The sequence below is a fragment of the Trachypithecus francoisi genome, unplaced genomic scaffold, assembly GCF_009764315.1.
Source record: "Trachypithecus francoisi isolate TF-2019V2 unplaced genomic scaffold, Tfra_2.0 Lachesis_group2, whole genome shotgun sequence".
Lineage (NCBI taxonomy): Eukaryota > Metazoa > Chordata > Mammalia > Primates > Cercopithecidae > Trachypithecus > Trachypithecus francoisi.
This window is the reverse complement of record NW_022681465.1, coordinates 51,413,051-51,485,139: the sequence shown is the minus strand read 5'-3', so window position 1 is coordinate 51,485,139 and position 72,089 is coordinate 51,413,051. Positions and strand designations below refer to the sequence as shown.

The 72,089-nt window shown below is 35.2% G+C and overlaps 1 pseudogene; it reads right to left on the bottom strand.

Annotated features, from left to right (window-relative positions):
- Positions 1 to 36,854: 36,854 nt before the first annotated feature.
- LOC117064440 lies at positions 36,855 to 37,252 on the bottom strand (annotated as a pseudogene).
- Positions 37,253 to 72,089: the final 34,837 nt, after the last annotated feature.

Here is a 72,089-nt window from a genome sequence, read left to right as displayed (position 1 = left end):
ACCCAGTAATGATATGGCTGGATCATGTATTTAATAGTAGTTCTATTTTTAATTTTTTGAGGAACATTGATACTCCTTTCCATAATGACTGTACTAATTTACATTCCCACTAATGTTGTGTAAGAGTTCCCCTTTCTCCACATTCGCACCAGGATTGACAACACAGTTTTTTGAAGGGAAGAAAATAAAATCAAAGGATTCTATTTATTTAGTGGCAAAAGTCAACAGCATTAATTTGTATATGTGAAAGGTATGGGTATAAGTGCAGAAAACAGAAAATAATTAAGTGGTTGCCATGAAGTTCAGGATAGTAATTATATTTACAGGACAGAGAGGACATCATGATTTGGAAAGATTTGAGGAGATGAGTGTTGAAAATGTTCTATTTTTTGACCTCGGTTAAAATAGAAGTCTCACTCTGTGATGGCTTATCAATTTTTACATTTACATTTTATAAACTTTTCTACATGTGTAGTACATTTCACATTAAAAACAATTTAGGTACTTGAGTAAAACTGAGAATTTCCAGTATGAGTAAATGTCAGAAATGAAGAAACTAAAAAATAGCTAGGTAAATTCTGGCAAAACATAATTTCAAAAAATAAAAATAATGATGTAATTATAATTTTAGGCATAGCTGTAATAATAACTAAAATATTGGAAAAATGATCTTGAGGAATCTATCTTGAATTGCAGCGCAGAGTAAGATAGGCACCGAAACCATGCAAAGGAGATGGGGAACTATGGAGAATACTATGAAAAGAAGAGGAGAAAGAAAATAGGAAAAAAGCATTATCAGAGAAGTTTCCAGAACTAATAGATGAAAGACAGTAATTCCCCATTCAGAAATCCCAGTGAATCCAAAGTCGTTAAATAGAAAATAATTCATATGCAGGGAATATGACCACTACAGAAAAATCCTAAAAGTGTCAAAAATTTAAGAGATCTTTCTACAAAGATAGATAGTTAGATAGATAGATAGATAGATAAATAGATAGATAGATAGATAGATAGGGATATGGATCTAGATAGATACACAATTAGACTGACAATTGTAATTTCTTAAAGGCTAAAATTGTTTCACTGTACAAGTTGCTAAGATATATGATAAAATTATGCAGAAATGAATGCTAATAATATGTAAAATTCAGTATAGCTATATTTTCTCAAAAGTCAGAGAGGCAATGGATTGAGGTGTGTCAATAGAGACTACAAAGATAATGGTTATGACTTATTACATACATATATACACGTGTGGGTGTGTGTGTGTATGGGGGCACATGGTGTGTGTTTTTTGTTTGTTTGTTTTTTAATTTCAATAGCTTTTGGGGTCAAGTGGTTTCTGTTACATGGATAAATTGTATAATGGTGAAGTCTGAGATTTTAGTGCACCTATCACCTGAATAGTGAATGTTGTACTCAATAAGCAGTTTTCCGCCCTCATGCCCTTCTCACCCTCCCCACTTCTGAGTCTCCAAAGTCTGTTACATCACTCTGTATGCCTTTGCATATTCATAGCTTAGCTCCCATTTACAGATAAGAACACACAATATTTGTTTTTCCATTTCTGAGTTATTTCACTTAGAATAATGACCTCCAACTACATCCAAGGTGCTGCAAAATACATTATTTCATTCTTTTTTATGTATGAGTAGTATTCCATGGCACACTATACCACATTTTCTTTATCCACTCATCAGTTGATGGGTGCTTAGGTGCATTCCATATCTTTGCAATGGTGAATTGTGCTGTGATAAACATTCACATGCAGGTGTCTTTTTTATATAATGACATATTTTTTCTTTGGGTATATACTCAGTAATGGGATTGCTGGATAGAATGATAGATATATTTTTAGTTCTTTAAGAAATCTCCATACTGTTTTCCGTAGAGGTTGTGCTAATATATATTCCCAACAGCAGTATATAAGAGTTCTCTTTTCAACACATACATGCCAACATCCTTTGTTTTTTAACCTTCAATCGTGGACATATCTGGCTGGAGTAAGGTGGTATCTCACTGTGGTTTTAGTTTGATTTACGCTGAAGATTAGTGATATTGAACATTTTTCATATGTTTGTTGGTCATTTGTTTATCTTCTTTTGAGAAATGTCTATTCGTGTCATTTGCCCATTTTTTTAATGAGATTTTGTTTTTCTCTTGCCGATTTGTTTGAGTTCTTGCAGATTCTGGATAGTAGTCCTTTGTGGATGCACAGTTTGCAAATATTTTCTTACTCTTTTTAATTTTTGTGGACACCTAATACATGCATATATTTACGGGGTACATGAGATGTTTTGATACAGGCATGCAATACATAATAATCACATCATGAAAGATGGGGTATCTATCCCTCCAAGGATTTACCTTTTCTGTTATAAGCAATTCGATTATACTCCGTTAGTTATTTTAAAATGTACAATTAAAATATTATCAACTATGTTCACCCTGTTGTGCTATCAAATACTAGACCCCATTCATTCATTCTATTTTTTTTACCCATTAACCAACTCCACCTCCTTCCCGTCCCAGCCCCGACTACCTTTCCTAGCATCTGGTAACCATCCTTCTACTCTCAGTCTCCATGGGTTTGGTTATTTTGATTTAAATCCCACAACTATGTAAGAATGTGTGATGTTTGTCTTTCTGAGCCTGGCTTATTTCACTTAAACATAACGACCTCCTGTTCCATCCATGTTGTTGCAAATGACTGCATCTTATTCTTTTTTTATGGGTGATCAGTACCCCATTGTGTATAAGTACCACACTTTCTTTATCCATTTCTCTGTTGATGAACACTTAGGTTGCTTCCAAATCTTGGCTATTGTGAACAGAGCTGCAACAAACAAGGGAATGCATGTAACTCTTGGGCATATTGATTTTCTCTCTTTTAGAAATGTACCCAGCAGTGGGAAACTCAGATTGTATGATAGTTCTGTTTTTAAATTTTTGAGTAACTTCTAAATTGTTCTCCATAGTGGTTGTACTAAATTACATTCCCACCAACAGTGTGGTAGTGTTCCCTTTCTCCACATCCTTGCCAGCATGTGTTACTTGGCAAGTATTTTTCTCCCATTTTGTGGGGTGTTTGTTTACTCTGATGATGACTTCTTTTGCTTTTTAGTTCAATTAAGTCCCAATTATTTATTTCCTTTTTTGTTGCATTTGTTTTTGGGGTCTTAGTTGTAAATTCTTTGCCTAGATCAATGGTTCAGAAGTTTTCCTAGGTGTTCTTCTAGATGTTTTTATGGTTTTAGATCTTGGATTTAAGTCTTTATTATATCCTGAGTTGATTTTTGTATACAATGAGAGATAGTGACCTAGCTTCATTCTTCTACATATGGCTATCCAGCTTACCCAGCACCATTTATTTAATCGGGTGTCCTTTCCCCAATTTGTGTTTTTGTATGCTTTGCTGAAGATCAGTTGGTTGTAAGTATTTGACTTTATTTCTAGGTTCCATGTCCTGTTCCATTGGTCTATGTATCTACTTTTATACCAGTACCATGCTGTTTTGGTAACTATATGATTATAATATGATTTGAAGTCTGGTAATATGATGCCTCCAGATTTTTTTTTTTTTTTTCTTAGAATTACTTTGGCTATTTGGGTTCTTTGTTGTTTCCATATAAATTTTAGGATTATTTCTTCTACTTCTGTGAAAAATGCTTTTGCATTTTGATAAGAATTGCATAGAATCTGTAGATAATTTTGGGCATATGGTGTTTCTCATGATATTGATTCTTCCATTCCATGGATATAGGGTATATTTTCATTTGTTTGTGTCATTTATGATTTCTTTCAGCAGTGTTTGGTAATTCCTTGTAGAGATCTTTCACCTCCTTGGTTAAGTATATTTTTGGTTTTTGTTTGTTTGTTTGCTTTTCCTTGTAACTATTGTAAAAGGGATTGAGTCCTTGATTTGATTCTCAGCTTCGATGCTGTTGGTGTATAGTAGTGCCACTTATTTGTGTATCTTGATTTTGTAACCTGAGACTTTACTGAATTCATTTATCAAAATCTAGGAGTCTTTTGGAAGAGTCTTTAGTGTTTTTTAGGTATATAATAAAATCATCAGCAAGTAGAGATCATTTGACTTATTTTCCAATTTGGATGCATTTTATTCCTTTCTCTTATCTGATTGCTCTGGCTAGGATTTCCTGATCAATTTTTTAACCTGAAAGCATACACAGACATTTATTTCATTGTTTTATTGACCCTCAAATGTATTTTAGAATTATTCTCTTGTATAAATTCAACAACAAATTAAAAAGAAGTATCATCTTGTCTAGTGCCTTCATTTTAAAGAATGTAGTGCTATGAAATATAATTTTAAAAAGCAGATTTGTGATAGTCTCAAATATGAGCTCAGGTATTCTGACTTGAAGGTCAACAGTGATAACATATAATGGTGTCTTTTAAAATGCAGCCTTCCATCTAAATTATCTAGAAAAGTAGAAGATTGTTGTAATTTAATGATTTCAGTGGAGCTTGTCTTTTCTCAAATTATCAAAGTTAAACATCAAAGAAGGAACAAAAATGACACCAGTAGTAATTAGAAGCTTTTCTTGAGGGAATATGGTAAGAAATCAATTAAGGTATTTTTAACATTAGAAGTGATCTAAGCTATTCACAGCAAAAGTCATTGCTATGACAGACACAGAAAGCAAATTATAAGTGATTGTATAATGACAAATGGGGTTAGTAATAATTTAACCAATAAATACTTCCTAGATGGGATGAGTTAAAGAGACAGGGGAGAGTAGATATACTCTTCATCTTCAGGAACTTTTCTACTTTCCAGTCATCTCTTTTCTGTAAATTGTCTATATCAACAAGATTAGTGTTTTTTTTTTTTTTTTTTCCTTTGTAGCTTATTTACATTAAATTTTTTAAAAAAATTAAGTAATTCCCCAATTATTTCCTTTTCTATCCTATAGTGTTCATGGGCTATTATACTATACCAATGGAGTCAAGAAATTTTCTTACAACAGCTTAAAGGCATATATTTTTAAGAAATTTGTAAATGGAAAAGAGGGAAATGTCATAGAGGACAATTATTTAGAAGAAGAAGAGAAAACAAGGCAGGTATGGACAAAATATTGTCTATTCTGGAACATGCAAGAGAACATGGTGGTTTTTCTTTACAATATGTTAAGGAGACTAATCAGAAATATTAGTCAACCCAAGTCAGTGGACAACAGGGTTTAAGAGTAATACTAGAAATTCAGGGGCATTTCTGGGACTTGCTCATCCAAATTCAGAGTTGAACAAATGAGGTAAACTATCATGATATATAAGATGTATTTATTTGTTAGGATAGATGTTCAGTTGCCATACTGATGAGGCCAAAATATACTGTAGCATTAGTAAGACAGCAATTTGTTTCCTTCTCATATGATCTAGGCCACACTGTTATTTAGTGACAGAAAAATATTCAACCTTTTTTTTTTTTTTTTTTTTTTTTTTTTTTTGGTGACAGAGTCTTGCCCTGTTGCCCAGACTGGAGTGCAGTGGCATGATCTTGGCTCACTGCAACCTCCACCTCCCAGGTTCAAGCAATTCTCCTGCCTCAGCCTCCTGAGTAGCTGGGATTACAGGTGTATGCCACCACGCCCAGATAATTTTTGTATTTTTAGTAGAGACGGGGTTTCACCATGTTGGCCAACCTGATCTCAAACTCCTGACCTTGTAATCCACCCACCTTGGCCTTCCAAAGTGCTGGGATTGCAGGCGTGAGCCATCACACCTGGCCAGGATGTTATTTCTTAATCTATGTGGTAAAAGCTGGTACATTGCCAAGTCCAAGACTCAGCCTATACAAAAATAATAAGCAAGAAAGGTTTTTAAGAATACCTGCAGGTTATATATGTAGGTCTGCAGATCAGACCGCAGACACTTAGACTCACAGCCAGCTCCAAGGAATACTAGGAAATACAGAGTTTTGCTATGTACCAAATACGAGGGCTTTAACATAGGGTATACACTACTGTTGGAAAAGAGGATAAATTTGTATGGAATTCAGATAGCAGCAATTGCCTCATAGGGCTAGTGGGTTAAGAGGAATGGGACCTTGAATCCTGTAGGCTTATTTTCCTGATCAGAATCCTACTTACATTTCTCACTGTGTTTGTTAGCATACCTAACTTTAGTACAGTTACAATCACAAAATCTCCATCAGAACATCTCCATGTTTTATCACAGCTAAACTTTGTGTTTACTTCATTGACCAGTACAAATTAACAGGGCAGGGCATGGGTGGTGGTTCTGCTCCATCTAGTTATTCTGGAGTTTAGGTTTCTATCAAGCAACTCTGTCTAACCCTAGACTCCAGGAGTCTCCAGTTAAATCTTCTGTCTCACAGATGAAATTAAGTTTGGAGGATTGCATAATCATTTTGTGTATTACCTGTAGATATGGTATACATCATGTCCAATGGCATGTCATTGGCCAGCACTCGGTCACATGGTTACGCCTGCAAGGGGTCCTGAAAATGTAGTCTGTGATACCCAGGAGAAAATCAGAAACAATTTGCTGAACTGTCACCAGATTTGCTACATGTAGTATACTCTAGTACATTTTATTAAAATTATACTAATGATGCAGGGCTGCAATATAATATTCCGCTTATGATGTTAAAATTAAATTAATTCCAACTTATACCAAAGTACATTTTAAACTATTAATTATACTACTGATCTTTCACAGCTACTACCATTAATTTTAAAAAATTCTTATTCTTAGAATAGATACTTATTCTTATAATAGATGCATAAGAAAGGATGCTATCTATATTTAAACATAGATATCTTAGGAGAGCAAAAACATTTTTATGAAATGTAGCACAAGTGAAAATAAATTTCTAAGTTTCTATCACCAATAATATGCAGTGAAAATAACTTATGTTCCATGATGCTCATGATTTTCTTTTCTCTATTAAATAATCAAAGGTTTTTACCGAAGCAATATAGCCAAGAAGCATTTATTCTATTTAAAATACTCAAGATAGGGTTAAAATTAAAAAGTGTATGTTTTTAATCAAAGATTTCCACCAAATGTGATTCCACAAGATATTACTTTATCTTTACTATTTAACTTAATAGAAACTTTGATGATAAATGTCTCTCTGAAACTGTTTCTTTAATAATTATTAATTTTGCATATACTTATCTGAACAATGAGGTCCCCAAATGGAAAAAACAAAAACCATTAGAATATACAAAGTAATATAGATGAAGAAAATAAACTGTATGATTGATTGCTGAAATATAAGCTAAAGCATGGTTATCCTGTTTTCTGGGCCTCCAAATGAACATCAAAACAAAACATAGTTGCAATAAGTTTGCTGCATTTCTTCCTTATAGAAAACTTGTTGAGTTTCCCCTTGAATTGATGTACAATATTTACTTTTGTTGTTGACTGCAGCAGTTTGTTCCATCTCATTAATTCAAGGAGTAAGAAACATCAAGGAACATCAGGAACATCATTAATCCGAAGACCATTTCTGCCCATGCCTAAGCGAAGCTATTAAAGATATTTCAAAATCCAACTAAAATAGTTATTAAAAAGCCTAACCACTATGTCTCAATTTATTTTCCGAGATAATTGTAACATCTTTGTCTTGGATCATGGGTTGATACATGTCTTTGGGTTTCATTTGCTGTATTATTTTCAGAGCAAGGTAAAGGGAAAATTTAAATCACAATGAAAAACACTTAAAAAATTCAAGCTCAGTTTTAGATCCTTTAATAGATCATAATATAGTCCTGGTAGAAGGCATGCTTTATTTGGCATCATTAGGCAACATGTTTCGTCTTTCTGTCTTGTCTAGTATACACTAAGCAGAAAATTCAACTATTTTTCCATATTATTTTTTAAAATAATTATATGTTAATGTGATTAAGACATTCAACAATACACTAGAAGTTATATATGTGAGCAAATAACACATAATTAAAAAATTATTTATTTTTATAATTGATCAATAAAAATGTATATATGCTGTATTGCATGTTTTGAAATCTATATAAATTGTAAAATGTCTAAATCAAGCTATTAACATGTGCATTACTTAACATACTTATTTTTTTGTTGTGGTAATATTTGAAATCTATTCTCTCAGGAGGTTTTAAGTATACTATACATTGTTACTAATTATAGTGACCATATGTAGAATAGATGTCTTAAGCTTATTCCTCCTAACTAAATTTTTTTACCCTTTGTCCAATGTCGCCCTGATACCCCAAGCAACTCACCTGAGGCCCTGGTAAACTCCATTCCAAGCTCTCCTTCCACAAGTTTCCCTTTTTAGATTCAATATATGTGAGATCCAGGGTATTTGTCTTCCTGTGTCTGGCTTATTTCACTTAATATGTTCCAGGTTCATACATGTTGTTGTCAGTGACAGGATTTTCATACCACATTTTTTTTATCCATTTATCTGTGAGCATTTGGGTTGATTTCATAACTTGGCTATCATGAATTGTGCTATGATAAACATAGGAGTGCAGATATAGCTTTGACATATTGATTTTATATCCTTTGAGTGTATACCCAGTAGTGAAATTGCTGGATCATAGGTAGTTTTATTTTTTTTCTTTCCAGATTGATGATTAGTTTAATTTTAAATGGTAGCACAGGGAGATACACACATGCACACGTGCACACACACACACAAACACACACACATTTATTTGTTCAATTTTCAGATGTGAACAGGGTTAAAAATAACTAGTTCTAACATAGTGGCCCCTTTTTCCTGTTTTTGGAGTTCATTGATATTGAGGCTAAATATATTCTTTTTTTGTAGTTAGAAATTTCAATAACCTTTTTTATATTTTTTCTACACTTTTATATATGACTCAAGGAAGAAGAATGGCTCAGGCTTTGAGACCAACCTGGGCAACATAGTGAGACCCTGTCTTGGCAAAAACTAGAAACCATTAACTGACCAAAGTGGTACATGCCTGTGGTCTCAGTCACTCAGGAGGCTGAGGTGGGAAGTTCGCTTGACCAGGAGGTCAAGGCCACAGTGAGCCATTATCTTGCCACTGCACTTCAGCCTGGGTGACAGAGCAAGACTCTGTCTCAAAAAAAAAAAAAAAAAAAAAAAGAAAGACCTTGTTCAGGGATCACCCGGGGGCTATATACATTTAAAAACTGGGCAAGACTTAGCTTTTGGTTGATACCAGGTCATTGACATCTTTTATACACTATCTATTTTTTCTTCTCCTTTAGGAATTGTTAGTGCAGTTGTAATTATCATCTTATGTTTTACCAAACCTTTAACATAGAAATCACTGAAGCTTATTTCCTACTAAACACTGTATAGACCCTGTATCTATAATAAATTTCATGAATCCATCCTGTTATGCAGGGATCGAAGCCATCAAAACACTTTGAATCTGGAGGCAGCATGCTAAACATCAACTGCAGTTGTGAGATCTTGAGTTCATTTTCAGTTTTGTCCTTCAGAAGCTATATAACCATGTGTTATCTGCTAATGTTTCTGATCCTACAAATTCTCTTTTGCAAATAGTGACAATTCCATATTAAGAAACAATAATAACACTTACTTTGTTAATTATTACATAAGACATATATGTAAACTATTACTCAGAAAAGTCCGTTTCTGGCTACAACATTAGAATGATTAATTATTGGTGGAATGAAAGCCATAAATGCAGTGTCATCTGGGAAAGAAGCCATTGAAAAGAAGATGAGAAATGTTACAAGCACAAATTTTGCTTAATCACAAATTGTTAAGGAATGTCTCTGGTTACAAAAGTATTACCATAGCATAACATTGCATTAGACTCAGTTATTTAACAAAAGATTGGGTTGGCTTGCTATCTTCTTCCTGAAGGCATGAAACTTTCTGTTATTCCCAGTTGTGCCACTATAGACTTTTATATTAAAATATAATAGTATTTTTGTAAGATTACTAGGCTGAAGAATATTCTAGAATATCTACTTCCAAACTTTTTTTTCTAAGACAAATGAAATAACTGAAATACAGGGTATTTGTGACTTTCTAATGGTCACATAGTTTTAATTGAAGAGATCAGACATCAAAACTCTTTGTTTATTCTAGAAGGCTAGTACTAATCTCAACTGATTTGCTAAGGTTTATTTCCCTTTCACTTCCCAAATGTTTAAAAAACTGAAATCCTATCACCAAAAGATTACCTTGCACAATTCCAGTGACTGGACCTTTTCCAAGTTCAGACTCTTGCAATGGAAATACTTACACTTCTATTGAGTCCTTGTATTTTCTGATTGTTGCAACATTTGCATGACTCTTGGATTTGATCTGCATCATTGGGGAAATGATGAAGAAAGTGTTAGTGTTAGTGACTGCTGGGAAACTTTGCCTGCAGGCTGTGGTATGAAAGGACAGGAGTAGGAGTAAGATAGAAGTCCTCTAAAGAAAAAAAAAAAAAACTGCAATTGAAAAGTGAGGGCAGAGATGCCAGTATTTGGCAGCAGATCCCCCTAGTTTAGTATTTATAATCCAATCTGCTGGAGTTTATGAGGTAGAAGAGTGAAAAATGTGAGACTCTGCTTATGGCTAAAACAAAAGAAGAATGCCTCATCTGATTTATAAGACTTATAGGCCAATAAAGCCAATGTAAGAAATATCATCCTTTAAAAATGAATACATGTTCATGTATGAGTTTGATCTCTAAACACAATCTTTTTCGAGAAATAAATTTGAAACTTTTAGCCACTTGTGTTTGCTTACATTCTCTATAACGTACTTACTTGATGTTGGGACGTATAAGATAATCGTAATACTAATCAACAAGTCTAATGAATGTTTGATATTGAAAGGCAACTTCACTTGGCACTGACATAATACTGAAGAGATAACTGGAAAATAGATACTATATTACTCCTGTTGCATACTCTTTAGAAATGTAAAAATTATTTTGCATTTTTCCAGTATATTGGATTCTAAAACTGAGAGTTATTGTCCCTTCCCTTATATAGAGAATGACTGATTAAAGTGTGAAATAAAAATGGGGTGACTTGGAAATTCTATAATAATTTCCATGTTTCCATTTAAAAAATTTAATTATATAAACTTACAATTACACAAATTATAGGAAAAAAACAAGGAAAATATTTAAAACTCATTTTTTCCTATTTATTTTACTATCACATATGGTCTTGAAGTTATTTACATTTATTTTGTGAATATGGTGAAAATCCTGTACTACAAGAGCTGAGTGTGATGGATCTGCCTGTAATCTCAGCACTTTGGGAGGCCAAGGTGGGCAGATCATAAGGTCAGGAGATCAAAACCATCCTGGCAAAGACAGTGAAACTCCATCTCTACTTAAAAAAAATACAAAAATTAGCCAGGTGTGGTGGTGAGCGCCTGTAGTCCCAGCTACTCAGGAGGCTGAGGCAGGAGAATTGCTTTAACCCAGGAGGTGGAGGCTGCAGTGAGCTGAGATCATGCCACTGCACTCTACCCTGAGTGACAGAGCCAGACTCCATCTCAAAATAAATAAATAAATAAATAAAATCCTGTACTACATACTACATAATTGTGTGTTACTCCACATCTCAACATTCCATTCAGAAATGTCATGTTGGTGGTATACAATTGGCCATTGCAAGAGTGTTTAAAGCATGCAAATTGTCAAATGCTGCAAATCAGTTACAGATGTATTACTTTATTAATTATCTCTTGGTTTAAGAAAGTGATGGATAAAATGATGGAGAAAACTTAGTAATGCAGCTAAAACTGTAGCTGCATTGAAGATACCGCAAAAAATGAGGAAATTTTCTACTAGCATTCAAAAAGGATTACTGATGTATCAAAGAAGGAACTTGATTTGCTTTCTAGGAAACTGATTTGCCTTCCAGGAAACTGATTTGCTTTCTAGGCTCACCAGGGCGAGTATTAAAGGACCAGTGAGTAGGCAGGGCTAGGAGCAAAACTGCAAGTTTATTTTTTGGTCAGCCAGCTTTGTGGGGGAGGGGTGAGGTCCATCGGTCTCCGGCAGGGGAGGCCAGGGGAGTCACCCAGTGGAGTCTCCGGCGGAGTTCCTGCAGTCCCGACAGGAGTGGGGGCTGAGGAAGTGCAGGGAGCGCGCCCGCCAGGAGCGGCTTTTATGTCCTGGGCCTGGGAGTGGGCGGGCAGTGGGCGGGACATGGGGGGTTCGGGGGCGGGTGGTAGGCGTGGCTAGGCGGGTTCCGGTTTTTCTCCGTGGGAGGTCGGGTTGCGCCTGCGCAGTCGACCTGTGTCTTTCCTGGGCTCCGGAAAGTTGACGGTGAAGAACCTGGAACTGCGCTATCTTGCCTCCGTTCGTCCAAACAGAACTCACATCATTGACTATTAAGAGAAGTTCTGGCATGTTTTCATGGTTTCACTTTTGTCTTATCATTAATATAAACAAAAATACCAACCAGCATTCTCGTCAAAAATGCACTTGTTTGTCAGTGACATGAGAGGCTAGTAAGTTGAGTTGGATAATGATTAAACATTTATTCTTAGCCTGAATTTGAGACACTACTGTTGGTAATATAATTATTAAACAGTGGAATTTGGGAGAAATAGCAATTCAATCTGAAGTTATAAAGGTATGGAATTTCCAATAAAGAATAATGCCAACAGGGCATGGCTTACCACTGTAATCCTAGCACTTTGAGAGTCTTAAGGAGAGGATTGCTTGCATCCAGGAGTTTTTGACCAGCCTAGGAGCAACATAGGAACACTCCCATCTCTACCCAAAAAATATTAAAAACTTAGCCAGGCATGATTGTGTGTGACTGTAGTTCCAGCTACTCAGGAGGCTGATGTGGGAGGATAGCTTGAGCCTGGGAGACTCAGGCTGCAGTGAACCATGATGGTGCCACTGCACTCAGGCCGGGGCAACAGAGCGAGACTAAGTCTCAAAAAAAAAAAAAAAAATGCATACTTTGTTATTGTTTGTAAACTGTGTTATAAGACTTTTAGATTACTGAACTTAATAATAAATACGTGTGTATTTGTTTGCCAACACACACATACATACATTTTCTTATCCCAGAGACTCAGCTTTTAAACATTTATCAAGTCTTAATATTAGATATAGCAATTCCTGCCGGATTTTGACTTTCATCTAAGTGAGGTGAGAGCTAGCTATTCCCAAGTTTTGAATAAAAGAATGGCAAGATCTGGCTAATAGTTTAAAATAATGATTTTCTGCTACTGCATTGAGACAAATAGACTCATGTTTGTCACCTAGCATTAGTTTTTTCTTTATTTTATTTTGAGGCATATTTGACTCAACATAAAGAGCACATTTCCTTGTCAATGCTTGTGGTGAGCTGTGCCCGTGTGATTCAATTCTGACCAATGGGTTGTGGGTGGAAGTAAAGGGCACACCGTTCAGATTGTGACCTTCAAAAGGAGAAGTATGTGTTTCTGTTTCTATTTTACAGATGCAGAAACTGAGCTAGGTGAGTGTAAGTAACTTGCCATGTGTCATGCAATCAGTAAACGACAAAGATGATATCAAACTTAGGTGGCCTCCCCATAGAATTTGTGCTAGATGCCACTATAAAATAGTGCCTTATAGTGTGTAGGGATTTTTTAATACCTATATGTGTGAGATAGTGGTTTGAAATTAGTTGAGGACTGAAACTTAAAGTACATATTTTAAGCAATCTATACACGTTTTATGAAAAATGAAGATGGGCGAAGTAGACAGATTAATGACTTGTTCTATGGATCAGGTACTGATGCAAAATAGGTAGAATTTTTTGCCTTACCTTATCCTTCAGCATGTGCATGTGTTTGTGTCTATGTGTTTGTATACATAGATACACACATATTCACATATATGTATATGCATATGTACATTGTACATGTGTACATCTATGTATTGGTGATAAACCTGAAAATTTTAAAAATACATGTGCCTAAATGAATATTTTTCTGCCTATGTTTCATTTATGTAACTCTTATTCAGCATTCTTGAAACTACTTGTCTAAGTCTTAAGAATGTTATAATTCAAAATTATAAGAAAATAACTTGGTTGACTTTGTTTCCAGAAAATTATAAAGACAATTTGGAACTATTAAGTGATTTAAAAACTACCAGAATTCACAGCTATTTTCCCATAAAACATAAAGAATTAGAAGCAAAAGTGGATCTTGCCTTTTTGAATGATAAATAAGAGCCTCTGAATTCCAAGTCCTTTACCTTTGCTTTCTGTAGGCTCAGCATACTCACTGCCAACACTGTGAAAATATGAAATAGTTCAAGAAACTTTATATAAAACCTGTCAATAATTTAATTTGTAGATAAGATGAAACCAGGAGAGAAGCAGAAATTGACAACATTTCTGAAAGAACACTATATTGTTATGAAATGCCAAACTCTAAAACTTAAAAAGCATGTTAGGAGAAAGTTTTAAAGTTACTATAACTATCATACTTTAATTTATTTTAATGTGTATCTCTCTGTTGGCAGAAATGACTTGAGTTGGTAGACAGAGTTTGACAAGCCTATTTTAGCATCAGAACAGCAAGGAAGAATAGGTTATGTCAAAGAGAGAGTTATTGAAGCACCCCCTTTTGTAAAACTTCAAATTGGGTAGAGAAATTTTAAGGAAGAAGAGTTCAATATTTCTCCAAAGCACTGAAGCTGTTTTTATAGAATCATTGAAAAAGTAGAGCATAGACCCCGTGAAATAGAGCCATGGTAAAATGTGTGAATTCCTATGAAAAGGGGAAAGCAATTTTTGCAAGACAGAGCTGTTACGGCGTAGAGTTTTATAAAGTTCCTTCTAGAGTCAGAGCTCACTAAAATTCTATATTGGTCCCTTATTAGTCATGAGAGATCTGGCAAATTGCTTAAAATCTCTTAAGCAATTTATCTAGGTAATTTTAAGAACTAAAACAAATTCCAGGTAAAGTATTTAGCAGGGTTTTAAACACATAGTAGAAGAACCTCAATGAAATGATGAGCTACAGTGTAGTGGTGACATTCGGATTAGTAAAATTTGATGTGGTAGAGCTGAACTATTATAGTCAAAACAATATATCTGAGTTTACTAAGAAATACAGAAGTTCTGAAAGAAATAGTAGTGGTCAAAAAGGCACACTTTTTTTCAGGATGCCATTTAGGTTTAAATAGAGTTTTCTAAAGGTTCATAAGTCAATTACTTTAGTAATTACTACAGTAGGATTAAAAGTTTACTTTCTAGATATTTATTGTTAAATAGTCCAGATAAGCACAAATGACTATGAATAAGTTTAGTGTTACATACAGATACAGATAAAATGAAAATAAAATCATTAATTAAATGTTGTGAAACTCAATTTATACTTTTTAATGTCCCATGCATACTGAACTCAAAAATATAGAGCATGCTCATAGAGCAACTACTCTCGTTCAGGAAAATGTTTTAGATTTCACAAGAGCACGAGGGCTTTGAATGAAGTGGCTCCGGGTACACAGAAGTGAACTTGAGGAAAACAGGAATTCTGGAATGTCATCTTTACAGATGACTTATTTGAATGGCATATATTTATTTTTATGGCTTTATGTATAGCATCTCTCACCTCTCTGTGGCTTTCTTTTTAGAAAATTATCACAAAAAATTATAAATGCCAAATATTTTTTGTTTTTTTTGCAATGTATTTTCTCTAGTGATGACCTGTATGTGTGTAAATATGTGTGGATACACACACATATAGACATACACCACACAGACACACACATATAGAATTTTGGAAGAATTGACATCAAAGAGTAAATAAAACCAATATCAGGATTTTATTCAGATGCAAGCAAAATAAACTTAAACTGTCAACTTAAATAAATAACAGCTTTATGTATCTCACACAAGAAAAAGACAGATGTAAGAAATCCAGTGTTAGCACATTGGATTAAGTTCTCAGGACCCTTTTCTTGCAGTTTCTGCTTATGGTTCATTTTTCAGAACTGGAGCCTTGACTGAGCCAGCTGCAAGAGTAGGGGGGAAGGTAAATATTTTAGCATTTGGCATCATTATAATAAGAGGAAATCAAAGAAGAATTTGAATGTGGATGATTTGGGATAGCAAATCATCATGTGTTCCAAAATATTTACATACTTCAAAATTCTGGAAGAGTTTCATTATTTCTTGAGAAGTGAAATGCATAACCCATTTTGCATTAGTTTAGCTACCATGACTATAATTGAGAAATTAAATAATAATATAAAATTAATTGAAATGGAAACCAAAGACATTTTATTGTATTTATAGATACCTTTTTCATTCCAAAGTGTATTGGTAACAAACATTTAATATTTGTCAAGGAAGATGATTTTAATGTACTTTTTGAAAATAAAAAAAACTGCATTAGCATTCTGATTATTTCAGCAATTATGTAGGGTAGTTAAAGAAGATAATTATTATAATTAAAAATCTTTAAAGGATTGTCCAATTATGATGGACATCATTAAATATTTAATAGTGTAAAAATTATTTAATGATGATCTATTTCTTCCATTATAGTTCACAACTGAAATTTCATATCTGTAAAACTCTATGACAACTAATTATTTTAATACCTAGTCACTCATATTAATGAGCAAAGACTTAAAGTCTGACTCTGTGTGTCACAGCCATTAACACCTTGCTAGTTTTTACTACTTTTAGCAAACTATTCCATCTAAGTGGAAGAAGTCAGCAGTGAGTATTTTATGGTTTTCTCATCTGCCTCAATCATTGCTAAATAAATTGAATATATTAGGCAAAATGTGGCAGAGAAAAATTTATTATTTGTCAAATTGTTTGGAATTAAAGAAAAATCTTTGCTAACTTCTGCTAGATTTGATGAAACAAATAGCTGTGTTGTGCAGAACAGCAGGAGAGGTTTGTGTTGCTTCTGAGAATATATGGAGAGACATCAGATGAGAACAAAAATACAAGAATTTGAGGGACATTGAATATCTCAGACCTTGAGGTGGGTGTTGGGCCTTCTTGGTTACAACTCTAATTTTGAAATACTTTGTGTGAGTGGAACTAGGGCAGAAATTGATTAAGGGAGTTGAGTTTTATACACAATAGTTCAGTGAGAAGAAGAAAAAGACTAATAATCACAGCAGAAGCCAGATGTACAGGTAAGCATCAACTCATACTTCAATAACATAAATTTAAAGAAAATTGACTTTGAGAGTTGAGATTATTTGCCCTTAGTGTAATAAATTGCATGCTCTTGATCTGAAGATAATATAACTTCTAATAGCAACAAATAATTTTAGCTCAAAGAGTTCCTTTATATAAATAAATCAAATGGGCTGAATTTTCCCAAACTGCAAACCCAGACTTCCACAGGCTTCAATAGCAGATATTGAAAACATTTAGAATATTGATAGAAAGACACACTGGAAAATTAAGAAATTTAATTCTTAGTTAAATATCAGTATCATATTTTCTTACATAGTGTGGTAGGCTGAATAATGCCCCCTCCCAAAATATTCATGTCCTAATCCCTTGAAACTGTGAAAATGTCACCTTACATGGTTTTGCAGGTGTGAATAGGGATCGTGAGAAGGGAGATTATTTTGGATTATCTGAGTAGGCCCAACATAATTACAATTATAAGGGTCTTTACACGAGGGGACTAAAGAGTGAGAGTCAATGAAGATATGAAGATGAAGGCTGATATGGTTTAGATTTGGATGGTTATCCCCTCCAGATCTTATGTTGAAATGTGACCTCCAGTACTGGAGGTGGGCCTAGTGGGAGGGGTTTGGGTCATGGAGGTGAAGTCCTCCTTAATGGCTTGGTACTGTTCTGATGATAATGAGTGAGATGAGTGAGTGCTCACTCTGAGTTCAGGTGAGATTGGGTTGTTTAAAAGAGGCTGGCATATCCTCCTTCTCTCCTGCTCCCTTCTGTCTTGCTTCCCCTCTCACCATGAGATACATTTGCTTTCCCCTTCCCTTCTGACATGAGTGGAAGTTCCCTGAAGCCCTCAGCAGAAGCAGATGCTGGTGCCATACTTCTTGTACAGCCTGCAGAACTATAAGCCATATAAACCTCTTTCTTTATAATTACCCAGCCTCAGCTACTCCTGTATAGCAACACAACAGGGACTAGCAGAGTAGCAGAGGTCAGAGAGGTAAGAAGATATTACACTACGTACTTTAAACATGGAGGAAGAGGCCACAAGGTAAGGAATGTGGGTGGCCTCTAGAAGATGGAAAAGGTACAAAAATGGATTATTCCCTAGAGTCTTCATGAGGAACATGGTCTTGCCAACACCTTGATTTTAAGACTTCTGATCTCTAGAACTGTTAAGATAATGAAATTTGTGCTGCGTTTAGCCACTAGGGTTGTGGTAACATGTTACAACAACAATAAGAAATTGATACACATAATGTTTTGAGATTATTTAGAACACCAAGAATTAACTAGTAGGTGTGATTCATCTTGTATTCTAAAATTTATTTATTTCCTTGCCAAGTTTAGGTGCATCCAGATTTCTCTGACAATGAAAGGATGGGTTTATTTTTATTTATTTACTTATTTTATTTTATTTTATTTTATTTTTTACTGTAACATATTCTTCTTCTCCAACACATGTACTTATTGGCAAAGTGTGGCACATCATCGGAATTTAATATGGTTTGGCTCTATGTCTCCACCCAAATCTCCTCTCAAATTGTAATATGTGTTAGGGACTAAAGTGGGAGGTGATTGGATCATTGGGGTGGTTTCCCCCATGCTGTTCTCTTGTGAGCCAGTGAGCTCCCACAAGATCTGATGCTTTTATAAGCATCTGGCATTTCTCCTGCTCACTTCTCCTCTTTCATCTGCCACCAGGTAAGATGTGCCTCTTCCCTTCCCCCATGATTGTAAGTTTCATGAGGCCTCCCCAGCCGTGTGGAACTGTGAGTCAATTAAACCCCTTTTCTTTATAAATTAGCCAGTCTCAGGTATGACTTTATAGTAGTGTGAAAACGGACTAATACAGCATTGCTTTTCAAGAAAAATGAAATCTTTTTCTAATCTCTATTACTTGGTTTTCCTCATAATTATAACAAGTACTTCATCATTACTACTACTGTAAAGTCTGTAGGGAGTATTATTCCATTTTTTTTTATGGAAAAGCCAAATATAAATTTATTGTTTTTGAAAGGTCAGTGTGCAATTATTGGGGTTACTAATTGATTTTAATTTTTATGAGACTTCAAAATCTTGTAGTATATGTTCAGTCTACACCCTCTGTAAACATGATTTAATAATTGGCATTATTTAAAAAGTCTTAAAAAAAAGAAATGAAAAAACCCATGGTGAGTTGTGAAATGTCCCCCCAAGAGTAGGTTTTGTATGGGCTGTAATGAGAAATTTCTATATTGTAGAAAAACTCTGTTAAACAACTAAATAGAAAGCAAAGGAAAAGTATGTGGCAGAAGGAAAGGAGAGGCTGCTTTGGCGATTTTAGTTCTTCCATTTGTCTCTTTAAATAAATTGAAAATAACAGAGGAACTCTAAGACTATATATAATTTAATGTACTGTACTGTATTGTTTATTGAGACAAAATAGCAGTAGCAAAAATATTGTATTTCAAAATGTTATTTTATAAGATTATTTCAATTGCTACCACCTCTTACCTATAATTTTTATTTTGGCTCAACGGCATTTATTACGTACAGACTCTAATAGGAGTTCTATCCAACCAAATTTTTTTCAAGACAAGAGATATCTACATCGAGTGGCAATTTGAACAATGCTCAGGATGCTGGCCATCACTCCATTCCTATAGTTAACTCGTGTACTTCCCTGCTTCAGCGATTTTAGAGAATCATATTTATAAAAGAGTAATATCTTTTAGCATTTTTAGAAAACAATGTCAAGATTGTTGAAATGGTTTAAAACACTATTTGAATTTCCTCTGTATCTCTCTATGTATTTTTTTCCAGTGGTATGTTTGATGTTTAATTTTATTTGCTATCTTATTAGTGAGGTAAAATTTAATTCATTTGGGCAACATTTTAATGTTATGGCATGATATTTGACCAATAAATGACATTTACTTCAATGTTATATACTAACTTAGTTTTATATATATATATACACACACACACATATACACACACATATATACATACACACATATACACACATACTGTTTGTATACATAAATGTATGTGTACACATGTATGTGTATACATGTACATGTATATGTGAATATATGTGTGTGTGCTATAAGGATTTTGTGTACCAAAATGTCTAAGGCTAAAGGCCATATGATTATGTAAGCAAACTCACAAATTTACAAATTCATTAATGAGCTGCTTAAGATAGATTTGGCTATTCTGGGACTTTGTTGGTTTCATATAAGTTTTATAATAGTTTTTTTCTGTTTCTGTAAAGAATGTTGTTTTTTTTTAGATATTGCATTGAATCTGTAGATTGGGCTATCATGGATATTTTAACAATATTGATCCTTCCAATTCATGAACATGAAATATTTTTCCATGATTTTATTTTCTCTTCAATTTATTTCATCAGTTTTTTATAGTTTGTTTTATAGATATCTTCCCTTTCTTTGGTTAATTCCTAGGTATTTAATTTTATGTGTGGCTATTGTAAATGGAATTACTTTTTAATTTTTTTCAGATGGTTCACTGTTGACACATAGAAATGCTACTTGGTTTTGTATGTTGATTTTGTATCCTGCAACTTTAATGAATTTGCTTATCAGTTCTAATAGTTTTTTTGTGGAGTCTTTAGGGTTTTCCAAATATCAGATTATATCATCTGCAAACAAGAATAATTAGTGGTGACAGTGGGCATTATTCTTGTGGTTCAGGTCCCAGAAGAAAGGCTTTCAGTTTTTCCCCATTAAGTATGATACCAGCTGTGGGTCTATCAAATATGGCTTTTGTTACGTGGAGCTATGTTCCTTCTATCCCTAGTTTTTTGAGGGTTTTTATCACAAAGAGGTATTGGATCTTATCAAATGCTTTTTTAGTATTAGTTGAAATACTCATATGGTTTCTGTCCTTCATTCTGTTGATATGATGCACCACATTGATTGATTTGTGTATGTTGAACCATCTTTGAATTTCTGGAATAAATCCAACTTTATCATGATGAATAAGTTAATATGTTTTTTATTTTTGTTTGTTTGTTTTGAGACAGAGTCTCGTTCTGTTTCCCAGGCTGGAATTCAGTGGCATGATCCTGGCCCACTGCAACCTCTGCCTCCTGGGTTCAAGCAATTCTGGAGCTTCAGCCTCTCAGGTAGTTGAGATTACAGGCGTGAGCCACCACACTTGGCTAATTTTTGTATTTTTAGGAGAGACAAGGTTTTACCATGATGGCCAGCCTGGCCTGGAACTCCTGACCTCAGGTCATCGTCCTGCCTCGACCTCCCGAAGTGCTGGGATTACTGGCATGAGCCACCAATCCTGGAGCCATGAATCCTGGCCTCTAATGTACTTTTGTTTAGGATTTTTGTTTAGGATTTTTCCATAAATATTCATCAGAGATATTGGCCTGTAGTTTTCTTTTCTTGCTGTGTGTTTTTCTGGCTTTAGTATCAGGGTAATACTGGCCTTAAACAATGAGTTTCAAAGTATTCTTTCCTCCTCTATTTTTTTGAACCGTTTCAGTAGAATTGGTATTAGTTCTTCTTTAAATGTTTGATAATATTCAGCAGGGAAGCCATTAGGTCCTGGGCTTTTCTTTACTGGGAGACGTTTTATTATGACTTCAGTTTTGTCACTTATTATTGGTCTGTTCAGGTTTTGGATTTCTTCTTTGTTCAATCTTGGTACGCTATATGAGTTTAGGAATTTGTCCATTTCTTCTAGATTTTTCACTTCATTGGCATATAGTTGCTCATAGTAGCCACTATTAATCCTTTCAATTTCTGCAGTGTCAGTTGTAATGTCTCCTTTTTCATTTCTGATTTTATCTTATATCTTCTCTCTTTTTTTTCTTAGTCTGGCTAAAGGTTTGTCCTTTTTTTTTTTTTAACTTTTCAAAAAAACAGCTTTTTGTTTGCTTGATCTTTTGTGTTGTTTTCTTCATTTAAATTCATTTATTTCTGTTCTGATCTTTATTATTTATTTTCTTCTACTAATTGTGGATTTGGTTTTCCCTTGCTTTTCTAATTATCTAAGATGCGTTATTAGATTGTTTGAAGTCTTTCCTCTTTTTTGATGTAGACAATTATAGCTATAAACTTCCCTCTTAGTACCACTCCTGGTGTATCCCACAGGTTTTGGTATGTTGTGTTTCCATTATCATTTGTTTTAATTTTTTTTCAATTTCTTTCTTAATTTCTTCATTAGTCCACTGGTCATCAAGGAGCATATTGCTTAATTTTCATGTATTTGTATAGTTTACAAAGTTTCTCTTGTTATTAATTTCTAGCTTTATTCCATGTGGTCAGAGAAGATGCTTGGTATTATTTCAATTTTTTCAATGTTTTAAGACTTGTTTTGTGACCTAACATATGGTCTATTCCTGAGAATGATATATGTGGTGAGGAAAATAATGTGTATTCTGCAGCCACTGGATGAAATGTCCTGTAAATATCTATTAGATCCATTTGGTCTGTACTGCAGATTAAGTTTGATGTTTCTTTCTTGATATTCTGTCTGGAAGATCTGTTTAATGCTGAATGTGGGGTGTTGAAGTTTCTAGCTATTACCATATTTGGACCTATCTCTCGCTTTAGCTTTAATAATATTTCTCTTATATATCGAGGTGCTTCAGCGTTGGGTGCGTATATATTTAAAAGTGTTATATACTCTTGCTGAATTGATGCCTTTATCATTATGTAGTGATCTTTGTCTCTTCTCATAGTTTTTGTCTTGAAATCTTTTTTGTCTGATACAAGTATAGCAATTCCTGCTCTTTTTTGGTTTTTCATGGTCATGAAATATTTTCTTCTATCCCTTTATTTCTTTATTTTCAGTCTCTGAGTGTCTCTATAGGTGAAGTGGTTTTTTTTTTTTTTTTTTTTTTTTGGCAACAGATTAATGGGTCTTGTTTTTTCATTCTTTCAGCGAGTCTATATCTTTTGATTGGATAGTTTAGTCCATTTACATTCAAACTTATTATTGATAAGAAAGGACTTACTCCTGCCATTTGGTTATTTGTTTTCTGGTTGTTTTGTGGTCTGCTCTTCCTTCTTTATTTCCTTCTTTTAGAAGAAGTTGATTTTCTCTGACAATATGATTTAGTTTCTTGCTTTTTATTTTTTGTGTCTCCATTGTATGTTTTTTGATTTGAGGTTATGATGAGGCTTGAAAATACTATCTTATAACCCATTATGTTAAGTGGATACGTTAACACTGTTTGCATAAACAAACGAACGAACAAGCAAAAAGAAAACTAATAAACATCCTATGCCTTAACTTTGTCTACCTGCTTTTTAACTTTTTGCTCTTACTATTTATATCTTATTGTACTACCTATACCTTGAAAATTTGTTGTAATTATTTTTGATTGGTTTAATCTTTCTACTTAGATAAAAGTAGTTTACAAACCACAGTTACTGTGTTATACTATTCTGTTTTTCTGTGTATTTACTATTACTTCAAGTTTTGTACCATCAGGAAATTACTTATTGCTCACTAATGTCCTTTTCTAATTAAAATATTCCCTTTAGAATTTCTTTTGGGACAGGTCTAGAGTTGATGAAATCCCTCAGTTTTTGTTTGATTGGGGATGTTTGTATTTCTCCTTCATGTTTGAAGGAACTTTTCAGCAGATACACTATTTTAGGGTAAAAGTTTATTTTTCTTCAGCACTTTATATATGTCATGTCATTGTCTTCCGCCATGTAAGATTTCCATTGAAAAGCCAGCTACCAGATGTATTGGAGACCATTGTATGTTATTGAATTTTTTTATCTTGTCGCTTTTAGGTTCCTTTCTTTATCCTTGAACTTTGCAAGTTTGAGTATTAAATGCCTTAAGGCAATCTTTTTTGGGCTAAATATGATTGGTTTTCTATAACTTCTTGTACTTGGTTATTGATATCTTTCTCTAGGTCCCTGGTGCCTTATTTAGTTCATTTGGTGAAGTTATGTTTTCCTGGATGGTGTGGATGTTATTAGATGTTCTTCAGTATCTGGGCATTGAAGAGTTAGGTGTTTATTACAGTGTTCACTGGGATTATCTGTAGCCATCCTTCCTGGGAAGGCTTTCCAGATATTTGGAAGGACCTGGGTGTTGTGATCTAAATTGTAACTGCTTTAGAGGGCACCCCAAACCCAGTAACGCTGTGGTTCTTGCAGACTCATAGAAGTACCACTGTGGCGATCTTGGACAAGATCTGGGAGGATTCTCTGGATTACCAGGCAGAGACTCTTTTTCTCTTCCCTTACTTTCTCCCATACTAACAGAGTCTCTCTCTCTGTGTTCCGAGCTACCTAAATCTAGGGCTGGAGGGATGCAAGCATCCCTGTGACTACCACTACTGTGACTGTGCTGGGTCAGACCTGAAGCCATCACAGTGCTAAGTCTCGCCGAAGGCCTGCTATAATAATTCCCTGGCTACTGCCTGTGTTTACTGAAGAGTCTAGATTTCTACAATCAGCAGGCCAGGCCTATGTCTTTCCCTTCAGAGTGGCAAGGTCATCTAGGCCCCAGATGTGTTCAGAGGTGCCACCTGGTAGTCAGGATTCAGGATAAAAACACTTTAGAAGTATACCTGCCATTCTAGTATACTACCCCTGAGCTGGCCCTCAAACCACAGTACATAATCCTTCCCACTCTTGCCTCCCTCTTCCAAAGGCAGAGGAGCCTCACCCCATAGCCACTGCCACCCCAGGCTATAAAGAGCACTGCAAGACTACCACCAATGTTCCCTTAAGAACCAAGGTACTTATGTCTACTTGTGTTAAATGCTGCCTGGCCTGGAACTCACCTTTCAGGGCAGTGGCCTCCCCTCTGGCCCAGGGCAGGTCCAGAAATTCCATCCAAGAGTCAAGTTCTGGAATCAGGGACCCCAAGAGCCTACTTGGTGCTCCACCCCACTGTGACTGTACTGGTACCTAAGGTGCAAGACAAAGTCTCCTTTGCTTTTCTCTCTTCTCTTCTCAAGCAGAAGCAATTTTGCCCCATAGCCACCACAGCTAGTAATGTACTGAGTCTCACCTGAAACCATCAAGTCTCAGAGGCTCACCTAAGGCCTTCCATACCCAACTACCTAGGTATCACTACTGGTTATTCAGGGCCTAAGGGTTCTTCATTTAGCAGATGATGAGTTCTGCCAGAACTAGGTCCTTTCCTTTCAAGGAAGTGGATTTCCTTCTGGCCCAGCGTGTATCTAGAAATGTTGTCCAGGAGCTAGAGCCTGGAATGGGGGCCTTACATCTCTGACCAGTGCCCTATCCTGCTATGGCTGAGCTGGCATCCAAGATGCAAGACAAAGTCCTCCCCACTCTTTCTTCTCCTTTCCTCAAGTGGAAGGAAGGGGTCTGTTTTAGAGCCACAAACTGCAGCCTGGGGTGATGGGAGGGGTGATGTCAGCACTGCCTTGGCTGCACCAGCTGGTGTCTCAGTAAGTCGCATCCCCCTACAATCCAGTCCTCTTTCTCTAGGTCTAGTTCAGCACTAGGACTCACCTAATAGTTGCAGTACTTATGGGATAGACTGCCTTTCAAGTTCACTTAGGGACACAGAGCACCGTAGCCCTAAGTGGTGAGGTTTGCAGGAACTCAAACCCTCTGCCCAGTGGGATCCATGATTCTGTTCTGGATAGGGCTAGTTTAAATGTTCCCTCTCTGGGTGGGCGTCAGCTGAGTTTGTTCCCGTTTTCTTTTCTTTTCTGCTTTAACAGGAAAACACTGAATTCAATGCCACACAATTGTTTGCTGTGCACTCCTCCAGTGCCCAGCCAGAGATGTGCTCTGCTTAAGGGGCTGAGGATAGGAAGGGGTGGCATCAGTGGCTATTCAAGACTATTCTTTCTATATTTTCAGTGCCTCTTTCCATGATACAAAGTTAAAACCAGTTAATATGAGTGCTCACCTGAGTTTTGGTTCTTATGAAGGTTTTTTTTTTCTATGTAGATGTTGCTAAATTGGCATCCTTGGTTGGGGGTGGCGGGGGTGATTAGTGGATTCTTTTGTTCCACCATTTTGCTCTGCCTCCCTTTCCTCATGGTGTAAATTAACATCAGGACAGTGAACTGCAGACTGCAGATGACTCCTTTTTATTTTATAGATTTTGTGAAAATATATACTGGGGCCTGGGCGTGGTGACTCACACCTATAATCCCAGCACTTTGGGAGGCTGAGGCGGGCAGATCACCTGAGTTCAGGAGTTCAAGACCAGCCTGGCCAACATGGTGAAACCCATCTCTACTAAAAATATAAAAATTAGCTGGGTATGGTGGCAGGTGCCTGTAATCCCAGCTACTTGGAGGCTGAGGCAGGAGAATTGCTTGAACCTGGTAGGCAGAGTTTTCAGTGAGCTGAGATTGTGCCACTGCACTCCAGCCTGGGCAACAGAGCGAGACCCTATCTCAGCAAAAAAAAAAAATAGTGTATACTACGTAAAGCTCACAAATCTTGAGTACAGTTTGGTGAACTTTTACATATGCACACACACACCAGAACAAATAAATAGAGTGTTATCAGCTCCCTGGAAAGTTTTCTTGGGCTTTTTTCTAGTCAATATCCTCCTGATTAAATAATCATTACTTTGAATTTTATCACTTTTTAGCCCATGTTTGATTTTTATGCATTTTAAATTTAATTGATATATGATTAAAAGGCATTAAACTGAACATATTTAAATTATACAGTTTGATTAACTTTGACACATGTGTATGCCTGTGAAGTCATGACCTCAACCAAGATAATATTTCCATAGCCCAATTTTGCCTGCTTTGTACAGCTAAATAGAATCAGGCAGAGTAAACTTTTTCAACAGTTTCTGCTTTCTTTTATTCATCATTATGTCTGTTAGATTCACTCCTGTGGTTGTGTTTAAGCATAGTATATTTTTTAATCTAAAAAATAACTGCTGTGGAGTATTTCATCATGTAAATAAATCTTGATTTATTTATACATTCTACTGTTGTGAGATATTTGGACTGTTTTACATTTTGCGCTATTATGAGTAAAGCCATTATCTACTTTCCTGCATATGTCTTTTGGTGAACATATAAACTCGATTCTCCTGGGAATATGCCTAAGGGAGATACTTAGGTTATGGGTTATATGTGTTTAGCTCTAATAGAAATTGACATAGAATTACCCAAAATGATTTTAATAATTTACATAACCATTGGCAATGCAGTAGTATGCTGGTTGCTTTACATCCTTGCCAGCATTTATATTGTAATTTTAAATATTGTATCAGCTCTGGTGATTTTGTACTGTTATCTCATTTTGGTGTTAGTTTGAATTTTTCTGATGGTTAATCGTGTTGACCACCTTTTCATATGCTTGTCTTTTGAAAATCCACTCTTATAAAGTGTCTTAAGACTTTGTACCATTTTTAGTGCACTTGTTTATTTGTATGGATTTCTAGTATTTATTTGTATATTCTAGATTTAAATTCTTTTTATATTATGTTTATTGCAGTTACTGTCACCATGACTAAAAAAAAAAGGGAGATGATTCAGGAAACAGATACTTCAACATAAGAAGGATGAAGGGAGTTCCTAAAATATGGTGAGAGAAAATACTAGAATAATTACTGTACAGAAGGTCCAGACAGCAACCCATCCAGACAATACAGATTGGGTTTTGTCAAGAGGAATTTTATTGAGAAGTAGATAAAGGTTGTGCTTAGATTTAGTGGTTTTCTAAAAAACTAGTAAATTAAAAGGGGAAAAATGATGTAGAAGAAATAAGAGATTGGTCTATAAGACAGAAGGTATTAATAATAATCTACATAGTCTAGCATGAAAGAATAACCAGTAATGATAATAAAAATACTGAAAGTTAGTTTTACACTAATTGTGATACAATGATATTGAAAAGATGGAGGAGTGACAAGTGGTATAAAAAAAGGTTGATTCATTACTACAAGAAGTAAATAATATTTACTGATGATTAATTCAAGTACATTTATACTATTTAGCAATATGCAAACTAAAACTAGGAAGAATTGAAATATTTTTGTCTGGGGAATACAAAGGGGTAATAGAAAAATGTGTGATAGAGAAACACATGCTTTTGTCTTAAGTTTTTAAAGATTTTTTAAAGCTATATACATTTATGTGTTTTTAAAAATGTATAATTCTATTCAAAAAAAGCGGAACTAGTTAAGAAACCTAAATGAGTGGTATGATTCTAGTTTCATGATTTAGAAAAATGTGGATTATTTGTCCTCCAAACAACCTGAAAGCAGACTCGGGTGACAAAGGTAAACGAGAGCAAAAGGAGCAATGAGCAAAGAGGAAAGAAAATTACAATCAGAATGTGCTTTCCTGAGCTCATGGACTGGAAAAGTTAGTTTGAATGTAAGCAGTACTGCTTACCTAAACTCTTATTGGTTAGGTTTGTCTTTACATAATCTGAGCTCCGAAGAAAATAGGATGACTTATTTTTTTGTTTCTTTTATTCATTTAATTTTATTTTATAATTGTATTTTGTTAAATCATTGACACCTATTTTTTTGATAAATCAATCTGCGTGACTATTTGTTCCCTAACTTAAGATCTTAAGTTTATGATTGAAAATGACATATATTTACATAAGAATCGATGTCCCTTTTAAGCACTTATAATAATGTAACTGGCAAAAGCAATTCTTTTATCTGTAAGCATAAAATTTCTCTACAATTTTATTCTATGTAACTTTTTCAAGTATCTGGAGGTTCCAATTTTACTTTCGGAGATAATATACTGCTAGATCCTTAATGTCACATAACTGGTAGGGACAACAAAAATTTAATTACACATGTCTCCAGTGATACTTTGCTACAACAAATATCACTAAGCATTCCATTGAATCTCAATATATTGCATTTCTTTTTTTCATTCCCAAATATATGTTCTCTAATGTGACCTACATTTTGTTCTAATTGTATCTGGTGATCTCAAATCTTTGAAGAGCCAGGTTATTTCATTGACTAATCTTCCACCAACTAAGACACAAATGATTAAGTCTCAGAAGGGAGTATTGGCCTAGAATTATTGTGAAGTTGTTAAGCATAACAACTCTGGGAAAATTCAAATGAGAAAACCCATTGACAAACATGTTATTTGCTTCTTTGTTTCAAATCCTTACTGAACTTGCTTAGAATTATAGAATACTCCTTCTTCTCTCTAGAGAAGACACATAGGGATCATGTTTTTTTTTTTTTTTTTTTTTTTTTTTTTATTATACTTTAAGTTCTAGGGTACATGTGCATGACGTTTATATCATGTATAACTCCCCAATGCAATCCCTCCCTCCTCCCCCCTCCCCATGATAGGCCCCAGTGTGTGATGTTCCCCTTCCCAAGTCCAAGTGATCTCATTGTTCAGTTCCCACCTATGAGTGAGAACATGCGGTGTTTGGTTTCTCTTCTTGTGATAGTTTGCTAAGAATGATGGATTCCAGCTGCATCCATGTCCCTACAAAGGACGCAAACTCATCCTTTTTGATGGCTGCATAGTATTCCATGGTGTATATGTGCCACATTTTCTTAATCCAGTCTGTCACAGATGGACATTTGGGTTGATTCCAAGTCTTTGCTATTGTGAATAGTGCCGCAATAAACATACGTGTGCATGTGTCTTTGTAGTAGAGTAATTTATAATCCTTTGGGTATATACCCAGTAGTGGGATGGCTGGGTCATATGGTACATCTAGTTCTAGATCCTTGAGGAATCGCCATACTGTTTTCCATAATGGTTGAACTAGTTTACAATCCCACCAACAGTGTAAAAGTGTTCCTATTTCTCCACATCCTCTCCAACACCTGTTGTTTCCTGACTTCTTAATGATTGCCATTCTAACTGGTGTGAGATGGTATCTCATTGTGGTTTTGATTTGCATTTCTCTGATGGCGAGTGATGATGAGCATTTTTTCATGTGTCTGTTGGCTGTATGGATGTCTTCTTTTGAGAAATGTCTGTTCATATCCTTTCCCCACTTTTTGATGGGGTTGTTTGTTTTTTTCTTGTATATTTGTTTGAGTTCTTTGTAGATTCTGGATATTAGCCCTTTGTCAGATGAGTAGGTTGCAAAAATTTTCTCCCATTCTGTAGGTTGCCTGTTCACTCTGATGGTAGTTTCTTTTGCTGTGCAAAAGCTCTTTAGTTTAATTAGATCCCATGTGTCAATTTTTGCTTTTGCTGCCGTTGCTTTTGGTGTTTTAGACATGAAGTCCTTGCCCATGCCTATGTCCTGAATGGTGCTACCTAGATTTTCTTCTAGGGTTTTTATGGTATTAGGTCTAACATTTAAGTCTCTGATCCATCTTGAATTAATTTTCGTATAAGGGGTAAGGAAAGGATCCAGTTTCAGCTTTCTACTTATGGCTAGCCAATTTTCCCAGCACCATTTATTAAATAGGGAATCCTTTCCCCATTTCTTGTTTTCTCAGGTTTGTCAAAGATCAGATGGCTGTAGATGTGTGGTATTATTCTGAGGACTCTGTTCTGTTCCATTGGTCTATATCTCTGTTGTGGTACCAGTACCATGCTGTTTTGGTTACTGTAGCCTTGTAGTATAGTTTGAAGTCAGGTAGCGTGACGCCTCCAGCTTTGTCCTTTTGACTTAGGATTGTCTTGGCAATGCGGGCTCTTTTTTGGTTCCATATGAACTTTAAAGCCGTTTTTTCCAATTCTGTGAAGAAAGTCATTGGTAGCTTGATGGGGATGGCATTGAATCTATAAATCACCTTGGGCAGTATGGCCATTTTCACGATATTGATTCTTCCTATCCATGAGCATGGTATGTTCTTCCATTTGTTTGTGTCCTCTTTGATTTCACTGAGCAGTGGTTTGTAGTTCTCCTTGAAGAGGTCCTTGACATCCCTTGTAAGCTGGATTCCTAGGTATTTTATTCTCTTTGAAGCAATTGTGAATGGAAGTTCATTCCTGATTTGGCTCTCTGCTTGTCTGTTACTGGTGTATAAGAATGCTTGTGATTTTTGCACATTAATTTTGTATCCTGAGACTTTGCTGAAGTTGCTTATCAGCTTAAGGAGATTTTGGGCTGAGACAATGGGGTTTTCTAAATATACAATCATGTCATCTGCAAACAGGGACAATTTGACTTCTTCTTTTCCTAACTGGAAACCCTTGATTTCTTTCTCTTGCCTGATTGCCCTAGCCAGAACTTCCAACACTATGTTGAATAGGAGTGGTGAGAGAGGGCATCCCTGTCTTGTGCCAGTTTTCAAAGGGAATTTTTCCAGTTTTTGCCCATTCAGTATGATATTAGCTGTGGGTTTGTCATAAATAGCTCTTATTATTTTGAGGTACATTCCATCAATACCGAATTTATTGAGCGTTTTTAGCATAAAGGGCTGTTGAATTTTGTCAAAAGCCTTTTCTGCATCTATTGAGATAATCATGTGGTTCTTGTCCTTGGTTCTGTTTATATGCTGGATTACGTTTATTGATTTGCGAATGTTGAACCAGCCTTGCATCCCAGGGATGAAGCCCACTTGATCATGGTGGATAAGCTTTTTGATGTGCTGCTGAATCCGGTTTGCCAGTATTTTATTGAGATTTTTGCATCGATGTTCATCAGGGATATTGGTCTAAAATTCTCTTTTTTTGTTGTGTCTCTGCCAGGCTTTGGTATCAGGATGATGTTGGCCTCATAAAAAGAGTTAGGGAGGATTCCCTCTTTTTCTATTGATTGAAATAGTTTCAGAAGGAATGGTACCAGCTCCTCCTTGTACCTCTGGTAGAATTCAGCTGTGAATCCATCTGGTCCTGGACTTTTTTTGGTGGGTAGGCTATTAATTGTTGCCTCAATTTCAGAGCCTGCTATTGGTCTATTCAGGGATTCAACTTCTTCCTGGTTTAGTCTTGGGAGAGTGTAACTGTCCAGGAAATTATCCATTTCTTCTAGATTTTCTAGTTGATTTGCGTAGAGGCATTTATAGTATTCTCTGATGGTTGTTTGTATTTCTGTGGGGTCGGTGGTGATATCCCCTTTATCATTTTTTATTGCGACTATTTGATTCCTCTCTCTTTTCTTCTTTATTAGTCTTGCCAGCGGTCTGTCAATTTTGTTGATCTTTTCAAAAAACCAACTCCTGGATTCATTGATTTTTTGGAGGGTTTTTTGTGTCTCTATCTCCTTCAGTTCTGCTCTGATCTTAGTTATTTCTTGCCTTCTGCTAGCTTTTGAATGTGTTTGCTCTTGCCTCTCTAGTTCTTTTAATTGTGATGTTAGAGTGTCAATTTTAGATCTCTCCTGCTTTCTCTTGTGGGCATTTAGTGCTATAAATTTCCCTCTACACACTGCTTTAAATGTGTCCCAGAGATTCTGGTATGTTGTATCTTTGTTCTCATTGGTTTCAAAGAACATCTTTATTTCTGCTTTCATTTCGTTATGTACCCAGTAGTCATTCAGGAGCAGGTTGTTCAGTTTCCATGTAGTTGAGCGGTTTTGATTGAGTTTCTTAGTCCTGAGTTCTAGTTTGATTGCACTGTGGTCTGAGAGACAGTTTGTTATAATTTCTGTTCTTGTACATTTGCTGAGGAGTGCTTTACTTCCAATGATGTGGTCAATTTTGGAATAAGTGCGATGTGGTGCTGAGAAGAATGTATATTCTGTTGATTTGGGGTGGAGAGTTCTATAGATGTCTATTAGGTCCGCTTGGTGCAGAGATGAGTTCAATTCCTGGATATCCTTGTTAACTTTCTGTCTCGTTGATCTGTCTAATGTTGACAGTGGAGTGTTGAAGTCTCCCATTATTATTGTATGGGAGTCTAAGTCTCTTTGTAGGTCTCTAAGGACTTGCTTTATGAATCTGGGTGCTCCTGTATTGGGTGCATATATATTTAGGAGAGTTAGCTCTTCCTGTTGAATTGATCCCTTTACCATGATGTAATGGCCTTCTTTGTCTCTTTTGATCTTTGATGGTTTAAAGTCTGTTTTATCAGAGACTAGGATTGCAACCCCTGCTTTTTTTTGTTCTCCATTTGCTTGGTAGATCTTCCTCCATCCCTTTATTTTGAGCCTATGTATGTCTCTGCATGTGAGATGGGTCTCCTGAATACAGCAGACTGATGGGTCTTGACTCTTTATCCAGTTTGCCAGTCTGTGTCTTTTAATTGGAGCATTTAGTCCATTGACATTTAAGGTTAATATTGTTATGTGTGAACTTGATCCTGTCATTATGATATTAACTGGTTATTTTGCTCGTTAGTTGATGCAATTTCTTCCTAGCCTCGATGTTCTTTACATTTTGGCATGTTTTTGCAATGGCTGGTACCGGTTGTTCCTTTCCATGTTTAGGGCTTCCTTCAGGGTCTCTTGTAAGGCAGGCCTGGTGGTGACAAAATCTCTAAGCATTTGCTTATCTGTAAAGGATTTTATTTCTCCTTCACTGATGAAGCTTAGTTTGGCTGGATATGAAATTCTGGGTTGAAAATTCTTTTCTTTAAGAACGTTGAATATTGGCCCCCACTCTCTTCTGGCTTGTAGAGTTTCTGCCGAGAGGTCTGCTGTTAGTCTGATGGGCTTCCCTTTGTGGGTAACCCGACCTTTCTCTCTGGCTGCCCTTAAGATTTTTTCCTTCATTTCAACTTTGGTGAATCTGGCAATTATGTGTCTTGGAGTTGCTCTTCTGGAGGAGTATCTTTGTGGCGTTCTCTGTATTTCCTGAATTTGAATGTTGGCCTGCCCTACTAGGTTGGGGAAGTTCTCCTGGATGATATCCTGAAGAGTGTTTTCCAACTTGGTTCCATTTTCCCCCTCACTTTCAGGCACCCCAATCAGACGTAGATTTGGTCTTTTTACATAATCCCATACTTCTTGCAGGCTTTGTTCATTTCTTTTTCTTCTTTTTTCTTTTGGTTTCTCTTCTCGCTTCATTTCATTCATTTGATCCTCAATCGCTGATACTCTTTCTTCCAGTTGATCGAGTCGGTTACTGAAGCTTGTGCATTTGTCACGTATTTCTCGTGTCATGGTTTTCATCTCTGTCATTTCGTTTATGATCTTCTCTGCATTAATTAGTCTAGCTGTCAATTCTTCCACTTTTTTTTCAAGATTTTTAGTTTCTTTGCGCTGGGTACGTAATTCCTCCTTTAGCTCTGAGAGGTTTGATGGACTGAAGCCTTCTTCTCTCATCTCGTCAAAGTCATTCTCTGACCAGCTTTGATCCGTTGCTGGCGATGGGCTGCGCTCCTTTGCAGGGGGAGATGTGCTCTTATTTTTTGAATTTCCAGCTTTTCTGCCCTGCTTCTTCCCCATCTTTGTGGTTTTATCTGTCTCTGGTCTTTGATGATGGTGACGTACTGATGGGGTTTTGGTATAGGTGTCCTTCCTGTTTGATAGTTTTCCGTCTGACAGTCAGAAGGACTGTCTGTTGGTCTGTTGGAGATTGCTTGAGGTCCACTCCAGACCCTGTTTCCTGGGTGTCAGCAGCAGAGATTGCCGAAGATAGAATATTGCTGAACAGCGAGTGTACCTGTCTGATTCTTTCTTTGGAAGTTTCCTCTCAGGGGTGACTCCACCCTGTGAGGTGTGGGGTGTCAGACTGCCCCTAGTGGGGGATGTCTCCCAGCTAGGCTACTCAGGGGTCAGGGACCCACCTGAGCAGGCAGTGTGTCCGTTCTCAGATCTCAACCTCCGCGTTAGGAGATCCACGGCTCTCCCCAAAGCTGTCAGACAGAGTCATTCGCGTCTGCAACGGCCCCGCTCTTTCCCCTAATGGACTGCAGCTGTGCGCTGTCCGCAGCGGTAGAGTCTACAGAGACAGGCAGGCTTCCTTGAGCTGCTGTGAGCTCCACCCAGTTCGAGCTTCCCAGCGGCTTTGTTTACCTACTTAAGCCTCAGCAATGGCGGGCGCCCCTCCCCCAGCCTCGCTGCTGCCTTGCGGATAGATCGCCGCAGACTGCTGTGTTAGCAGTGAGGGAGGCTCCGTGGGCGTGGGACCCTCCCGGCCAGGTATGGGATATATTCTCCTGGTGTGCCTGTTTCCTTAAAGCGCAGTATTGGGGTGGGAGTTACCCGATTTTCCAGGTGTTGTGTGTCTCAGTTCCCTGGCTAGGAAAAGGGATTCCCTTCCCCTTGCGCTTCCAGGTGAGGCGATGCCTCGCCCTGCTTCAGCTCACGCTGGTCAGGCTGCAGCAGCTGACCAGCACCGATTGTCCGGCACTCCCTAGAGAGATGACCCCAGTACCTCAGTTGAAAATGCAGAAATCACCGGTCTTCTGTGACGCTCGCGCTGGGAGTTGGAGACTGGAGCTGTTCCTATTCGGCCATCTTGCTCCGCCGGGATCATGTTTTAATTCATTTTACTGACTGTCCTTCTACACCCTGCCTCCACCAGCTGACAAGTAAAAACATAAATTCCCGGTTGCCATTACTGGGACTCATTTCTAGACAATGACTGAGAAGTTTCAACAATAGCTTTACGTTAGAATCACATGGGGAACTTTAAAAATACATCAGGTCTTTTGCCTTAACCTGAATAATTATAAGTTTTGGGAGGAAAGGCGCTATTCAGAATTGGGTTGTTTGTTTGTTTGTTTGAAGTTGCTGTGGAGTGTGAGAAACACTGTAAAACAAGTAAATCCTGTTTAACTTAAGGATCTCTCTTCTCTAACACACCATTAAGACTAAATGCATCTTTCCTTTCATCGCTGTTTACCTCTCCGATTAATAAGCAAGACTCTAGGACAATTTATATTATCTCATACTATCTTCATAATAAGCTATAATGCTATTCTGCTTTCCCTAGTTACTACCCAAATTCTCCTTCTGTAAACTCTGGGATTCCTAGTCTATAAGCAGTAAACTGCCCTCTACCTTTAAGCCCTTTAAATATATTTTTTTTTTTTTTGCCTTAAGGAAGCATGGCTGCTCCATGTCAATACCATATGGCCCATTGTTATACTTTATTTGATGTGAAGTGAGTTCTTTAATGAGAGCATAGCTGTGTGAGATAATACTATGATGGTTGAAAAGACATTTTGTAAATCCACAAATGGTAGTTCTGGTAGAAGCACTGCATGCAGGGAAGGAAATCCATATAGAAAGTAAATATCTGTTACAGTAAGAACCAACTGCTGCCTCTTCCATGAGGAGACCAGTCCAATGTAATCAACCTACCACCAGGTAACTGACATATCACCCCAGTACATCATGCCATATTTGGGACTCAATGCTAGTCTCTACTGACGACACGTGGACATTTTCAGATTTCGTTATGTTCGAATGTATATAATGAGATATCTGGGAGATGGGGCCCAAGTCTAAACATAAAATTCATTTGTGTTCCCTATGTGATTTATACACAGAGCCTGAAGGTAATTTTATGTAGTATTTTCAACACTTTGTCCATAAAACAAAGTTTTGCTGCATTTTGACTGTGACCCATCACATGAGGTAAGGTTTAGAATTTTCCACTTGTAGTAAAATGTCAGCTCTCAAAAATTTCAGATTTTGGAGCATTTTAGATTTTGGATTTTTGAATTAGGGATGGTCAAGCTCTATTATAAACCAGTTTTATTTTAATTTCCTTGATTTTTATTGTATATGTAATTATATGTATGTTTATTTCATGTCTTGCCACTTTATACCTATGTAAGATAATTCGTTTTTTAATTCATTATACTTATTAACTTTCTTATATTAGAATTTAATAGATTTGATGATAGTAATTTTCTGTTTTCTATCACATGAAAGTTTTTAATTTATTAATCTTCTCATGAAAAATCCACAGTGGGCACAGATAACATCATTGCAGCACCTTTACTCCTTCGGTTTTTTGCAAGCACCAATATTGGCTTTTGCAGTCCCCCTGACTTTCTTCATTCTGTTGTGTTCCTTTCATTGCTTTCTTGAGATCTTTTTCTTCTCATACAGGCCATGTCTTGCAAGTCTAAGTTTGGGTTCATTTTTCTTTGCATAATCCAGGTGTCATAAATCATGCCAAAGCCAGTTGTCTTTCCACCACCAAAATGAGTTCTGAATCCAAATACAAATATGACATCCGGTGTGATCTTGTACGTTTTGGCTAGTTTTTCCCGAATTTCTGTCTTAGGCACTGTTGGCTTCCCGGGGTGAAGGACATCAATGACTATTTGTTTCCTCTGAAGTAGTCGGTTGGTCATGAATTTTCTAGTGTGGATAGTTATGGTGTCGTTCATGGTGGTGGTCTATCTCAATAGTAATTTTCTTATATTTTAATTTTGCTATTTTTCATTCTGCAAAAAATGAAAGTTTTTATTTTAAGCTGACTTTTTTGATATGTGTGTTTCATCTAATTGCATCAAGAGTAAGAATATTATCTGTTGCTAGACTTTCAATGTTATATTTCATTTTTCATGATTAACATGTTAGTCCACTTGGACCCTCTTATATCTTGTTATGTTTTATAACTATGCACTTTGTGATAGAATTGATGATGTATATGTAGACTTTTTCAGATTGAGGTACTTTATGTGAAACCATGCAAAATATTTCCTCACTCAAGGTGGGCATTTGGTGTACTTTTTCTTTTTCATCTATCATTTTGTGCTATTTATTCATGCTTGCTCTTTTTTTTTTGTATTGATTTAATTTTATTTGCTTCAAATTATGATACCTGCTATGGCTAGAGCGTTCTCTTTCTGCCATGCTTTTAAGTGGTCCTGTTTCTGACTATTTTCACCCATTCAACCAATTTCTGGGCCTAATGAAATGGGCAAAAGCCTTAAAAAAATGAAACAGCCCATTTTACTTTACCTTCCTTTATTGCTTTTGTAGGAAGTTTGTAAATTCATTAGTCATCTGAGTGTTGGCTGCTAACAGAACTTTGTGTTCTCTTGGTCTGGTGAGGTAAAATATAGCTAACCAGGTTGGAAATGGTGGAAGGAAAAAAGTGTTATAAAAATCTGAACAGGATAAACTCACATTTGAATGAGAAACCAGAATATCTACATATTTAGACAGCTTTAAGAAACATAATTTTCAACTGTTTCAAATTTACCTCAGAGCTTGAGAAATTAGACTGTATTCAAATTAAAAATATTTGCTCTTTGGAATGGCTGTAAAGAAAATCAAAAGGCAAGTCACAAAAGAGGAGAAAATATTTAAAATGATAAACCTAACAAGCATCCAGAAGATAGTCTTGTTACAGCTCAATAAGAAGAAGGCAAACATTTGAAAATGGGCAAACCGTTTAGCAGATACTTCACAAAAGAATATAAATGTCCAATGAGCATGTGAAAAAATACTCAACAGCATTAGTCATCAGAATTACAGATTAAAAAGCACAATGAGATACTGTTCCACACACATGAGAATGGAGGAAAGTAAAGAGGCTGATAATACAAAATGTTTATGAGGACTTGGAGTAACTGGGAATCTCATACCCTGTTAGCAGAAAGTAAGATGATATAATAATTTTGGCAAGCTATTTAGCAGTAACCTAAAATGTTAAATGTATACCTACCTAAAGGTACAACCATTTGACTCCCAGAGATGTATCAAAGATAATAAAAACATATGTCAATACAATGTGCACAGAAATGTACATAGCCGTTGTAATCACAGTAGCTCAAAACTGGAAACAAACCAAATATACACTATTAAATAACTTAAATAGTTGAAATGTATTGTATTTCCATAAAGTTGATTTAAAAATCCTGGAGTGTCTTCTTGTTTATTTTGTGTTAAAGTTAAGTGAGAGGCAAACTCTATTCATAGCATGTTGAAAAAGTAGGAAAAAAGGTGAATATTATTTTTCCCTGACTTTCTCCTTTAAATGTTTGATACTATAACACAAGACACACATCTAATAGTTTTCTGCATATATTCAGACCACATGCATGTCAAAATAGGTGAAAATGTTTTAAAATACATTTGGCTCACTATATGATTTGGTACATGGAATTAGTTTAATCATATATCTCAACATATGATTATGCAAGGTGCTATATGAACTCAATTCGTATTTGAGATTATATTTGTGTCCAAGCTACAAAGAGCTGAAATGACTGAAATGTCAATTTCCCTATGTCTAAATAACTTGTTTTTATGCACAGTGCGATACCTATTAAGTCTTTTTCCTAAAGGAAGTTATTTTTCGGCACAACAATTTCCTGCTGGTTTTTCATATGGTTCACTTTCCTGTACTGTTATATTTGAAACTGCATCATTACTGTTGCAGAATATGAACTCGTGATATGTGATGATGCTTTGAGGTAGAAACGCTGCAAATGAGAGTTAAGTCATAATACTTCCTCATCCTTGTCTTCAGTTTGGGGAATGAACATATTTTCTCTCTTTCTCCTCTCCATTTGTATGTAGCTATAAAAGATCTCTGTGTTCTGGGATTGGATCTTTCTGTTTTTCCCAAGAATTAGTAATTGTAAATACTATATTTTCATATCTGTTTCACTGCCAAGGCTCCTCTCTGTTGTAAAAATTCAGTTTTAAATTTTAGGTTGCATGCAGAATTTTTTTTCATAGACAATCGAGTTAAGTAGCAGAAGGATTTTACATGACAAATAGCAATTTCTTCATAGCTTTCCTGAGAGGAAGAAGAATTTTCATAAAGATGGAAATACTAGGGAAAATTTCAGTAAAGGCCATATCAGAAAATAAAATAGAAATCTAAAATAAATCACCTTCACTACTCCATTGCCAAACAATGTCTTGAGTAAAACTGGGAGGAATATTACCAGAGTGTTCCAGTGTATAATAATTTTGGTATTTTTTGCTTCATATATAGCACTAAAATCTACTAGGGTTTGAAGTTACCCTCTACATTTTTTTCATTTGTATAAGATAATGTAGTCTGAGTTTTTAAAAAGTCAAATAAGCAAGATTTTATTTTTCTTGTACTTACCAAAATAGAACAAACTGAATAATAAAATTATTAGCTATTTGACTGGTATTAAAACAACTTTCACAAGAGAATTATTTTATTTATAAGCTCCATGTATTGAATTAGTAGAAGTATAATGTTCTCATCTTGTAGCTTTTGGAATACCTAATATATGCTGAATAGTTTCTATGGAATATACATAATGTTAAATAACAATACTACCTGAAGTTTTTATAATCTAATTACAGCGAATCAGTTTTTATAAGCTAAATAAATTAAATCTGGACACATGTGAAGGACATTTAGACTGAATTATCAATTACAATATTATAATATAAATTAATTCTGAATCAGATAATTCCACATTGCTATTACTAAAGTCATTTACAAATGTAGAGTTGAAGCTTAGAGAGACTAATTAACTCATATAAAAACATGGAGCTTTTAAGTGGCAGGCTAGAATTGAAATGCTGGTCTATATGACCCCAGGACTCAGAACCTTTTGACTGCTAATTTTATATCATCCACTTTACTTGTCTTTTGAAACCAGTAACCTTTCCAGACTTACGTGGCTTCCCAAGAAGTCTTCTGGCTGTCTACATCACTGAATGAAGTGCTTCTGAAGGTCTTCTGTTCAGATTTCAAGACAGCAATAGGACAAGGGGATGACTATGTGCTCTCCTTCAGGGGGAGAATAGCAGTGATGATTTCGATGCTAATCCCCATTTTCTCTGATTCCTTTACTCCATGGACTTAGCTCCAAATTCCTCTTGATATAATGTTGTCTCTACAAAATGTCAAAATAATCTTGCTTACATTCTCTTCACCTGACAGTGGTTCTGACATACAACTAAATGCAACTTATTAAGAGTACTGCCATGTATAAAGTATAAATTAGAACATGAAAGGCCTCTTGTTATATAAATATTTTCTGCAATTGTTGTCCTTTAAACTAATGTTTCAAGGTGACTGTAACTAATCACTGCACAAAGCTGTGACATCAGGACATTAAGAATAAAGGAGTATAGTACTGAATTTTTCACTTCAGTATTCAGGAGACAGTGAAGTTATTTTAGCCAAATATCCAAATACTATGAACATCTTATTAGAGTCAAAATTGCTTTCTTTATTTTTAAGAGGTTATTTTCAATATGTGTTTATGTGTATTAATTTCACTAGCTTTATGATACCTGACATGCATGGCTGAATTGCAGCTGGTCATGTCTACATCTTACCATGCATATTTCTATTACATCTCTGTTCAGAGTGGGATTGATTTTTTTCTTCGTCTTTACCATCATGTGTTTTATCTTTCAGTGCATGGACTACCCTGGCTTTTTAAACAATGTAACGATGACAACAGTAACAACAACAAAATAACCACCTCAGTATTTATTAGAATTGATGTTAAATGCTTTAAATGTATTATTTTACTTAGTCCTCAAAGCTGTCTTACTATTTCCATTTTAAAAATAAACTAACCAAGATTTTGGGAGGTGAAAGTCCCAGAACAATGTTACATCAAGAGGAACTGTTAGAGCGGGGAATGCAAATGAAGTTCATGTGCAAGGCCCCAATAACCTTTCAACTACTGAAGCTTCATTGCCTCAGTGATCCACTGAAGCAGTATTTCCCACCTTCTCCCCTTCAATTACTTCGATGAGACTCCCTTCTCAGTCTAATGATCCCGATTCTTATTTTGCAATACAGTCTGTCCAAATACATGCCTGAAATTCTGTTAACAAGAGACCATATAATTTAACATAAAGAGTATGGGTCCACTCAGGAGCAGACGAACCTGGGGTGAAGTCTCATCTCCCTTACTGATGATTCACTACAGGTAATGGAATTGGCTTGTTTATAATCTAGTTTCTGATTTGTAAAAGGGAATCATAATAGTTTAATCTAACTCTGGGTTTGAACATTAACTAGGGTAAGGCAAACAAAATTTGAGGCTACTGCCTGGGGCCTAGTAGGTTGTGTGTCATTATTTTCTATTCCTTTTCACTTCGTTTTTACTTATCTTCTATATGTGTCTCTTATTTTCTTCCAGAGGCCCCACTTCCTGGCCCTCAGACGCTTGACCCTGGAGCTAAGGAAATTAGAATATCCTGAATAGGGATTGTGATATTTAGATTATCTGCATGGATACTGGACACATATGTTCCTTTAAGCAGTCAAACTAGGGTGTGTGTTTGAGTTGTTGTTTGAAGGAATATTGGTTTATTGCATTAACTTTTATTTTACCTATAATAATACCTATTGTTTCTGGAGTATTTGCAATTTGCCAGGCTTTGTACTGAGAGCTTATTCCTCATTATTTGCTATTATCCTACCAAAAACTTTAGCAGGCAAGTAAATTTATTTTTCACAACTTTCAGATGAGGAAACCAGTTTAGAATGGTTAAGTAATTTTTCCAAGATCTCATAGGACTTACTCTGGCCTAGAGTCCAACTGATGCCCTCCGAGCCTTCATTTCCAACCACAACAAAATATACCGGCTCAACCTTTACATTTATATGGCATGTTCTACAGAAGTTTGAAAGTATTGTCTGGAGTTGGTTCTATTTGATGTTTGATTTTATACTTAAAATTTTATCATTGAAATATTCTGTCGGTGTAGCTAGCAAAAACACATATATTTATTCAACACATATATTTGTTCAACTTGGTTGAACACTTCTGACACGGAGAAGATCATTTTACTGATAAGAAGAGTAGTAGGGTTGAGCCCTCCAGGTATTCATCAATGTTTCCTGACCTCTAAAAGAGGTGTAGCTAATTAAATCAATCATGTTTTAAACAGTGTTCAATTTGCTTAGTGTAATTTAGAACTAACCCATTTTGATAGCAAGATAAGCCATAGCTAAATCAATTTTTAAACAGTGTTCTCCCATTTGGCTAATTGTAACTTTGTTTAAATGAAGGAAAAATAAATATATGATGTTTATTTCTTGGATTAATATAAATTAATATAGATGTGGCTAAATACAAATTATTAAAGAGACAATGCATTATGTTCATATGTTACTTGACATTTACATGGCTTAGATAAGTGCACTGACATTGCTGTTTTAATGCTTTTCCAATGTGACAGATTTCCAAAACTGAATTCTTAATATTGATGAGGTAACTTTAAGAAACATTTAAAAAATTCTAAATATACTCTTCCTTTCCGGAGGGCTAGTAATTATTGTATATTATTTAAATTAAAGTTACATGTCTGACAGCATCTCCTATGTAAAACAGAGTTAACTCCACTGAAACTATAGGTCACCTACAGATATTCATTATTGTGTGTGAATGCTAAAGATGAGATAATTCATTTAAAGGTGTATTTTTGTAATAGTGCCCAAGTGAGATGCCTACAAATTAAACATTTGGCAAAATTCCTTAGATAAATGGAAGAGGTCATTCTGAAAATTTGGTTTGGTGAATTTTAACAGCTGCACTATAAACTGTAATTGCAATTTAAACAACCTCCAATATCACCCTGGAAAGATCATAACCTGCTTAACCAGCCACCCCTCAGTGCTTGAAGAGACAGCTATAATTTTATAAGCTTCTGGAGAAACTTCCTCAATTATTGCTTGACTCCATGGTCATTGTTACATGTAACTGATTCAAAAGTTAAATAAGATCTATGGTGATCTGGTTTGGATTCATGTCCCTGCCCAAATCTCATGTTAAATTGTAATCCTCCATGTTGAAGAAGGGGCCTGGTGGGAGGTGATTGAATCATAGGAGTGGATTTCCCTGTTGCTGTTTTCATGATACTTGAGTTAGTTCTCTCCAGATCTGGTTATTTAAAAGTGTGTAGCACCTCCCCCTTCTCTCTTTTCCTTCTTCTCCAGCCATGTAAGATGGGCCTGCTTCACCTTCACCTTCTGCCATGACTGAAAGTTTCCTGATGCCTCTCAGCTTCCTATATAGCCTGAGGAACTGAGTCAATTAAACTTCTTTTCTTTATAAATTACCCAGTCTCAGGTAGTTCTTTATAGCAATACAAGAATGAGCTAATACCTATAGTCTGTGAGAGCAAAACAAAACAAAACAACCCTCAACACTGAATTCCTAATGTATCAACAGAGCAAATGTAGTTAACATACTTAAATAATAAGTTAAATTTTGGGTTGATCGCAGTGGCTCATGCCGTAATCCCAGCACTTTGGGAGGCCGAGGTGGGTGGATCACTTGAGGTTAGAAGTTCGAGACCAACCTGGCCAACATGTTGAAACCCCATCTCTATTAAAAACACAAAAATTAGCTGGGTGTGGTGGTGCATGCCTGTAATCCCAGCTACTGGGGAGGTTGAAGCAGGAGAATCACTTGAACCCAGGAGGCAGAGGTTGCAGTGAGCTGAGATCATACCACTGCAGTCCAGACTGGGTGACAAAAGTGAGACTTTGTCTCAAAAAAAAAAAAAAATTAAATTTTTCACATGAATATTCTATGGTTGTTTTTTAGAAAACTCTGAAGGTAGCATGTATTTTCAGAATATATTTTGTCCACATAAAAATAGTATATATTTTATGATAGTTTTAACGTTATGACTTTTAGAAAAATTAGGTTTATAATATCGTGTTTCTTTTTCATTGGGAAATTCAAAAGCAAAGACATTCTTTTAGAAACAACATGAAGTCCTAAACATAATAAATCATACTCAAAAGTATAAAAGCTAAAATAGACACAAAAAATACCTGTTGATTTTTAAAACATAGCATTAATAACAGTTCACATCAGTCAAAAGAAAAGTCATAGAATGATATAAATTTTTAAATGGCAATTTGATTGTTTTGTGAAATAGGAAAATATAGAGCTAGTGACCATTATGCCCTTATTTTACAATTTGGCTAATTTCAAATTTTTAAATTAACTTTTATTATATCATATGGTCTATTTCTGTCCTTTTCATTTTACTTCTAGACATTTTCATTTTTTCAAAAAAACTTCGACATACATAGATATCAGACTGTGTACCTGTTGAAAGAGATTTTGGTTTTTAACAAAAATACTGTGGCCATTTAACATGTTGAGTTTTTCTACATTTTGAGCTATGGTATATCTGTATTACAGTAAATATAATTAGTAGTGTGGAACACACTCCTAAAATCAAGAAAATGTGAATACAATGGATACCAAATAAATTTAGTAAAAAATTTTTCTGTCATTAAAAAAATGTTAAGAAATCAATTTACTCTAAATAGGTGTTTTTGAACCTGATACTGGAATACGATATGAAGTTGCCTGAGTCAGTGATGAAGTTATATTTTAAATGGATGCTACATATCATGCATCCAATTCTCAAGGAAATAGTTTTTTTCTCCAAATTTCAAATTTCTATGTTCAAAGTTAAATAATGGCACGAATATTTTCTTAGACCTTTATTTGTCATCTTAATGTTTTCTTTAGATTAGTATAGACAATTGAGTAAAATTTTATAAAAGACACTGAAAATCTCTTCTGCAATGGCATATACATTCAATAGTATATGAATGTATATGTGGTAAGAGCATTTTAAAACATGAGTATGCTTTCCTATAAAAATGCCAAACTGGGACATGTTTCATAATAATGACTGAATTTGACTATAACAGTCCATACGGCCTTTTTTCATTTATTTACTCTTATAAAAATAGTAAATTTAAAAAAAAAACTAATCTTTGTGCTAAACTTTAGTGTGTAAGTGCTTTCAAATATGCTATCAATTTATTTACATTATAATAATACTTTCACTGAAATTCTTATCTTGGCTTAACGGATGAGAAAACTAAGGCCCAAACACTTCTAAGGGTCATCAATTTTTTATCCATATATTAGAAAAAAAGTTCTGAAACTCAAATTCTAACCGTTCAGCCTCATTCTTTGGTCTTTTTTGTTATGCCACCTAAAACATATTTTTAAGAGATGCTAACTCAATTTATTATTCTCTCTGATAACATCTTTTTAGATAACAGATAAAATAATAAATGGAGTGTAAATTAGAGGTAGTACTGTATACAAAAGAATAATTTGGATAATTCAAGTTAATAGATGTGGCAGGCAAAAATAAACATAGGCACATACAATTTCCATAGCACCACTCAGGAACACATTGGCAATCTGAAAAAAGTTGCATGAGCATGCCACTTATAAAATGACAGCACTCCATACAATCAATTCACAGTAATCTCAAATCCCGTGGATACAATTATTCTTTAAAGCAAGAAACAGTTTTAGTTTAAGAAGGCAGAAAAAAATAACTGACAGAAAGATGAAGCAAAAAAAAAAAAAATGTTTTTCACAACCCAAAGATCTCAGTTTGTGAAGGGATTTAACTTGAAGCTTGGTGCTGACCCTCTGATGCACTCTGAAGGGGTGAGCCAAACCCTTAGAGATGTTACATTTTTGACATTTCATTAGCCACAGATCTTTCCTTTCTTTTCAGTAGAGCCAAGTGAAAGTTACAGATCCCATGACTCGCTGCTAAATAAGCCAGAGGTGGCACAGATGCTCTAGCCAATATCTCCTTTGTCAATAACACAACTTCTAATTAGGTGTGACCTAACAATTTCTTACAGGATATAGAAAAGATTGATCTATGTAATTTTTTCCAGAATTAGATGAACATAAAAGGTTTCTAAGTTCATTTCAGTACAAGTAAATGAACATATTCAGCTTCTCTATTCTCCTTATCTCTGCCTACTGCAGCTTTGTCAGACGCTTACCTGGTGGCACCATGGAATGTTCCTTAAGGATCTACAAGCTTTTAGATACTCAGTGAAATAGTCTGTTGAATTCATTTTGAGCTTCATAGAATGGACAATTGTTTTTCTTAGGTATTCATCAGTGAGTGGTGCAAAACAGGACTTTTCAGAGAATAAGAGCTTGGCTGGGCCACTTCCAAATATTAATGCTGCCTAGTAATTTGAATGAGCGTGAAGAAGTGTGAAAATAGGGCTACAGATATTTAAATATTTTACATTTAACTAATTCAATCATAAGACACACAAAGCACAGTGATTTCAAATTTAATTAGGTCACATTTGAGGTCATTCTTAAATGTAAGACTCAGGCCAGTGTCTCTTCTGGTCTCTCCATAATTAGCCAGCTATAAAACTGCTAAAATATTCAGAAACATAGAAAGACACAAAGTAGCTCCCACCCAAAAAAACCCGTGAAATCTTTAAAAGAATAGTTAATTAAATTCAGGTAGTATAGCTGGAATTTAAGATCAGAAGCTCTGAAGCCAGAGTGCCTAGAGTGGAACTTGGCTTTGTTACTTACTAGCCGTATGAACATGTGTTTCTGTTTTCTCCTTTGTATAATTTGGATAATAATACTACTTATATTATGGGGTTGTAGTAAGCAAGTAAGCATTAAGTGATTTAATATTTGTAAATAGATTAGGAGACTTCATTGGCAGATTCACATATATGCTTTTGTTTTAAACAAATAAAACAGAAAAAGACAGCATAGTACATTGTGTTAGCCTCTACAACAAACAACCCTCAAATCTCAGCAGCTCGAATGGAATTTTATTTCTCACAGTCCCATTTGAGTTTGGAGGCTCCACTGAGAAATTCTATTTAAAGTACTTAAACAGGGACCCAGAATTTTTCAATCCTGTGGCTCTCATCCTGATGTGCCCTCCAGGTATTCTCTGCACTCAGCTGTCTGACAGATGAATTAAGATAAAGTGTAGAGGCTCAGTTAGGAAGCTTTATGAAATGTATGAATGTATACATAATTTCCAAGCACATCCCATTGGTCAGATCTCAGTGATATGGCCCAGACTAAGTAAAACAAACACTAAGAATTGTAGTCTTTCCATATGTAGTACTTCTGTTGAGCCAAAAGAAAAGGGCTGCAGGCCTCAAGAAAGTTCGCAACACAGCAGAGCAGTCATTACATATTAAGGCTCCAAAATAATTGATGGCAAGGAAATAAGATTAATTTGCATCAGATGAACATAAAATACACAATTGTCACATTAAGATTATATTTAATTCAGAAGAGTACTAAAAAACATAGAGCACATAAAGAGTCTCAAATGACAAAGTTACCATTAGGAGAAATAAGCTTTGGCATTTGATTGCTGTATTAGGCTGTTCTTGCAACTGCTCTAAAGAAATACCTGAGACTGGATAATTTATTACGAAAAGAGGTTTAAGTGGCTCGTGGTTCTGTAGGCTGTACAAGCATGGTGTCGACATTGCTTGACTTCTGACGAGGTCTCAGGGAGCTTTTGTTCATTGTGGGAGGTGAATTGGGAGCAGGTACATCATATGGTGAAAGCAAGAACGAGAGAGAAAGGTAGAGAGGTGCCACACAATTTCAGTGACCCTTTATTGTGTGAACTCAGAGCAAGAATTCACTTACCATCAAGGGGATAGCCCAAGGCATTCATGAGGAATCTACTCTCACGATCCAAACACCTCCCATTGGACCCCACCTCCAACACTGGGATTACAATTCAACATAAGATTTGGTGTAAACCTATATTCAAACCATGTAATTTCACTCCTGACTCCCCAATTGTCATTCTGTCTCACATTGCAAAATACAGTCATACTACCCCAACAGTCTCTTAAAGTCTTAACTCATTCCAGTGTTAACTCAAGCATTCAAAGGCTCATCTGAGACAAGGCAAGTCCCTTTCACCTATAAGCCTGAAAAATTACAAATAACTTATTTTCAAGATACAATGGGGATACAGGAATTGGGTAAACATTCCTGTTCCAAAAGGGAGTAATCAACCAAAAGAAAAAGGCTATAGGCCGCATTAAGGTTCAAAACACAGAGGTATTCAGTAGTCATTAAATATTAAAACTAAAGAATAATCACATTTGCCTTCGTGTCCCACATCCTGGGCATACTGGTGCAAGGGATCAGATCCCAAGACCTTGGGCAGCTCCACCCCTGTGGCTTCTCAGGGTTTAGCTTCTGTTGCTGCTTTCATGGGGTGGAGTTAAGTGTGCCTTTATTTTTATCCAGATGCAGTGTGCAAGTTGCCAGTGGATCTACCATTCTCGGGTCTGGAGGATAGTGGATCCCTTCCCACAGCTCCACTAGGTGGAGTGCCCCAGTGGGGACTCTGTTTGGGACCTCAAACCCCACATTTCCCCTCTACACTTCCCTAGTTGAGGATCTCTGTGGAGGCTGCACCCATGCAGCAAGCTTCTGCCTTGCACCCATGCTTTTTCATATATCCTCTGAAATCTAGGTGGAGGCTGACAAACCTCCTGAACTCTTACACTATGTGCTCCCACAGGCTTAGCATCATGTGGAAGCCACCAAGGCTTACAGCTTGTATCCTCTGAAGCAGAAGCCTAAGCTATACCTGGGACTCTTTGAGCAGAGACTGGAGGCAGAGTAGCCAGGATGGAGGAACACTGTCCCAAGGCTGCAGAGAGAGTGGGACCCCAGGACTGGCCCACAAAACTGTTCAGTCCTTGTAGGCCTCAGGGCCTGTGATGGGAGGGGCTGTCTGAGAGATTTCTGAAATGCCTTCAAGATCTTCTTCCCATTGTCTTGAATATTAGTACTTGGCTCCCTTGCAGTTATACAAATATCTCTAGCAGGTGGTTGCTTACCAGACTACTTAAATTTTTCTCCCCAATTTTTTTTTTTTTAAAAACACATGACCAGCCTGCAATTTTTCTAAGCCTTGATACTCTGCATCCTGTTTACATGTAAATTCCAACTTTAAGTCATTTATTTGCTCCTGCATCATAGATCCCTATGGCATAAACAGAATGGAGCCAAGTTCTTTGGTAAGGCATAACACATGTGACCTGTACTCTGGTTTCCAATAAGTTCATCATTTCCATCTGATACCTCCTTAGCCTAGACTTCACTGTCTATATCACTATCACTATTTTGATCACAATTGTTTAACCAGTTTCTAAGAAGTTCCAAATTTTCCCTCATCTTTCTGGCTTCTGAGCCCTCTAAAATCTTTCAACTTCTGCCCATTTCCAAGTTCCAAAGTTGCTTTCACATTTTTGGGTATCTTTATAGTAATGCCCATCTACTCAGTACCAATATTATGCATAAGACTGGAAAATGTATAAAGAAAAGAAGTTTAATTGGCTCACAGATCTGTAGGATGCTCAGTCATGGCACTGTCATTGCATGGCTTCTGGGGAGGCCTCAGGGAGTTTTACTCATAGTGAAAGGTGAAGTGAGAGCAGGTGCATCACATGGCAAAACTAGAAGCATGAGAGAGAGAGAGTGGGGGTTTGTGGGAGATGCCACAAACTTTTAAATGACCAAATCTTGTGTGTACTCAGTGTGAGAGCTTATCACCAAGGGGATGGCCCAAGCCATTCATGACAGATCTGCCCTCATGATCCAAGCACCTCCCACCAGGCTGCACCTCCAATATTGGGGATTACAATGCAACAAGAAATTTGGTTGGGGACATGTATTAAAACCATATCAATTGCAAAAGAAGGGTGACTATCATTAATAAGAACATATTGTATGTTTCAAAATAGTGAGTTGAGAGGACTTTGAATGTTCTCACCATGAAGAAATAATAAATATTTAGGTGAAGAATTTACCAATTGCCCTGATTTGATCATTACAAAATGCATTCATATATTGACATTACTCCATAAATATTTACCCCATAAATATGTAGCTTATTATGGGTCAGCTAAATAAAATAAAACTTTAAAAAATAGTGAAGGAGGAGAAGTCAGGCTATGTCTTCTTTTCTTTTTCCCAGTCTTGGAACTTCATTAAAAAAAAAAAAAAAAAAGAAAGAAAACAAATAGTCTCCAGTGAAACTTTGTTTTTCACTTCTTCTTAACTCCATAAAGATATAGAAGTCACTCTTATAATAATGAGTAAATAACATTCCAAATTGTTTTTCTCTTAAATTCATTGGAAATTATTTTTAAATATGGTCATGTAAATGCAGTACCTCTAGTGTAAAGTACAGAAGAAGTTTACGGAAATATGATTCCTGTCTGTGTTCAATTGCCTTCTTCAAGTCTGCAGGGTGCTCATCATAACTCTTGCAAGGAGGATATATTTCTTTGTCTAACTAAACTATATGCCAAGTAAATTCCTGAAAAAAAAAACGTGCAAATTTGTTGCCTATTTGAGAAACTGAAAATTACATTTTAGATAAAATACCTAAAGCTTTTTTTTTTTTAGATTTATTAATTGGTTTTGATTTGGTTATCTAATATAAAGACATCATGTAAATTAATAAAATAAGCCAACGTGACTAGTTCCCTCTGGATTTTTGTCACAAATATTTGGTAAGCTATGCTATCATGAAAGAGAAGCACACAGCGTTTACCACTTTTCATCAGAAATGATCCCCACAAGAAGAGTTTTCTGACCAATAAAGCTAGGAATCACAAGGATATTGGAATGAAACATCCTGGTTCCTGGCATCATGCTGCCAGTTACCAATTCACAATTTCCTATCCTGTAAAACAAGAATAATAATAGTGCCTACAAAAAACATGTGGCTGTGAGAATTAACAAATAAAACTCATGTTAAGTTCTTAGCATGGTACCTTAATATGTAGTTAATGTTTAATACATTTTAGTTATTTTTAATTTTTCTTTCTTGGAATTTTAAGATACTGTATATAGTCAAGATATTTATTATAAAAAAGATTATCTTAATGCATCATTTATATAAAGTGTTCCATGGAACTCACCCCGGGAAATACTAATATAGAATATTTGAGCACCTATTAATATTGGAACTGAATTATTTGAAAACCACAATTATCAGCTAACCCTACCAGATGAATGGAACATGATTATGTGTTTCAGTTTATCCACAGGACATGGACAAAAACGACCATCAAGCATTTTTCACATTGTGAGGGTCCTTTATTAGGATAATTTCTCTCTATGAAATGTACCTTTCTGTTTTACTATTGTTGGGTAAGTTCTAAATTAATTTTAATAAAGTATAGAAAATTCTATGCAGGTGTCTTAGAATAGTCTGCAATATTTATAGAAAAGAGTCCTAAAAAATCTTTTCAAACTCCTTCCTCAGTTAAACTACCCAATAAACCGCTCCTTAAATGCAATCTGTGCTTTTCCATTCCAATGCCTTTGCACAAGCGGTTTTCTCCCCATGGCAATTCATTTTTATTTAGAGCCACCCGTTGAAGTAAGCCCAGTGTTTAAGACCTCTCTCAAATAAAATCAGCTTCATGAGACATTTCTCCATTTCATGCTCTTCTTGCATCTTATGACACTTCATTTTCCAATCTTGCTTATATATGTTTCCATATTGTCCTCAGTAGTAGACAACCTTGAGTTATTAATCCATTAATCATCTGGTATACTTAAGACTTTTAAGTGGTAAATGGTAAAAGCAATTTGTTGAGCTCAAGTGAACTATAGATAAAATATATTTATTTATGTCATACCTTAACAAAACTAAAAGACTTGCATCATTCTACAGTCCTATCATTCTGGCAATCACAAGTGATAATATTGTTACTGGAAAATAAAGCTATTTTTAACCTAGTATGATGATAAAATAAGGAAAGTGATGATAATACGTGACTCTTTATCTTATAGTTAAATGAGATAAATAGATGATCAGAAAATATTAGAGGGTTCATACCTGAATTACAAGTTAAAAATAATCCTCCCTTATTCATAGAAAATATCTTAAAAATTATTTAATATAAGTGTATTCCTCCTAGCACAAATATGAGGAAAATGTAATCTTGAGAGTTCAAGTGGCCTCACAATATCATCTAGCAAGTCAGTAGGAGTACCAGGATGACAAAGAACCCAATAATAATAATTCCTTGTCCTCTGCACTGTCTGTTCTATCACAAAACAGATGTGCTCTAATAAAAATACATGTTGGTGCCTTACTTTTCAACCCACTCAATGAAGCTAATTATTACTTCATAGATATGAAATTCATTACTTTTGAATATATTATCATAACTAAAGTAACCTTAGTTAGATCACTCCCTATCTCTTTTGTACTAAATTTGGGCAAATGAGCATATTATGCACTTATCTTTATCACATCTCTGGAATATGATGGAAGGGCTCAAAGACATTGTTCAATAGTGGCCCGCTTTACAATCAGTGCGTCTAGGTTGACTTTGTGTATAAAAAATGGCTAATATGTGCTAAAGACTTATGTCTTTGAGCTGCCTCTGTGAGCCTTTGAGTTTTCTTTTCCATCATGTAGACAGTTTTGGGAAAATTTTTAACCCTCATTAGTGTTTTCTCTTCGGAAAATTATTGGAAATTATATCTCCCTCTGATCTTCCTTTTCTGTATTTTAGAAATCCGTTTTTCCTTTAGACGGACTTCCTCCCTCATTTTTGTGCATTATTTATCTCAGTAATTTTATAGTTTCTATTTTATATACTAAGTAATATCCAAAAATCTTACTATTTTCTTTATCCATAAACATGATTGCTTTTGATTCTAAAATCTGTATTTGTATTTTATTTATTCATTTTTAATTAATTTATTATTTGCATAGTATTCCTCATGTACAAGGCATTGACTTTGTTCTGGGGGAATGATAGGAAACAGTGTTGTTTAATGCCCTGCTTAGACAACTCTCCAGTTGCCAGCACTATTCAACCTAGTCTATTTAAAAATATGAAGAGAAAATCTAGAATCATCAGTCATTTAAAGTTTTAAAAAAACCAGCATGAAACATGGGAACCAAACATTTGAAATAGAAGACTTACCCACAGGTAGCATAGTCAATGGAGAAGAGAGTAAATAACTAAAGTATCAGAGTGGTTAAGCATGTGTTGAAACTTTGGTGGTGGGAATGGCTGTATATTTGCCTGTTGGGGAAGATTGCTAATCTCTTTAAACAAAGAAACTGTTTCTCTTTAACTTCTCATGTTGATGTAAATCTCAAACTTCCTCCTGAAGAGATACGTATTTTGAATGAAGAGATTGTATTGATCATTCACTTTGAAACTATTTTGAGTAGCTAAAGCATTAAATGTCTGGATGTCTGATTAATAAAATACATTGGGCTATCTCAGAACTGCAAAAAGCAATTTATAATATATTAGAATTTTGTAACATATGTACCATTGTTAACCAACACTAGTAGTTTTAGTTTGGGCACACCTACAGAGCCATTCTCTCATCTCTGGGGTACAATTAAGACTGAAATGCAATCACCAATGTAATATTAAGAAAGAAATATGCTCTCCATTTAATTATTAACTTAGGAAAAATGATTGAAAACACAAGATAAGAAATCCCTGCTTAAATTTTATACTTGATTTTGTTATCATCAATACTTCCATTAGTTTTAGGTCATTTATCAGCTTATAAACATCTCTTGAGACCTATGCTGTGGAATAATGTTTTCTGAAATTGTTCTGTATGATTACTTGCTTCTTACACAGAATTCATGTTGAGAAAAACTCCTTTAAAAAGTATTCCTTATAAACATACATATCAGATTAGCAGGGACAACTATTTTCTTACCTTCAGTCATCTGTGTATGATATACTCACCATTTTCTTCTATTGTTTCATAAGGTAATACTTGAAAATTTATTAAGTCTTAATTATCTACTTGTTACCCACAAAGTAAGTTACATAGAATATGCTAGGTACCATTTTATATTTATAATTTATGTTTGACTCATGCTAGGTCTAAAAATAATTGAATAGTCTAACATTTGAATAGTCTAAAAATAATTGAAAATGGGTTTCCAGGCTGGGTGTGGAAGCTCACACCTGTAATTCCAGCACTTTGGGAGGCCCAGGCAGACTGATCACTTGAGGCCAGGAGTTCGAGACCAGCCTGGACCATGTGGTGAAACCCCATCTCTATTAAAAATACAAAAAAAAAAAAAAAAATTAGCTGAGTGTGGTGTGGTGTGCCTGTAGTCCCAACTACTCAGGAGGCTGGAGTCATGAGAATCGCTTGAACTTGGGAGGCAAACTTGCAGCGAGCTGAGATCGTGCCACTGCACTCCAGCCTGGGGAACATAGCGAGACTGCATCTCACAAAAAAAGAAAAAAAAGAAAGAAAATGGATTTCCAATACCATTATCTTCCTTAAAAGAAATCTAAAGCAATACAGTAGAACTTTAAAATTATGGTTCTGAGGGCACTGCTTCTAAGATTGGTGTGTTGTAGCTGGGTCTATGCTGGTAATACTGGTAGAAGGGTATAGTTAATTAATCAAATGGTTGCCAAAACTGAGTTTAGATTAAACTATATAAGCTGTTTTAATAAACTTGTATGCATTACAAAACAATCAAGGATATTTATTCACTTTATTTACCTACAAACATGCTATTTGAATTTCAACTTGATGCTAATATTGCAATAAGGCCTTTAAATCCTACAAAATATATATCTGCAGTTTTCTGATACTTAATTATGTCTGAGGTGCCTGTATCGCCTGTGTTTTGGCTGTATTGTTAGGAGAACTACAGATATACTTCAGTGAAACAAAATATTCTCATTTGAATTAAACATTTTAAATGCTGTATCAGAAGATACTTATGTCATGGGTATAGATATCAAGTTAAAAAGCAATTTTCAGAAAGCTGCTTTCATTAGTTTCCTATGGCTGCTGTAACAAATTATCACAAACTTAGTAGCTGAAAGTAAGGAAAATTTATTCTGTCTGTTCTGGAAACCAAAAGTCCAAAATCAGTGTTGCCTGGAAAAATACAGCCAGCAGGACCACATACCCCCTAGGGAGAATCCATATCCATCACTTGCCTCTTCTAGGTTCTGGCAGCTGCTGGCATTCATTGGCTTGTGGCCAGGTCTCTCTTTCAGCCTCTGTTGTCACATTGCCTTCTATTCTATCTGCCAAATCTTCCTCTGCCTCCCTTTTATAAAGATACTTGTAATTACATTTAGGGCCTATTGGAAAAATTCAAGATAATATCCCCATCTCTTGGTAATTGCGTCTGCAAAGCCCTTGCTTGTCATTTAAGGTAACAATTACAGGTTTCAGAGTTTAGGGTGTGGATATCTCTTGGGGACCATTATTTAGTCTACCATACTCCTTCTTAGCAATCTTAAGATTTTCAAAGTTTCGAATAAAAATCACAATGAAGTATCATCTTACCCTAGTTAGAAAGGCTATCATCAAAAAGACAAAAAACAACCAATGCTGATGAGGGTACTGAAAAAAGGGAACTCTTCTACACTGTTGGGGGTAATATAAATTACTATAAGCATTATAGAAAACAGTATAGAGATTTTTACAAAAACTAAAAATAGAACTACCATATGATCCAGCAATCTCACTACTGGGTATTTATCCAAATGGAAGGAAATCAATATATTGAAGAGATACCTGCACCCCCAGAAGTTTATTGCAGCTCTATTCACAATAGCTAAAATACGTAATCAATCTAAGTGTCCATCAACAGACAAATGGATTAAAAAATGTGGAATGTATACACAATGGAATACTATTCAGCCATAAAAAGGAATGAAATGCTGTCAATGCAGATGAGGCTGGAGGACATTATGTTAAGTGAAATAAGTCAAGCATAGAAATACCGCAGGTTCTCACTCACATATAGGAGGAAAATAAAATTTGAGTGGAAGTAGAGAGTAGAATTGTGATTATTAGAGGCTGGGAAGTGTAGCTGGGAGGGAAGAACAGGAAAAGATTGGTTAATGAATACAAACTTACAGCTACATAATAGGAATAAGTTTTATTGTTCTGTAGTACTGTATGGTAAATATCGTTAACCATAGTTTAGTGTGCGTATTCAAAAAGTTAGAAAAGAAGATTTTTGAATGATCACAACACAAAGAAATAATAAATGTTTGAGGTGATGAGTGTGCTAATTACTCTGATTTAATCATTACCCATTGTATAAATGTACTAAAATATCACTCTATATCTCAAAAAATGTGTACAGTTATTAAAGGTCAAGTAACAATTACATAAAAATTCACAACTCCTAATTCCTTATACATAAATGGTGACTTAAAAAAATTATTAATCTTAAAAATTCTGTCCAGGCATGATCGCTCATGCCTGTAATCCTTGCACTTTGGGAAGCTGAGGTGGGTGGATGTCTTGAGCCTAGGAGTTTGAGACCAGCCTGGGGAACCTGGTGAAACACTATCTCTACTAAAAATACAAAAATTAATCAGGCCACATGCTTGTAGTCCCAGCTACTCAGTAGAGTAAGGTGGAAGAATCACCTGAGCCCGGGTGGTCAAGGCTGAGGTGAGCCATGATCTTGCCACTGCACTCCAGTGCGGACGACAGAGTAAAACCTCATCTAAAAACAAAAAACAAAACCCCAAAAATTATTAGTGAATTTTGAGTCATAATGTGATTTCTGAGGATATAGAACTGTGTTAGGCAATACCCAATAGGGGTTTTAAATCGAGTTTAAGATTCAGTGCATAACTTCATGCATCTGTGTTTTTTAGAATAATACCATTCATTCAACTAAAACCAGAAACCTAAGACACATCCCTCCCCCTCACTGCCCTCCCTTGCCTCCTCTAATTTGTGATTTGTCCTTGGACTTGGGCTCCAAATTGCTTTTAAATTTTCTCATTATCCTTCATTTCTTCTGTTGCCACCCTAGCCCATACCATTGGTAACCCTTGTCTGAAGTGTTGCAATAACTTCTTTATCGGTCTCAATTTACTATAAATCCCTTTCAAATCCATTCTCAACCTTGCAGTTTCAAAGCATTTTCAAAACACAAATATAGTATTTGCGTTAAGAACAAATTCCATCTTTGATTTTAGGATGAAGATCAAATTTCTCAAATGGCCAAAAAGTTGTAGTGCCAGACTTTCTCAAGTTTGATTACTACCACTTTCCCTATAATTTTCTGCAGTTCAGTCCACCGCTCTGTGAGGGGGCAGTGGTGGTGGCAGTCTGGATCTGCTTCTATTCACAGCCCCAGAGACGACGTGATTAATCAATCTTGTCATATTAAAGATCTAGGGCAGGCAAACACCAAAGTCACCACCATTAGCCCAGCTAAAACTCTTTTTATTTGAAGAGTGGAGCTATCTCACACTTTGATTTTCTTAAAAATTACCATGATGGAAAATTTTGAAATGAGCCAAGGAAATATAGAAACCATCACAGAAGGAAGCAGAACTGCTGGAACAGAGAAGTATAGATAAACTGCAGAGTCAGGGGGATAAGGAGATGAGCCCATGTTTCTGACTTTGTGCCGCCAGAACATGAAGCTTTCCTATTTTAGTTCTTTGATTCTGTGAGATCTTGCTGACCTTAAAATAAACTTTCTCTCTAATCTCATCCTTTTTGTTCATTTATTTTGAAACTTGAATGGGTTTTTGTTTATTGAAACCAAAAGAGCACTGGGTAGGCCAAGAAATTAAAGTTAGAAAAGACAGGAAATCTGTGGTAAAGTACATGTATTTATTGAGAATATATTTTTTATAGCATAAATAGATCCCAGTTTCCCATTACAAATGTCCCAACAATGTTAAAATAAGAAACATTAAGATTAACAAGTTAGAGGTTATCTTATAGGCAAAGTAATTGTACAAATGATTTATAAATGTTTAAACTGACTTTTTTTTGGCAGACAGATGCTTCTTACTATCTCAGAAAACATTGGAAACATTCAGCAAATAGGAACTGTTTTTGTTAACACATTGATGATACTGATAATTACATCTTTTTTGAATTTAGTTAACTTAATTGATTAGTGCAGGGTATTAATGAGGTCATAGTTATAGATCTTATAGTTAGCTCTGTTCCGTTTAAGAGACCACAGATTGACTTCCCACCTCAATAAGCCACCACTGCTGTGTATCATTAACTGCAATTAAATTAAATTAAAATGTGAGATTGCATCTCTAAAATGATGACTGCTTTGGGAAAATGATTCAAACCTTGTGCTTTACTTCTTATGGGTCACTAGTTTCATCTTTGTGTGTGCAAAGTAGGATACTTTCTATCTTTAATAATGAGGCAGAGAAAAACAACCCTTTCTTTCTTTCCTTCTCTGTGAATATTAATATAAAAGACTTTTTAAAAAGTATCTTAGAACATCAATTAAGCCTTGCTTAAAATTCTGAAGACTAATTTCTATCCTTCAACAATTACATCACCCATTTTAATTATTTTGATTATCTGCTATCACTTTTCCATGTAATTGCACCAAGAAGAAACACCAACTAACAGTTAAAGTTGCTGATACAATTAGGACAATTACCTTAATGTTATAAACTTAGAGCAGTCCTACTGGAAAGTAGTAATGACGGCAGTCAAATATTATATAAAGTAGATTTTTACTTCCTCTGTGTTAAACTTATGTATTAAAGTGAAGAAAAATACAGAAAATAACAGAAATTATGAGTCATTGGCACAGTTAGAATTTAGTAAACAAAGAGTTGATGGTTACATGGAAGCAATTGAAGGTCCTTATCATTTTCAAAAATAAAAATGTAATTAATGACTAATGTCAGGATAATTTCTGAATTTCTCCTAAAATTGCTGTAGTTGATTCATCACCGATTCAGCTTTGTCTCCAGCTTTGCCTGAAGTCGGTCTCAGAGGATTTCAGATAATAATTTTGAATATATGATGCATACATAAAATTCTTAGGTATTCACCTGCAGCTAATTAAGTGAATTAATTTTCCTTTGCTAATTCCTGAGTTTAATAAGAAGCCCAAATCGTGACACTGTGTTAGCCTATACTTCTTTAAATGGGAAGAAGAAGTGGGGGTTAGATCAACGTAGGTATCACACTAAATCCACTATGCTTACATAATCAAATTCTCATATTGAGATATAAAAATTTGATTGTATGTTTCAGATCCAGCATCTATTAAACACCATATTACCAGATTTGAATGATGGAATTTAGGGAATATCAAAATTAACACAATTCTTCCCAGTTACACATTGTGTAAGCTAATGCAACCTCAGTTCTGAGATTTATTTTATAAATGGATTTTGCACTGAACAGAATAGTTCCTTTTCTATAACCTATTTTCTTTTTAAAAAATGTATGTGTATGTGTGTATATATATGTATATGTGTATATATTTTTATATATACATAATGTATTTGTGTTTGCCTGATTGTAATGTGAGAGAATCATGCCATATATCCTATAGTATATATATTTTATATTTTTCTTTATAATATACAAATTCCTATAGATTAAAAATATACTTAAATAATCTAATTTATATTTGTACACAAAATGCTCAAATAAAGATGAGTTAGTTTGCATAAATTAGATTATATCACATATGCTATATGATTTTTCTTTAGGGTTGGTACAAGATTGCCTGACTTAGTAAAAATCAATTTAAAATAAATACAGGATGCCTAGTTAAATATAAATTTCAGACAAACAAAAACACATTTTTATTATATGTATGCCCCAATATTACATTGGGCAGATGATACTAAAATATTGTATCTTATTTATTTGAAATTCCAGTTTACCTGGATATCATATGTCACCTGGGCAGAACTTTTGGTCTATTTTCTATTTTGTTTGGCTCGGACTTCCTTGTCCCACCCTCTTTCACATCACCCAACTGTCTTATAAAAAACAACCTATATTAAAAACCATAGACAAATCCTTTGAGACTCTTTTTATGGTCATATAAAATCACACAGTCATGTTAATATGGATTAATAATAATAGATTATTATTGAGTAATTAGTATAAGGAAGGTACTTTTAAGTATATTACATATGTATTTAAATCAATTTTGAGAATAACCAGTAATATGATATAAGTATTACTATTAGCTCCTTTGTACATATTTGAAAAGTGAGTCTACAAACATTAAGCAACATACTTAAAGTGATACAGTTAATAAGTTATATATTAGAATTGGGATTTAGACCTTAGGATACTGACTCAACCCACATTCTAGCTATTAACTATTTTTTATGTGTATTTATATACCTGTATTTTACAAATATTAAAACTATCTTTCATCTAGTAAAGGCTAAGAAATGGAAAATTCCGACTACTCATACTCAAAAAGTTCAGGTGATTTAATTTTTAGTAAACCAAGTGTAGCATTATTGCGAAAATATCATTGTAAAACATAGCAAATTAGCTTGACATTATAATGAATTTATTTCAAAACTTGGTGTAGCATGAATTGTGACTTTACAAAAATGTTTAAACCTGAATTATTTTCCTTATATGTTTTCTCTCCTAACCTTTTCTCTTTTACCTACATATAAACAGCTATTGTGTGTGTGCGTGCATGCATTTATGTTATCAACATATAAACATACTTGTAGAAAATATATTTAGATTTTTACTTAGAATAGATGCCCACTCTGAAGATATTTTTAACTTAGTATGCCTACGCACATTTTCTAAAATAAATAGTGTACATTTAATACTGCAAGTCAGTTTGAAACACATTTTAACTGTGTGTCTCTGAGGCTTTACAGCTGTTACATTTCAAACTCAGGGAGCCATTCTTGAAAGCAGAGAACATCTCATAGTTCTTTGCTATCTGAATCAAAATAGTTTTATTTTTAAAACACTTAGGAAGTTGGGTCATAAATGTAGTAATATTTAGACAGAAAAAGATGTTACTAAAGTAATTACCCTCTACAAAAATCTGAGGTAAGAGATTGAACAACTTCAGCCACACAGTATCTAACATTATGAAATCCCAGTTTCTTGTTCTACTACAGTTTGTAATGTAATTCCATATTATTAAGTGGACAGATGTGAATATGATGTATTCTGTCTGCAAGAAAAGACAATGCCAATATTTCATAGACAAGTCAGATCAAAGCTCTACAAAGCTGTCTTTGACAAAAATAGATTGTTTGATTATTAGAAATAATAATATATATAAATAAATATATAAATATATTTATATAACAGAAATTATGTATATATATTTATATTATATAAATAAATATATTTATTTATATATATTTTATATAATATAAATATATTTATGTGTGTGTATATATATATGTGTGTATATATATATTCTATATATTTTTTTCTGTTGCCCAGGCTAGAGTGCAGTGGCATGATCTCAGCTCACTGCAACCTCTGTCTCCTGGGTTCAAGCGATTCTCCTGCCTCAGCCTCCCAAGTAGCTGGGATTACAGGTGTGTGCCATCAGGCCCAGCTAATGTTTGTATTTTTGGTAGAGACAGGGTTTTGCCATGTTGGCCAGGCTGGTCTCAGCCCACCTCAGCCTCCTAAAGTTATACATATTTTAGTACATATTTTATTATCTAGTAACTCTACTGACGAAAATCCTTAAATGCTAATGGTGAGTGTGGGTAACAAACAGTGATCATCATCATGATACCCTTTAGATAACATTAGCAAAATACTACTACTTATAATAGACAATAATAGTAATTGTAATAGTGATTATATTAACAACTTTTATTGAATAATTTCTATGGGTCAAGGCTGTTTTAAGGATAATAGTTATAGTGCATTGTTCAATCATCAGAAAACCATATTGGGATAAGTACAAGTTTTGTCTCTTTTCAGGTGAATAAACTGAGGCATAGAGGTATTAAGGATGTACAGTGTTAAACAGCTAGTACGTGCTCTTAAAATAGCAGTGGCCTGGCTATAGAGCCTGGCCTCTTGAAAGATACTTGTTAAAGTTCCTGATGATATTGATGTTGTAAATGAGTGCAGATTCAAGGAAAATTGTTAACATAAGAAAAATGTTGTATAAATTATATTTTTTATTTTAAAGTATTTTAAAGTAATATATGTTTCTTATTAATTAATTTAGTCCATTGAGAGGAAAAAAATTAAGTCACTCCATACCCTGACTCTGATAGTCCAGTTCTACACCTCAGATCCAATGATTTAAAAAACGAATAAAAAACTTACTTTGCCTTATATTCAACACAGTTTTTTTATAGTTTTGATTTTTTGGTATAATTTTTGATACATAATATGATATATTTTTTGATATATTATATGGTTTGCTGTGGTTACCCTCTTAGTTTTATTTTTTTGGTGGCCTTCTCTGGCTGGTTTCCCTACTAGTAGCAGAATGTCTGTATTAGTCTCAGATTTTACATCTATACATAACACTGTCCAGAGCTGAGTTGTTTTCCACTTTTTACTATTTCCAGCCACCGTACAGAACTCTTGAACTGCTCTCTGATTCACTAAGTGAGAATCTTAGTTCCCAAGCTCGCCTCAGAAACAGTCGCTTCACCCAACAGGATAACACCTATTGGGTTGGCTATTCAGCGCTGTGAGGCAGCATAATCGCAGTAGCAAGAAAGTTGCTATCAATAATACTTGGAACTGAGAAATAGATCGATCCCATCCAAACTTCCTGGCTTCTTCAAAATGGAGAATATTTTATGTGAAATAATATTTGCCTTATTCCAAGCTTTTCCAACCCACAGCCTGCAGGCCCCACGCAGCCCAGGATGGCTTTGAATGTGGCCCAACACAAATTTGTAATTTTTTTTTTTTTTCATGTCAGCAGTTATTTATTGTCCTGTTTACAAACTGGCTGTCACGCAACTGAATTAATTTTTTTCAGCTTCTTCTTTATTTTTCGATTACCAGCTTTTAAGTTCAGGGATACATGTGTAGGATGTTGTATGTTTGTTACATAAGTAAACATGTGCCATAGTGGTTTGCTGGACAGATCATCCCATCGCCAAGGTATTAAGTCCAGCATACATGAGCTATTCTTCCTGAAGCTCACCCTCTTCCCATCCCCGACCCTCAGACCGGCCCCAGTGTGAGTGGTTCCCTACAAATGTGTCCATGTATTCTCATCTTTCAGCTCCTACTTATACATGACAACATGTATGTAGTATTTGGTTTTCTCTTCCTGTGTTAATTTGCTGAAGAATCCATTAACCAAATTCTCAAACTTTCTTAAAATATTACTAGCTTTCTTTGAGTTTTTATTTTATTTAACTCATCAGCTAGTGTTAGTGTATTTTATGTGTGGCAAAGACAATTCTTCTTCCAATGTGACCCAGGGAAGCAAAAAGATTGGACATCCTTGCCCTACTCTTTAGATACATCTACTTCTTTCTCACACTGAGAGAGAAGATGATGAAGTGAACCTGATTTTCTTTTTGCTTATGTAGGAGACATATGCAGACATTTGTAGGTTATTTTATTTGTCCACAAATTTTTTTATATTCCAAGGATATGACTAAATTTCCATTTAAAAAACTTAGTATTCAAGGAAACAACCTTATAATAAAATTATGTCTCTGTATATTTCAGGAATGTTTTTGTTCTAATTGTTATTCTCTTGTTACAGAATACATTTCTTATATGTAGAAACTCTATTTCGCTCTTCTGTTTCTATTTCTCTAACATATTAATATATGCTAATAATCTTCAAATGACTGTTTATTTTCATCCTGTTTCATTTCATTGGTTTGACTAAAAGCTTTGTGGTTACTGTGTACTTTTCAAAATAATGTCAGCCTCCTAGGTCTTCAATATATCATAGTCTTATGTAAAATACTATGACAACTCTACAATTCCACAATTACCTATTCATAGTCTTAAAAACGATATTGATTATTCATAATTAAATAGATACATAGTTTATGTTTTCATGGTAATGTGTATATTTTCATATGCACTTAGATATGAAACAAATGAATCCTTTTACAGCTTAATAACAAGCGTACATTCTGAGAAATGTGTTGCTGGGCGATTTTGTCCTTGTATGGATATCATAGAGTGCACTTAGACAAGCATAGATGGTATAGCCTGCTACGCACCTAGACTGTGGGGTATATAGCCTATTGCTCCTAGGCTACAAACCTCTACAGTATGTTATTGTACTGAATATTGTGGGCAATTGTAATGGCAAGCATTGTATATCTAAACATACCAGAAAAGGTACAGTAAAAATACAGTATTATGACCTTATGGGATCTCCATTGTATATATGGTCCATCTTTGAACAAAACACCATTTTGAGGCACATGACTGTACATAGGCATTCATATACATGCCAAGTCATTAAACTTTTTATGTATATAATTATTTAATGTTTAAGAGTTTGCTCCTTTAAATATTTTGTTATTGTAATAAATGGATGTTATCTTATACAAGTAGTTTTACGTTTAAAAATGACAATCATCACAAGTAAAAGTTTGAGAGATTTGCAAACAAGAATGTCAACAATCGCTCTACTAAATTGTCTAGTTAAACATGATTTATGAGAAAGATGTTCCTCAGATGAATAAAGGGAAGAGAAGAACTCAGCTAATACAAACCATAAAACTTTGTGTGGAATCTATTAGGGCTTGAAGCCTCTTTAGTATTTGGAAAATGAAGCAGATGTTTCACTGAACAGGAGACAATAAAGAGAATGAAAAAGCACAGCTGCATCTGTATCACTTTTTCTGACCTGGTGTTTTTGAGAAAATTAAGTCAATTTTTATTTTCCATTTGGTTTAATTATGTTCTCTGTAATTGTGTCACTGAATTCAAATTTGTAAATGATAAATGTATTACTTAGGTGTCAATCTGAAATGGATGTGATAATTTAGATTATCTGCCTTAATTGATTAACCAAACATACAAAGCAGGCAAAAATGAGTGTTAAAATGACAATTTTCTTGCTACGAAAGATAATATAATCAATCAAGCTAGATATTTCTGGGAAGCAATAAAATCTTTTTCTTCCTAAAAGAAAGGTCGTTAAACTTGAATTATTTAAAGTACTGCATTTTTGTTTTCTGGATGTAATCTATGACATAAAATGTCCCTTCCAGTGAAAGCCCTCTTAGTTGTCATATGTGTACCTAATTATTCCTTTTAAAATTTCTTGTGAGATATTATATTGAATTCAAAACAAAGGAATATAAATTGGTTGCTTTTATGTAAATTTCTTGCCATTACAATAGTACCAAAATTGTATTATATTAATACCCCAAAGGGTTCAGGGACAGCATCTCTTAATCATAGGTGCTAATACTTCTAAAAGATATGAGTAATATGAGTACTTAAATAGCAAATATGTTACAAATATTTAAGCAAGTTAAAAAAAATCAGTGAACACATCAGGGTATGTCTGGTGTTGTCATTATGTATGGTTTTTGTCATTAGATGGAAAAACCTTTTGGTTATTAGAGATTTTTGGATACTGAAATTGCAAATGAGGAATTTGGGATCTGTATTACAATGCACACTCATTTTTCTATGCTTACATTTTCTTGGCCTTGGTGAACTGTTTTATGTAAATTTTCTCAGGTCCCAGACATTTGACTACACCTATATGTGATGATCAAGGTCAAATCTGGACTATTCCAAGATATTACCAAAATATAAGAAACATCATTAAGCCATTTTGAACATGTGAAAAATATTATGGGATAGAAAAAGTATTCTTTATTATGTCAGTGAAAGCCAAATCCAGGCTTCATCAGATACATCTACATTTGTTTTTACTTCCATTATCGCATAACTACTAAATGTCTTAGCTGGAGTTCTTTTCCTATATTTTCAATTATTTTATTGGAGTTGATGTCATTATCTTTCTTATCTGCCTGATTACATGTTTATGTGTGCATATCTATAGAGCTTGCTCTCAAGTGTTTTTGTAAATTGAAGTGTTTTCCTTCTTTTTGTCCATGACATAGTCTCATATCATTTCAGATATGAGGAGGTCTGATTTGAAAATTATTTTTATGGCCGGGCGCGGTGGCTCAAGCCTGTAATCCCAGCACTTTGGGAGGCCGAGACGGGCGGATCACGAGGTCAGGAGATCGAGACCATCCTGGCTAACACAGTGAAACCCCGTCTCTACTAAAAAAATACAAAAAACTAGCCGGGCGAGGTGGCGGGCGCCTGTAGTCCCAGCTACTCGGGAGACTGAAGCAGGAGAATGGCGTAAACCCGGGAGGCGGAGCTTGCAGTGAGCCGAGATCCGGCCACTGCACTCCAGCCCGGGTGACAGAGTGAGACTCCGTCTCAAAAAAAAAAAAAAAAAAAAAAAAAAAATTATTTTTATTCTTTTTCTGCCTGGCTTTTTCTCAGAGAGTGAAATGTCCCAGCACTGTCATTGATGTAAATAAATCATAATAGAAAAAGAAACCTATGTCCTTAGGTTAATCTCAGTATTGTCACTCAGGATAGCAAAGGGTAGAACAAAAGTACATCATTGTCACTGACCACAGGAGACAATATAACTGAAGCATACATTTTTGATTATGGAATTCAGGAGAAGGCATGGAAGGGTAAAAGGTGTCACCCAGACATTCCACTTCTTTCAAGCTATCCTAGGAAATGGACTAGCACATTCCACAAAGAAAAGAGATTACAGAACTGTACAGGATTGAGGACTGAGCCAATATCCTTGAAAAGATTATGGGCCTCAGAAGTGTCAGACCTTCTTTTTCTTTTAGCAGATTCACAGAGCTTTATAACCATGCAGATCAGAAAGCTGCCCTTGTACTTGCTTTCAGACCAGAGAATCTTCTAAGCATATACGACCAAATCTGCATCTTTTGAATGTCCTTGGGTCATGCCTGAAGCAGTGATGATAATAGTTGGCACCCTTTTCTTTCAATGTTCACTATAACCTATGAGTATTCTCATTTTATGGATGAGAAAACATAAGTCTAGAGAAATTAAGTTACTTGTCAAAGATCATACAAACTTTTAAATGGTGGACTTGTAAATTCTAAACTTTTAGGATGGTGGAAAACTTGAAGCAAAGTTCCTTAATGCCAATTAATCAACTCTGTCTTTGTAATTCTATGTGTGTCTCCAAAGGTACACTTCAGTGAGTGGAGTATTTTATTACCTCAAAATAACTATCCTTCCATTAACTGTGGATTTTTAGTTGTTTAAATGTGGCAAATGCCTTAAAGATTATTTTACCCTACCTCTGCTGAAAATGAGAAAGAAAGAATGAGAAAAAGAAAAGGCAGGAAGGAAGGGAGAGAAGTAGGGAGGGCAGGGAGGGCAAGGAGGGAAGGAAGGAAAGAAGGAAAATTAAATGGCACAACTGCAATTATGGACCTAAACCAAAACAACTGAGGAAGGTATTCTGTGACCAGTTCCAGAAACTGTACAGGGGGCTGTACTTTCTTACCCTTACATGTGTTAATAAATTACCCTTAAATCTTAGCCTTAAAGGAATATCTTTTAAACTGAAGAATTTTGAATCCTGCTGCAAATTGGAAGGAAATAAATGGACTGTCAGTCTTAAGTCTCTATTTCACTTGCAGGAGATGGGCTGGCACTGTACAATGAAACGGGAGAGAGCAAACAAAAAGAGGTAATTTCACTGTATCAATAAGGGGAAAGTGATTTGTGTGAACCTCAAAAGAAGGGTAAACCATATTTGAAAATTGCTTAAATTATTTAAACTTATTGTTATCAACCTTAAATCAAATCCTGCATTAGAAAAACAGTAGGGGTAACCAAATTGCTTCTAAATGTCTTTCAGCGATTCCCTTTCGAGATGAGGCATTAGAATAATTTTATTATAGTTTTTAAAAATATTTTGTTTTGTCTGTTACTTGAGATAATTGATGAACAGATTGTGTGAAATAAAATAATTTTTGCTATTGAAATGTTGAGATGCTCAGGAATTTTCTAGGCTTTTTATAGGTACAACTTTGATATCTATTTTTAAAGTTTATAAAATATGTCTTAAAATTAAAAAAAAAACTTGAAGTCCATGATTCTTCTATTAGACAATAAGGAAATTTATCAGGTCAAAGGTTTTCAATACATAATAATAAGTATTGTGAGAAATTTTTTATAATATAGATTCCCACATTATATTAAATCTCATAAGTGGAATAAAGTTTAAAATATGAAAAAAATTATGTTTTAAAATTTAAAAATAACCCTACAATGTTGAAGATGACTACTAAATAACTGGGGTTTTACTAACACTTATTTTTTCATTTAGATTCATAGCTGTATGTCATTGTGTTAGGTTGGATGCTGAGAATTCAGAATCTCTTTTTGAAAATGTAATTGCCTTTTAAAAAGATGAAATTTAGTAAATTTTATACTTGATATACAATCTACTATTTCTTAAAAGTCATAGTTGTTAAGATAATAACTATTTCAGGATAAGACACAGGGAAACTGAAGTAGTCTCTTCCACCTACATTTGAGCTCTGCATACTTTCCTGTATATCCAGGGTTTGAACTTGAAGCAAGTGGTTGACTTTCCATCCTTTTGTCACCTGTGACTTCAGCTGAATCACTGGCTTCATGAATCGCCTTGCTATTCCAAATAGTTTGCTCTGATTTTAGACCACATTGTCCTAGATGTGCAACCTAGTATATTCTATTTGACTTACATACCAACAACAAAATAAGCAAATAAAAGTTAAAACAAAACCAACTTATACATGTTGAGTATCTTTTATCTGACGTGCTTGGAACAGAAATATTTCAGATTTTTGATTTGTTTGGATTTTGGAATATTTCATATACATAATGAGATATTGGAGACCGTACTGAAGTCTAATCACAAAATATACAATTTATTAAATCTTTAAAATGTAGTTTTTGAAAGCTCATTGGCCACTATTCGCCACAAGTTCTTGGATACTAACATGTTTGCTGGTTTCACCCACAGTGTCCCATCTTTGTTTGCTCATATGCTTTTCTCCACCACCAAATATATATACAAATTTAACACTACCTGTTTCCTTTCTGTCTGCTTCCAACATCTTTTTGAGCTTCATCTCTACTTTAAAGGATTTTATCAATATATTCTGGGAAAAAAAATCCTTCCCACATGGAACTATGTGCTAGCTAATTTAATAATTTTCAACAAGCTACTCTTTTTCTCTAGTAAAATTTTGTAAACCCCACAAAAGTCGTCTCTAAATTTGCTTCCCAAATGCGATGTAATGATGGCAAAATACAATCATTATGTAGTTAAAACTTTCAGATGTTCTCCGCAACTAGTTTCCTTGAAGTGGTTGATGCTGTATGTCAAATCATGAACAATGAAGATAGTATACTTTCTGTGTGGCACAGAGACAGTGTAAGCAAATTAAAAGTAAATGTTTTCTACTCTTCAGAGAGGGTGTATGTTCTGTTTCATACTGTTATCTCTTTTTCCTAGGTGTTTGCTTTCTAAGTCTATAAAGCCTTCTTCACATGGAGTTCCTAGCACAACAGATCCTGAATATGGAATAAGTTCTGAGGTGAATGGATGATGGGAACTGCTCTGTTCCAGAACATTCATCTCTGCATTTTCACCTCTTACTCATATATTTATACATCCTGTACCTCTCAGTTGGTAGTACATTCTATTGAGGTATATAGGTACATGGAGTAATATGCATCCTTCCCCTTAAGATATTACTCCTCATCCTAAATCTTAACCCTAGGACATTCTTCTCTAGGGCTGGGTTCACTGTGCCAGGCAACATTTCTATGCATCAGAGAGGGTCACTGGTAGACAGAGGGTAATTGGAGGATAAACAGCTTTTTTTTTTTTTTTTTTTTAGTATACTTTAAGCTCTAGGGTACATGTGCATAACGTGCAGGTTTGTTACCTATGTATACTTGTGCCATGTTGGTGTGCTGCACCCATCAACTCGTCAGCACCCATCAATTCATCATTTATATCATGTATAACTCCCATGCAATCCCTCCCCCTCCCCCCTCCCCATGATAGGCCCCGATGTGTGATGTTCCCCTTCCCGAGTCCAAGTGATCTCATTGTTCAGTTCCCACCTATGAGTGAGAACATGCGGTGTTTGGTTTTCTCTTCCTGTGATAGTTTCCTAAGAATGATGGTTTCCAGCTGCATCCATGTCCCTACAAAGGACGCAAACTCATCCTTTTTTATGGCTGCATAGTATTCCATGGTGTATATGTGCCACATTTTCTTAATCCAGTCTGTCACAGATGGACATTTGGGTTGATTCCAAGTCTTTGCTATCGTGAATAGTGCCGCAATAAACATACGTGTGCATGTGTCTTTGTAGTAGAATAATTTATAATCCTTTGGGTATATACCCAGTAGTGGGATGGCTGGGTCATAGGGTACATCTAGTTCTAGATCCTTGAGGAATTGCCATACTGTTTTCCATAATGGTTGAACTAGTTTACAATCCCACCAACAGTGTAAAAGTGTTCCTATTTCTCCACATCCTCTCCAACACCTGTTGTTTCCTGACTTTTTAATGATTGGCATTCTAACTGGTGTGAGATGGTATCTCATTGTGGTTTTGATTTGCATTTCTCTGATGGCGAGTGATGATGAGCATTTTTTCATGTGTCGGTTGGCTGTATGAATGTCTTCTTTTGAGAAATGTCTGTTCATATCCTTTGCCCACTTTTTGATGGGGTTGTTCGTTTTTTTCTTGTATATTTGTTTGAGTTCTTTGTAGATTCTGGATATTAGCCCTTTGTCAGATGAGTAGATTGCAAAATTTTTCTCCCATTCTGTAGGTTGCCTGTTCACTCTGATGGTAGTTTCTTTTGCTGGGCAAAGCTCTTTAGTTTAATTAGATCCCATTTGTCAATTTTGGCTTTTGCTGCCGTTGCTTTTGGTGTTTTAGACATGAAGTCCTTGCCCATGCCTATGTCCTGAATGGTACTACCTAGATTTTCTTCTAGGGTTTTTATGGTATTAGGTCTAACATTTAAGTCTCTAATCCATCTTGAATTAATCTTCGTATAAGGAGTAAGGAAAGGATCCAGTTTCAGCTTTCTACTTATGGCTAGCCAATTTTCCCAGCACCATTTATTAAATAGGGAATCCTTTCCCCATTTCTTGTTTCTCTCAGGTTTGTCAAAGATCAGATGGCTGTAGATGTGTGATATTATTTCTGAGGACTCTGTTCTGTTCCATTGGTCTATGTCTCTGTTTTGGTACCAGTACCATGCTGTTTTGGTTACTGTAGCCTTGTAGTATAGTTTGAAGTCAGGTAGCGTGACGCCTCCAGCTTTGTCCTTTTGACTTAGGATTGTCTTGGCAATGCGGGCTCTTTTTTGGTTCCATATGAAGTTTAAAGCAGTTTTTTCCAATTCTGTGAAGAAAGTCATTGGTAGCTTGATGGGGATGGCATTGAATCTATAAATAACCTTGGGCAGTATGGCCATTTTCACGATATTGATTCTTCCTATCCATGAGCATGGTATGTTCTTCCATTTGTTAGTGTCCTCTTTGATATCACTGAGCAGTGGTTTGTAGTTCCCCTCGAAGAGGTCCTTTACATCCCTTGTAAGTTGGATTCCTAGGTATTTT